This window comes from Staurois parvus, unplaced genomic scaffold, assembly GCF_062004578.1.
Source record: "Staurois parvus isolate SC_StPar_1 unplaced genomic scaffold, SC_StPar_1.0 ptg000105l, whole genome shotgun sequence".
Classification (NCBI taxonomy): domain Eukaryota; kingdom Metazoa; phylum Chordata; class Amphibia; order Anura; family Ranidae; genus Staurois; species Staurois parvus.
Window position 1 is genome coordinate 1,893,400 of NW_028317901.1, and position 72,089 is coordinate 1,965,488.

Consider the following 72,089-nt stretch of genomic DNA (forward strand, 5'->3'; position numbering starts at 1 on the left):
GCCCATCACTGCAGCCTCATTAGCGCACATCAGTGAAGGAGAAAAATCACTTATTTACAACATTTTATAACAAAAACTAAGAAAAAAACGTTTTTTTTTTTCAAAATTTTCAGCGGTTTTTGGTTTAAGAAAAAATAAAAAACCCAGAGGTGATTAAATACCACCAAAATAAAGCTCTGTCACAAAAAAATGATAAAAATTTCATATGGGTACAGTGTTGCATGACCGCACAATTGTCACTCAAAGTGCGACAGCGCTGAAAGCTGGAAATTGGCCTGGGCAGGAAGGGGGTATAAGTGCCCTGTAGGCTTGTGGTTAAAGCGGTATTAAACTAAAACCAAAAATGTATTATTTTGCAGCTTACCAACCACTAGATATGGTGGCTTCATTGTTTTTTTTCTTTTGTTTTTTTCCCCTCTGTTTTCACCTGGTGATCTGGCCACTAACACATCTCATGTATTAGAGTGACCCCACTCTGGAGGAATGAGCACAAGGGGCTTTGCAGACAGCCCCTCCAATTGACAGAGCGGTACAGTGGGGCAAAAAAGTATTTAGTCAGCCACCAATTGTGCAAGTTCTCCCACTTAAAAAGATGAGAGAGGCCTGTAATTGGCATCATAGGTAGACCTCAACTATGAGAGACAAAATGAGAAAAAAAATCCAGACAAATCACATTAGCTGATTTGGAAAGAATTTATTTGCACATTATGGTGGAGAATAAGTATTTGGTCACCTACAAACAAGCAAGATTTCTGGCTCTCACAGACCTGTACCTTCTTCTTTAAGAGGCTCTTCTGTCCTGCACTCATTACCTGTATCAATGGCACCTGTTTGAACTTGTTATCAGTATAAAATACACTTGTCCAGAACCTCAAACAGTCACACTCCAAACTCCACTATGGCGAAGACCAAAGAGCCGTCGAAGGACACCAGAAACAAAATTGTAGAACTGCACCAGGCTGGGAAGACTGAATCTGCAATAGGCAAGCAGCTTGGTGTGAACAAATCAACTGTGGGAGCAATAATTAGAAAATAGAAGACATACAAGACCACTGATAATCTCCCTCGATCTGGGGCTCCACGCAAGATCTCACCCCGTGGGGTCAAAATGATCACAGGAATGGTGAGCAAAAATCCCAGGACCACACGGGGGTACCTAGTGAATGACCTGCAGAGAGCTGGGACCAATGTAACAAAGGCTACCATCAGTAACACACTATGCCGCCAGGGACTCAGATCCTGCAGTGCCAGACGTGTCCCCCTGCTTAAGCCAGTACATGTCCGGGCCCGTCTGAAGTTTGCTAGAGAGCATTTGGATAATCCAGAAGAGGATTGGGAGAATGTCATATGGTCAGATGAAACCAAAATAGAACTGTTTGGTAGAAACACAACTCGTTGTGTTTGGAGGAGAGAGAATGCTGAGTTGCATTCAAAGAACACCATACCTACTGTGAAGCATGGGGGTGGCAACATCATCCTTTGGGGCTGTTTCTCCACAAAGGGACCAGGAGGACTGATCCATGTACAGGACAGAATAAATGGGGCCATGTATCGTGAGATTTTGAGTGCAAACCTCCTTCCATCAGCAAGGGCATTGAAGATGAAACATGGCTGGGTCTTCCAACATGACAATGATCCCAAACATACCGCCCGGGCAACAAAGGAGTGGCTTCTTAAGAAGCATTTCAAGGTCCTGGAGTGGTCTAGCCAGTCTCCAGATCTCAACCCCATAGAAAACCTTTGGAGGGAGTTGAAAGTCCGTGTTGCCCAGCCACAGCCCCAAAACATCACTGCTCTAGAGGAGATCTGCATGGAGGAATGGGCTAACATACCAGCAACAGTGTGTGCCAACCTTGTGAAGACTTACAGGACACGTTTGACCTCCGTCATTGCCAACAAAGGATATATAACAAAGTATTGAGATGAACTTTTGATATTGACCAAATACTTATTTTCCACCATAATTTGCAAATAAATTCTTTCCAAATCAGCCAATGTGATTGTCTGGATTTTTTTTCTCATTTTGTCTCTCTATAGTTGAGGTCTACATATGATGTCAATTACAGGCCTCTCTCATCTTTTTAAGTGGGAGAACTTGCACAATTGGTGGCTGACTAAATACTTTTTTGCCCCACTGTATGTGTGGCCGGGGCATAGAAAGACCCAGAAAAATGAGTAAAGAGGACTGATGAGTGCATGGAGTGTGCTATGCGCAGAGGTTATCCCCGCCTATAGGGGTGGTCTGGAGACACCCCTTGACTGATTGGTGGCTCTACTTTAACACCATATATCGCCTCAGGAGCAGCTATTAACTCGATAGGCTCTGAGGAAGAGGCCAAGTGCTCGAAACGTGTTAGCCTATAGATGTTCCATCGTTTCTGTACACTTTAATGTTTTGTGGACTTTCTGTGCTGTAACCATCAGATGTATTTGCACCTTTTTGACTTTTGTAGGTATAACACCTACTTTTTTACATTAAATTTATGATTTTAAAGGATAATGCACTAGGTCAGTGCGCCCTCTGCTTTCCTCCTGCAGCTGCTGAATGCTGGCGAGACAGAGAGGGGAGAAACTAGAATCCAGAGGATGCAGGAGAAAAATGGTGAGGATTGGTTCCTGTGTATGCTGCCCCCTCTGCCCCTCCTATACAAGGGTGACAGGGAGGCTGCACAGGTCCCCTAGAGCATGGAGCAGGGTCACCACTGCAACCCCTTATGCTACACCAGTGGTGGCGGGGGGGTAAAAACACATCTTGACTATGGGGCTTAAATGTAAATGAGCCCTTACTGTCCTGAGCCCCCTATAAGATGGCTTTCACACTGATGTGCTGCAGTTTAATTGCACTGCAGGTGCAGACCATTGCACCTGCAGCTTTCCTACGGGCTAGCAGCGCTTGGCCATAGACATCTATTATATCTTGTGGGTGTGGTGCACTTTCTGAAAGCGCACCAAAATTCCTGCATTTAGAAGTTTTGGTTTTTCAGAAAGCGCACCAAACCAGCAGGATATAATAGAAGTGTGCTTCCTTGCTTTGAGGTTGAAGGCCACATCAGAGGGCTCCTTGGGCCACATACAGCTCGTGGGCCAAAGGTTGAACACCCCTGCTGTACATCATGTACACTGCTCAAACAAAATTAAAGGAACACTTTGAAAACACATCCGATCTCAATGAGAAAAAATATCATGCTGGATATCTATACTGATATGGACTGGGTAATGTGTCAGGAACATAAGAATGCCCCATCGTTTGATGGAAATGAAAATTATCAACCTACAGAGGACTGAATTCAAAAGACACCCCGAAAAACAAAGTGAAAAAATGATGCAGCAGGCTAGTCCATTTTGCTGAAATTTAATTGCAGCAACTCAGAATGTTACTCAGTAGTTTGCATGGCCCCAACGTGCTTGTATGACAACGTCGGGACATGGTCCTAATGAGACGACGGATGGTGTCCTGGGGTCTTTCCTCCCAGATTTGGATCAGGGCATCACTGAGCTCCTGGACAGTTTGAGGTGCAACCTGGAGGCGTCAGTTGGACCATGACATGATATCCCAGAGGTGTTCCATTGGATTTAGGTCAGGCGAGCATGGGGGCCATTCAATGGTATCAATTCCTTCATCCTCCAGGAACTGCCTGCATACTCTCACTACATGAGGCCGGGCATTGTTGTGCACCAGGAGGAACCAAGGACCCACTGCACCAGCGTACGCTCTGACAATGGGTCCAAGGATTTCATCCTGATACCTAATGGCATTCAGGGTGCCATTGTCTAGCCAGTAGAGGTCTGTGCGTCCGTCCATGGATATGCCTCCCCAGACCATCACTGACCCACCACCAAAACAGTCATGCTGAATGATGTTACAGGCAGCATAACCTTCATGGCTTCTCCAGACCCTTTCACGTCTGTCACGTGCTCAGGGGGAACCTGCTCTCATCTGTGAAAAGCACAGGGCGCCAGTGGTGGACCTGCCAATTCTGGTGTTCAATGGCAAATGCCAATCGAGCTTTATGGTGCCGGGCAATTAGCACAGGGCCCACTAGAGGACATCGGGCCCTCACGCCACCCTCATGAAGTCTGTTTCTGATTGTTTGGTCAGAGACATTCAGACCAGTGACCTACTGGAGGTCATTTTGTAGGGCTCTGGTGGTGCTCATCCTGTTCCTCCTTGCACAAAGGAGCAGATACCGGTTCTGCTGATGGGTTAAGGACCTTCTACGGCCCTGTCCAGCTCTCCTAGAGTAACTGTCTCTCTCCTGGAATCTCCTCCATGCTCTCCAGACTGTGCTGGGAGACACAGCAAAACTCCTGGCAATGGAATGTATTGATATGCCATCCTGGAGGAGTTGGACTGCCTGTGCAACCTCTGTAGGGTCCAGGTATCGCCTCATGCTACCAGTAGTGACACTTGTTACGATCGCAAGATCGCCGCCACCAACATACGACAATCCCACGACCGCTGCCACCAATATGTCACGATTGCGGCGTCAGAACCCAGACCTTCTCACCAAACTCGTGACCGAAGGACTAGCCAATCTAAAACCGCGATGTGATGTGATTAACAATACCACGCCCAGCTGCACCCTGCACAAAGATTTTCCAGCTAATGGACTACAATCTATGTACCTGCAACCTGAGCGATTGTTACTGGGTCGGGTTAATTACGCAACTAACCCTCCACACTGCCACCACCTCCTTTTTGTACAGAGAAAGCGGAAACTCGCGTTATCAGTTATAACACTATAATGATTGAAATAATCGTCTGTATAAAACAGTCCGCAGGCCGGTTATACAGAGGTTTAAACAAACAGTAGCATCTCTTCAAAGGCAGGGATTCGTAAATTGCAATTAAGAACTATAGAAACAGTTCAACACTTTCAGTAAGAGAGATTTATTACTAAAAGGGTCAAACAGGTGCAATAAAATATTTACAGAGAAGATGTAACTAAGATATATATATAAATATACAGGGAACCACAGCACAGTAAAGAGATATCAGAGAGAGGTGAAAGGGTTAAAGTACTTGCCAAAGTCTTGGGTTTAGCAGATCCAAGTCAGAGCAGGAAGGTGCTTTGATCTCCCTATGTTACGATGGAAAAAATGGGAGAATTCTTCAACTCAGCCCTCTTAGGCTTGACAGCCTGCTTTAAAGTTTCCCAGCAAGGGGTGGTTCTGAAGTAAAAAGACCAATCCCCTGTTGAGGGAGGGATCGTCAGGCGGAACCCTAAACTGGAGCCAACATCTTTCATAATTAATATTCTGGTCCATAACTTTCCAGCTGCACAAGTGACATTCCACCCGCGGGTATATTATTATGCAGGCAAGTCTGTGGATTATCTAGATATGAATTATGAATTTATATGTTGCACGGTTCATGAGTTCTATTTTTCGGCTCCCCTGATGGTCCGAGATAATTTGAATGACCCATCAAACTGTTCGCCTGCTCCTAGTCAATCTGATGGGATGTCTGGTTTTTAGGTAAGTCTCTCATATTCTAAGATATGAGACATAGTGGAAAAATGGAGTTTAACAGAGTTTATCTGATTCTGTCATCTCCACTGGGTTAGGTTCATCAGGTCAGCATTTCTTTCAACTTCTGGGAAGGCTCGTTATCTGTTTTACGAGGTGTGAAACTACACAGGCACATTAGTCAGTGAGGCTCCAATTCTCTTGGGAACTCTGGCCTTATCCTGGCCTAGGTGAGAAAGGCTACACTTTTGCAGACTGCTCGGCACTGAACTAGGGATGCCTTGCCCTGCCAGTGATCCATAAGCAGTACACATACACACACGGCCAGATGTCTCCTCTCAGTGAGAGGGAGGGGTGGCAAGATGAAAGAAAATGGAGATGCCTAATAAAATGGTTGAACCGCGTCCATCTCTGATGCACACGTTTGCGACAACACTGACCCTAGCCAAGTGCAAAACTAATGAAAAGCAGAAAAGATGAGTAGGGAAAAAACGTCCGCAGCCTCCACCTGTAAAACCATTCCTGTTTTCCTGTTTTGGGGGCCGTCTCATTGTTGCCCATCTAGTGCACCTGTTGTTAATTACATTAACACCAAAGCAGCTGAAACTGATTAACAACCCCCTCTGCTACTTAACTGAACAGATCAATATCCCAGGAGTTTAATTGACTTGATGTTATACTCTGATTAAAAAGTGTTCCTTTAATATCTTTGAGCAGTGTACTTCATGAATATGCCTGATTCTGTACTTCAAGCACCTTTTTTTATTGTAGTGTCTGGAAACCTTAATAAAACTTGATTATTTAAAAACAAAACAAACAAACAAAAAACCCTCCAGCTTCCACTTTATAATCACAGCACACGTTTTTTTCCTTTTGGGAAGTTTTGCATAAATAAATAAAAGTTGATCATTTTAATCACCCCTGCTAGTGTTAAGGCCATGCTAAAGGGGAGGTTCCACTTTAAAGACTGGTCCCCCGTTAATTATTGGTACCTTTGGGGAGTGGGTACCCGAAATTGTCAGGTACGCGCTCTCACTTCCACTGCGGTCGCCTAGGCGATCGGAACCAGAAATTGTCCTCTCCTCTCCCTCCCTGTAGTCATCTAGTCTTCTTCTGCTTTAAGTGGTTTGTTGCATCCATGCAAACTGATACATTCTGCTGGAGAACTTGAGCTTGTGAAAAGCAACAGACTTGCTGGCTGGATCACATGCAGGCCATCACCTTTAAAAACTAGCAAGCTGCAATATTATACATGTCGGCTTTTGGGTTTAATATGCTTTAATGACAGACGCATGCTCAATCAGCTTTCTATGCTTGGTGTTTGCTCACTTTGTTAAACACAATAATAACAAATATTCACAATGTGACAAGCAGCACAAAGCATAAATTCGAGTCATTGCTTTCATAGCCTCCTAACACCAGAGCATGCTGTTTCTGATTTCCTGCTTTCCATGGTATAGAATAATATGGTATGCTGAGTGTGTCCTCCGCACTGGAGGCTTTCCTGGAGCTTGTCTGGTAAACATGCACAGACGTTTGTCTTCAACAAAATGGACGTCACTATACTTTTCTATTCGAGGAACTGGAGACACTTGCTGCAGTTGTCATGTGACCATACTGTCACTGGTGTTATGGAAATCTTCCCCAGCAACAACAAAGAGACGGTGCAGCGTTCGTTATTTCTAGCTCTGTCTGTTCAGATTTGTGTCTTCATCCTGTCTAATGAAGAGGTCTAGCCCCTTCCCTGTGATCTCCATGGGTGAGCTCTTTATTCTTATTCCAGGTTCCAGTCTGTATCTGTTGTCTGATGAATGACGCATAGGGCTGATGAATGACGCATAGGGCTGATGAATGAAGCATGGGACTGATGAATGACGCATAGGACTGATGAATGAAGCATGGGACTGATGAATGACGCATAGGACTGATGAATGACGCATAGGGCTGATGAATGACGCATAGGGCTGATGAATGAAGCATGGGACTGATGAATGACGCATAGGGCTGATGAATGACGCATAGGGCTGATGAATGAAGCATGGGACTGATGAATGACGCATGGGACTGATGAATGACGCATAGGGCTGATGAATGACGCATAGGGCTGATGAATGACGCATAGGGCTGATGAATGACGCATAGGACTGATGAATGACGCATAGGACTGTACACTGCCATGACATGTTTGTGATTGTTCTGCAGAGTGTATAAAGAGGTCCTGTCTATCCAAGATGTGGTCTCAGTACAGATACACCAGTCAACCCCAGAGCGTGGAGCCCCAGCCATCCAACACTGCAAAATCTGGTAATGTTCTTAAAGCTGGAAGGACAAAGGACAGATCCTCCCTGGCCATGGGTCTTGTGTCTAGGGTACTGGGAAAAGCAGTTTCCGGCTATCTGATCCTTCACATCTATAAGTGCAAAACCACTCTCCTCAGCCTCTTCCCCCCTATGCTCCAGTGATCGGATGCCCTCTGATGTCATCAAGACTGATGCTCAGCCCATAGCCCTGCAGTGGACATGATGATGCCGAGGAACAGTCAACCTCTGGAATATAGGGAAGCACCATCTGCTGGGGAGAGCAGAGGATCAAATAAAGGTGCTTTGTCTGTCTCCTAGACCCAATCAAGCATTTACCATTGCAAGGGAAGATTTGGGGCTTTAAATTCACACTAAAGTCATAATTTAAATGTGTAAAAAATAATAAACACGTTCTACTTCCCTGCTCTGTGAAATGGTTTTGCCTAGAGCAGCCCTAATCCTCCTCATCTTGGGTTCCCCTGCCAGTGCTCCTGGCCCCTCCCTCCTGCTGAGTGACCCCTGAGCAAGCTGCTTGCTCTGGGGGCACTTGTGCATGCTCACTCCTGAGTTGTCTCTTGTGTGTCCATAAGAGTGCCGCTGGGCCCCACCCCCTCTTCACTGGTTGTGATTGACAGATTCAGGAGCCAATGGCTCCCGCTGCTGTGTCTCAGGAGGCAGAAACAGGGCAGAGCTGCTTCTCTTGTACACTCAGGTAAGCATTAGGGAGGCGGGGGGGGGGGCTGCACACTGAATGTTTTTTATGATTATGCATAGAATGCAGTAAGGTAAAAAAACTTCAGCCTTTAGAACCACTTTAAAGTTGGAGTTTAAACCGTCTTCATATGGATGGTCAATGTATACCGTAGCTTGCTATTTTACATTTTCTTCTTAAAGTGGAACTAAAGGCACTCATGCTTTAGTGCCTACAGTTTGACACCCGTGAAGTTCCTCGCTGGGTTCTTTTCGGTGCTAGTTGTCAGCCATTTTGATTGGTTTGCAATGGCATTTGCGGTGACATTACTTCGCACATGCGTGGGAATGCAGTCATCTCGACACACTGGCAGTGTGCATGAATGTAAACTGAGCTGCGCATGCGCATCCTGACAATAATATTGGGACCCCCTTGATGCCTGACTGGCAGCTGCCTGAGCCAGCTGCTGCCTCCTCCTCCACAGCCCAGTGCTCCAGTGATCCCTGGAGAGGCAGAGCAGAGAGATGGTGGATGACAGGCACTTCTCCCTGCTCATTGAAGCTTAAGAAATCAGTGATCATGTGATCGCTCGGTTCTCGGTCTTAGAACCGTTAGGGGGCAGCTGCAGCATCAGATCAATGCTGCAGCCACATAAGGGAGTATGTATGTTTTATTATTTTGACATTCTGCACTTCTCCTTTAACAAATGTTTGGGACCGGTTTCATTCTGTTGCAGTGCTGCTTCTAGAGCAGCTTAGGGAGGAATGTATGAATCAAGCTTATAGTAAATCTGTCTCATACTGTCTCACTCTCCTGTTCAGCTTTGCTTTGCAACAGAACTGATGCCCTCCTATGTATCTTATGTCCATCTTTTACTATGATTTATGTATACAATTTTGTGTAAACTCATTTACACCCTTGTTCGCCATAGCTAAATCCATCACATGGCTGATGAAGTTTTGTCATACAGCGATCACCTGCCTGTGTTACCTGATGATGATCATCACCTTGCCGATTTCCATTTGGTTTTCCATTAAGGTAAAATTTTGCTTACAATCCTTACTTCATCGTCCCTTTATATAAAGTGGCTATAAAAGGTTTTTTTCCCTTTAATAATATGGTTTTGCACAGCACAGAACTGATTCTCCTCTTCTCGTGTTCCTCGCTGGCGCTTCTGGCACAGGAGGGCTGCGGGGGGGGCAGCTGAACACTGAAGGTTTTTTACCTTATTGCCTAGAATGCATGAAGGTAAAAAACCTTCACCCTTTACAAACCAAAGAACAAAAATGTTATTAATTACATCTCATCAGTCCATAGCTGTGGTGGCTGCATCGGTTTGCCTTAGTCATGCTTTTTTCCTTTATTTGTGACTTCCAGTACAAATGTTCTGCCCTAGGGTAACATCATATATACCTGGTTCTATAGCTATAGAAGCACAGTGTTGTTACTCTAGGACAAGACTACAGAATACCTTCCCCTCTCCCCTTCTCCATAACATAGAGGGGAGGTTTTTTGTAGTCCACAGAGATAGCTGTTAATGCTAACTGGCAACAGTCAACATAGGCAGAGAACTCAGGTTATTAGTTCACAAGATTTCTAGCTGGGCAGGATTAATGGGAATTTTTACTTCTCAAATAGATATAACAAAACACTTTCTGTGGTATTGCTAAAACCTTTTCTCTTTAACCACTTGCCTACCAGGCACTTATACCCCCTTATTTACCAGGCCAATTTTCAGCTTTCAGCGCTGCCGCACTTTGATTGACAATTGCGCGGTCATGCAACATTGTACCCATATGAAATTTTGATCATTTTTTTCTCACAAATAGAGCTTTCTTTTGGTGGTATTAATCGCCACTGGGCACTTTACTTTTTGCGCTATAAATAAAAAATTGACAAAAATTAAAAAAAAAAAAAGTTTCTTTGTTTCTATTATAAAATTTTTCAAACAGGTAATTTTTTTCCTTCACTGATGTGCGTTGATGAGGCAGCACTGATGGGCACTGATAGGCGGCACTGATGGGCACTGATAGGCAGCACTAAAGGGCACTGATAGACAGCACTAATGAGGTGTCACGGATAGGCGGCACTAATATGCAGCACTGATAGGCGGCACTGATAGGTGACACTGATGATGGGTACTGATAGGCGGCACTGACTGGCATCACTGCGGGGCACTGACTGGCAGCACTGGTGGGTGGCACTGGTGGGCGGCACTGGTGGGTGGGCACAGGTGTGTGACATTGCAGAGTGGCACAGGTGGGCGCACTGCTGGGCACAGGTGGGCGGAGCTAGTGGGCGCACTGCTGGGCACAGGTGGGCGGAACTTGCGGGTGGCACTGCTGGGCACCGATCATCAGGGCACTGATCATCAGTGCCCTGATGATCGGTGCCGATCCCCGCTCTGACAATTGCCGGTTCTCGGCAGTACTTTCCTCGCGATCTGACAGCGTGAGGAAAGTGCAGCCGAGAACCAGCACTTGCATTTCCCTCTGATCAGCGTGTCATTGGACACCGCTGATCAGGTGGTAAAAGGCTGCTGTGATTGGCCTTTTACCACATCACGTGATCAGCTGTGTCCGTAGGACACAGCGATCACGGAGATCGCCGGGTGCGCGCCCCCTGGGGCGCGCAGGAGAGCGCGTTCTGGGGGGACGTCATATGACGTCCACTCAGAACTGGCCGGCCGCAGTGCAGCCGTCATTCGGCTATCTGCGCTTGGCAACAAGTTAAGAAGCGCAAACCCTAAACCAAAAAATATCTAACAATATAAATATAAAATAAAATTAATACCAAAATATATATATAAATAAATAGTCCAAAATACCTATCCAAAAATTAGCGTCCAAAAATATTATCCAAATATGAGTAGTCCACCAAAATATTTCAATCCCGTGTGTCCAACTTTATTTCTCCATTCCAGACCACGTGATACCTCGAGAAAATATAACTAAAATAGTGTATTACCTTCAAAAATCACTTAAATGTATATACCTTTAAACAAATTAGTATATACTATATTAGTGCAAAATAAATAATACCAGATTCAACTGTGAGTGATACGTGAATCATGCAAAAAAAAAAATCACTGTGTACACTCCAATAAACGTGAAAAGCATGTATATAAAGAATATATATAGAATATAGAAACATTTCATACATATCTTACATTGGGGATAGTATTGTGCAGCATCATATTTTCAGACTAGTCTCATGGCTCAAACACACGTTTTTCCAGTTCTCAAAATGGCCGCACGGTATTAATTATTTTGCACTAATATAGTATATACTAATTTGCTTAAAGGTATATACATTCAAGTGATTTTTGAAGGTAATACACTATTTTAGTTATATTTTCCTCGAGGTATCACGTGGTCTGGAATGGAGAAATAAAGTTGGACATACGGGATTGAAATATTTTGGTGGACTACTCCTATTTGGATATTATTTTTGGACACTAATTTTTGGATAGTCATTTTGGACTATTTATTTATATATTTTATTTATATATATTTTGGTATTAATTTTATTTTATTTTTATATTGTTTGGTATTTTTTGGTTTAGGGGTTTGAGTTTCTTAAAGAGAAAAGGTTTTAGCAGTATTTTTGCTTTCAAGGGTGAAAGTGTGACTTTTCTTGGGGGTGGTTTTAGTGAGAGTTTGTATTTAGTTTTTATATTTATTTTATGGAAATTGCCGATTGATTTATTGTTTACTTTCTGTGGTATTTTGATCAGAGAAAAGTAAATGAATAAGGGATGTTCATTGCTGGTGAAAGGCTAACTGAAGCATACACCGCTTTTTCCATATTAAGGGAAGTGGACAACTGGAATAAGCTGAGCTCTACTCTTCATCTGATTATCCAATTTCATCTACTGAAGTGAATTATCAATTAATACAACATGTTTCGTAAAGGAACATCACCTGAAATGTATTATAGGTTTATGGGGCTGTTATATAAAAATTGGAAGTATTATTCATAGCATCAGATGCCAGCTATTCTTCTGTTCTGTACAACCCCACAGATCACTTCTTAGTAGAATAATTTGCTTAGAACGAATAAACTCAATATGCCTGATTATTTCTTAAAAAGCACAATAAAGGATTTAGATAAGTGTTCAAATTATATTAAGAATAAAAAGCACCATACCTACACACTTATAAAGATAGAATTAATAGCTAAATTTAAATAAATTGGAACTAAACCATCCTGTCTTTTACATCCAGGGAAGCTGCCATCTTAGCCTCTGTTTGAGCTGCAGTTGCCATGGTGCCACACATGTGAACAGTTATAAAACCAGCTATTTGATGGCTTGACAGTTTGGTAGAGAGCACAAGCAGCTGTGACAGTAATTAGTCATGGCATGCCTTAAATATAGCTGTTGGTAAGCAAACCAATGGGTTTGGTTTTGCTTTAAAGTAGAATCCTACGTAACCTAACTACTCTTAAAAATGCTACCTCCCCCCCTCTTAACACCTACTCTGACTAATGTGTAAAAAAGATCTGTATGCTTATCTATTTTCAGCTCGCTCTGCTCAGGTCATGTGGTCGGAGAGAGGAGGGAGCGCCAACAACGAATGGGCCATAGAGGCCTATGAGTGTTTTTACCACTGCCAAGCATTACCAGCTATTGTTGAGCTCCCTCCCCTGTAGCCAGCGCTGGCTGACACGTGGGAGATAACGTGACAGGGCCGGTCTGAAAATAGGATAGTATACAGATCTTTCTTACACAGGTTAGTCAAAATAGGAGTTAGAAGGGGGAGGGAGCATTTTTAAGAGTAGTAAGTTTTGCTGGAATTCTATTTTAAGTATTCATTTACGTGTACTTGGACAAATCTTCTGCAAATCTAAATACATCTGGGGGCTACAGATACAGCACCCTACCACCACTGTAATACACAACCAGCTATATACAGTATATGGTTCTCTGCAAGCCACAGCAGCCTAATATAACCTTTCCATATGCACCCGCAACAAACATATGGTAATAAATACTGTAAATATATATATATATATATATATATATATATATAGAGAGAGAGAGAGAGTTATGTTTTTGGGATACAGTTATGTTCTTTGGCAGTAAATTTGGCACTAAATGTTGATGTTGTTTTGGGAATTATATTAAAATATTGCTATTCTTAAGCTTTCATAGGGGATGTGCAGATCTCATGCCATATTTATGTAGCTTCTTACCATTCACGCTGTGTTAAAAATTTCATGTGTTATACTTTGTAACTTTAACAGATTGTGCATGATTATGAGCGGATGGTGATATTTCGTCTCGGACGGGTACAACCACCCAAAGGTCCAGGCTTGGTTCTGGTTGTTCCTTTTATTGACCAGTTTCAGAGGATAGACATGAGATCCAGAGCATTCAGGATACAACCTTCTAAGGTGAGTACAAGTTTACATTTTAGCACTGTCATTTCACTGTTCCCACACCTACATACACAGACTGTAACGTTCCACTTGTTCTCACTTTTGACTGCCCTTGCCAATCCTCTAAAAAGGAATCTGTGGTGGACTGCTTTTCAGAGGTGTTTGACAGTTGGTGATAGCTTGTCTCTTCACTCCCTGTTTTAACTCTAAGAATGGCGACCCACCTTGCCACAACTATGTGCTTTGCTTGCGGTCGAAGGGTGGTTGTGGTGTGGTCCTATTCTGTTGAACAAGTTGTGTTCTGCATTAGTGCCTACTACTGAATGCAACATGCCGCTTAACTTATGCCGCAAAGCATTGTGGCCAGGGCATATGTACAGCCCTGAGTGGCTGCATGTCTTTGCTTAGTTCGGCTTTCGGGTGGTGGTTTTTATCCCGCTCCCATCCCCGTCCCAGCTACACGTTTGAAGGACAACTTAGGTTTGTCTACTTCCCAGGTTGTCATTTCACTCAAAATAGCCATGGGGTTATACTGTTCGTTTAGTTAGTTATTTTTTGTATAAAACAAAAATACAGTTTTCCTTTTTTTTTTTTCCGTGTGTTTTTGTTCTGTTCATGCTTTTTCTCCTGTCTACAGGACGTGGGGTGCTGGTTTGAGAGTGGAGGAGTGTGCACACTGACATTGTTTCATGGTACACCCTAAATATGGGTAGAAAGTGGAACTATACTAACCTAAACTCCAGCAAAACGGCATACCGGGGCTTCCCGTCTGGCCACTGACATCTTGGGGTGGCTGGCTTCTAGGTCTCGATTGGCAGCCGTTGTCATTGGCTGGGTGGGGATGACATCACTTCCGTGCATGCATGGTATTTCAGATTCAGCATTTCTGAATCGGTAAAAAGAGCTGCTCATGCGCGGCTCACTGTACAGGGATGGACAGGCAGGTAAGTAACTTTAATGCTGAAAAGACAAAGCATGTCTCTATTGCATTAAAATTCCTGCCTGTTCACCCTTTTTTATTTTTTAAACTAAAGTTCCACTTTAAACTGAACTGACCATAGACAGGTAGTTTTAAAAAGTAATAGATTCCTCCATCCACATAGATGAGATATATGGAGGAATCCCTCCCAGTGGGACATTGTATTTTGACAGCAGGATCCATTGCTGTTAGAATACACTGATCGCTACAAAACACACACCACTTCAGGTACTTGCTCCTCCACTCTAGCCATCACTGCTCCACTGCTGCATGAAGGTACAGTTGCAAGAAAAAGTATGTGAACCCCTTGGGATTACATGGAGTTTAGCATGAATTGGGCATAAAATGTGCTCTGAATGTCATCTAAGTCACAACAATAGAAGAACACAGTCTGCTGAACATAATACTACACAAACATTAGATGTTGCCATGGTTTAATTGCACATAACATGTAAACATTCACAGTGCAGGGAGGAAAAAGTATGTGAAGCCCTAGCTTAATGACTTCTCCCAGAGCTAATTGGAGCCAGGAGTGAGCCAACCTTGACTCCAATCAGTGTGATGATATTGGATGTGTTGCTGACAGCTGTCCTGCCCTTAAAAAACACACACCTGTTTTGGGTTTACTGGTTTCAAGAAGCACTGTCTGATGTGGACCATGCCTCGCAGAAAAGAGCTATCAGAAGACCTACGATCAAGAATTGTTGACTTGCATGAAGCTGGAAAGGGTTACAAAAGTACCTCCAAAAGCCTTGATGTTCATGTGTCCATGGTAAGACAGACTGTCTACAAATGGAGAAAGTTTAGCACTGTTGCTACTCTCCCTAGGCATGGTCGTCCTGTAAAAATGACTGCAAGAGCACAGCGCAGAATGCTGCATGAGGTAAAGAAGAATCCCAGAGTGTCCGCTAAAGACCTACAGAAATCTCTGGCATATGCTAACATTTTTGTTGACACATCTACAATAAGGAAAACATTAAACAAGAATGGAGTACATGGGAGGACACCACGGAGGAAGCCATTGCTGTCCAAAAAGAATATTGCAGCACGTTTGAAGTTTGCAAAAGAGCACCTGGATGTTCCACAGCACTACTGGCAAAATATACTGTGGACAGATGAAACCAAGATTGAGTTGTTTGGGAAGAACACACAACACTATGTGTGGAGAAAAAAAGGCACAGCACACCAACATCAAAACCTCATCCCCACTGTAAAACATGGAGGAGGGAGCATCATGGTTTGGGGCTGCTATGCTGCCTCAGGGCCTGGAGGGATTGTTGTCATTGATGGGAAAATGAATTCCAGAGTTTATCAAGACATTTTGCAGGAAAAGGTACGACCATCTGTCCGCCAACTGAAGCTCCGCAGAGGATGGGTGATGCAACAGGACAATGACCCAAAGCATACAAGTAATTCAACAAAACAATGGCTGCAACAGCACAGAATACGCCTTCTGGAGTGGCTCAGTCAGAGTCCTGACCTCAACCCGATTGAAATGCTGTGGCATGACCTTAAGAGAGCGATTCACACCAGACATCCCAAGAATATTGCTACACTGAAACAGTTTTGTGAAGAGGAGTGGTCCAAAATTACTCCAGATCATTGTGCAGGTCTGAGCTGCAACTACAGGAAACATTTGGTTGAGGTTATTGCTGCCAAAGGAGGGTCAACCAGTTATTAAGTCCAAAGGTTCACATACTTTTTCCTCCCTGCACTGTGAATGTTTACATGTTATGTGCAATTAAACCATGGCAACATCTAATGTTTGTGTAGTATTATGTTCAGCAGACTGTGTTCTTCTATTGTTGTGACTTAGATGACGTTCAGAGCACATTTTATGCCCAATTCATGCAAAACTCCACGTAATCCAAAGGGGTTCACATACTTTTTCTTGCAACTGTACTAGCCCAGTTCATCTGCCACCCATAAAAGATCAAAAGAAACTCCAGATGGCTGTGCTAAGTAAGTGCAAAACTCGTTCTGTGATGTTTTTAAACCTGTAATCTGTCAATAAAGCTGGTGAGGAGTGCAGCCATCCGGACTCTCTTTTGATCCTCTTCAATACACTGATACAGTGGGGCAAAAAAGTATTTAGTCAGCCACCAATTGTGCAAGTTCTCCCACTTAAAAAGATGAGAGAGGCCTGTAATTGGCATCATAGGTAGACCTCAACTATGAGAGACAAAATGAGAAAAAAAATCCAGACAATCACATTGGCTGATTTGGAAAGAATTTATTTGCAAATTATGGTGGAAAATAAGTATTTGGTCACCTACAAACAAGCAAGATTTCTGGCTCTCACAGACCTGTACCTTCTTCTTTAAGAGGCTCCTCTGTCCTGCACTCATTACCTGTATCAATGGCACCTGTTTGAGGTTGTGGACAGGTGTCTTTTATACTGATAACAAGTTCAATGGTGGAAAATAAGTATTTGGTCAATATCAAAAGTTCATCTCAATACTTTGTTATATATCCTTTGTTGGCAATGACAGAGGTCAAATGTTTCCTGTAAGTCTTCACAAGGTTGGCACACACTGTTGCTGGTATGTTGGCCCATTCCTCCATGCAGATCTCCTCTAGAGCAGTGATGTTTTGGGTCTGTCGCTGGGCAACACAGACTTTCAACTCCCTCCAAAGGTTTTCTATGGGGTTGAGATCTGGAGACTGGCTAGGCCACTCCAGGACCTTGAAATGCTTCTTACGAAGCCACTCCTTCGTTGCCCGGGCGGTATGTTTGGGATCATTGTCATGTTGGAAGACCCAGCCACGTTTAATCTATAATGCCCTTGCTGATGTAAGGAGGTTTGCACTCAAAATCTCATGACACATGGCCCCATTCATTCTGTCCTGTACATGGATCAGTCGTCCTGGTCCCTTTGCGGAGAAACAGCCCCAAAACATGATGTTGCCACCCCCATGCTTCACAGTAGGTATGGTGTTCTTTGGATGCAACTCAGCATTCACTCTCCTCCAAACACGACGAGTTGTGTTTCTACCAAACAGTTCTATTTTGGTTTCATCTGACCATATGACATTCTCCCAATCCTCTTCTGGATCATCCAAATGCTCTCTAGCAAACTTCAGACGGGCCCGGACATGTACTGGCTTAAGCAGGGGGACACGTCTGGCACTGCAGGATCTGAGTCCCTGGCGGCGTAGTGTGTTCCTGATGGTAGCCTTTGTTACGTTGGTTCCAGCTCTCTGCAGGTCATTCACTAGGTCCCCCCGTGTGGTCCTGGGATTTTTGCTCACCGTTCTTGTGATCATTTTGACCCCACAAGGTGAGATCTTGCGTGGAGCCCCAGATCGAGGGAGATTATCAGTGGTCTTGTATGTCTTCCATTTTCTAATTATTGTTCCCACAGTTGATTTGTTCACACCAAGCTGCTTGCCTATTGCAGATTCAGTCTTCCCAGCCTGGTGCAGGTCTACAATTTTGTTTCTGGAGTCCTTCGACAGCTCTTTGGTCTTCACCATAGTGGAGTTTGGAGTGTGACTGTTTGAACGTATTATCAGTATAAAAGACACCTGTCCACAACCTCAAACAGGTGCCATTGATACAGGTAATGAGTGCAGGATAGAGGAGCCTCTTAAAGAAGAAGGTACAGGTCTGTGAGAGCCAGAAATCTTGCTTGTTTGTAGGTGACCAAATACTTATTGTCCACCATAATTTGCAAATAAATTCTTTCCAAATCAGCCAATGTGATTGTCTGGATTTTTTTTTTCATTTTGTCTCTCATAGTTGAGGTCTACCTATGATGCCAATTACAGGCCTCTCTCATCTTTTTAAGTGGGAGAACTTGCACAATTGGTGGCTGACTAAATACTTTTTTGCCCCACTGTAAGCGGCAGCTGCTGACCGACACAAGTTTTCCAACTTCTCTATTCAACAGAAGTCGCCCTAACAATTGATTTCACACAGGGACGGCCACACACAGACTAAAATTCAGCCAGTCAAAATTTGATCAGTCTATGGCCAGCACTAGAGCTCACTTGACCCACCATACCTAAAGTTGGCCGTAGATGGTTCAAATTTCAGACAAATCATGGTAACACAAAAGCGGGACATGGCTATGTTTACTCCAGATTCTGTCCAACACTGAGAAGTTTCAGTCTGAGAATTCTTTGCATGAGACTCCGATATTCTCACTGTATAGTATCTAGTCTTACGATCTATGATTTTATTTTTTTGTGTGGTTTTGAAATTAGATACATCATCTCAGATGAATTAGGTCTCATGACCCAACCTCAGATAAATAGAATTTAGAATATTTGTCATGTGCTGTGACAGTTATGTTCTCACTGAAGACATACTGTGTGTTTGGCCATATACTCCTCTATGAACAATGCTTCAGTACAACAGCTCTGATACATTTTCAACTGATGCTGTGAACACAATCATTTTGTGTATAAACGGATTTAATGCCCCAAAGTTAGCTGAAAGGCAGAGTGTTGTAATACGTTCAATATTGTTAGAATATTTGAAACAATTAATTCTGATTGATATGTGTGTAACCCACATAAGAAACTGGGATCCCCTCTCTTCTTGCAAATGCTGACCACACATGTATTAATTAGATTGTTTGATGAACTAGTTGTTTCAGTATTTCAATCAAATCAAGCAAACAATTGTATTTCAATCCGTGTAAACTGACTTTGTGACATTGGATTGAAGCAATCAAAGGAGTTGAAAAATTCTGTCACATGCTAAACAGGAACAGTGAGACTATTTGAGACTTCTAATCATAATTATGTAGCTTTATTCATAAATTTCCTCCCTCAGTTGCTTTGAAGGAGTACCGTGACAAAAAAAAAAAAAAACTGCCATGGAGCACTTTTTAATTATGCATCTGTTTTGAATTAAAGTCTGTCTCATTTCCACGATTGAGGGCTCTTTCACACTGATGCATTTTTGCTGCATTTAAATGCAAGAAAAAGGCAAGAAAAATATTTCCTTTTTAATCTTATGGCATTCTTCACACCACTGCGCTGCAGGTGTGGTGCGTTTTTGAAAAGTTTTGCATGCTAAATCTTTGGTACACTTTTCAAAACTGCACCAAAAATGCAGCTCCCCATTGAAATGAGTGGAAAAGGTATCAAAAATGCACCGCGGTTGCATTTTTTGATGCATTTTTTGTGTCACTTGCTCATATTTCACAGGTGCAGGTTAACCAGAAAACACACCAGAAATACTTCAAAAATGGATATGAGTTTTTAATGGGTTTTTTTTTTCAACAGAGCAGTGTGAAAACACTGTCACAGCACTGTACAACTCTGTCTGTTGGCTGTCAAAGATTACAGTTGCAGCCTGATTTAGATGTATATTTGAAGTGAAGTGTTTCAGAAAATGACCATTCGAAGAAATAATTTGTGCCCGCATCATTTCAGTTGATTTATTTTAAAGGAATCACTATGTGAACCTCTGGATCAACTGTGAGTATAGGATTAAAACTTTTTTTCTATGGTTGAACTAGATGGACTTTTGTCTTTTTTCAGCCAGACTAACTATGTCACTATATAACTATGTGTGTCGGTTCTTTTCAAAGAAGCCAACTGATCAAAACACAATATGGTTGATTTTGGATTATTGCAGGCAAATTTACCATTGATGTTGTACTTAATGATTGCATTTAATGCCTGATGGATTAGTTGATAAAATTCAACTTTCATCAAAAGAAAAAATTATATGTGTTTGTGCAGCCAGAATGTGAGGGACCACTAGAAGTTCGTGTATTATAGCTGTTGTCACTGAACCACAATATTACATTGGTATTTAAATAGAAGTATATAAATATTATACTTAAAGTCTACCTAAAGGAAAGGGCTAGTCATCCCAGCACACAGTGATCAGGCTGGCCGCTGTAAACTGACCTGCGCATGCTCAGCTCATTTTACATGCCAAAAATTGCTGTTAGATGGCAGGTAGGTGTGTTTTATTGCAGTAAAAACATTGCATCTCTTTTTGGCAATAAAAAGCCCACCTGCTCACAGTGAGTAACAGCGGAACTTTAGTGCCACCTTAAAGTACATAGTCTGGCTGCAAAAAGACAAAAGTCCATCCAGTTCAACCATAAGAAAAAAAAAAAATATTATCCTATACCCACAGTTGATCCAGAGGAAGGCAAAAAAAACCAGCAAAGCATGATCCAATTTGCTCCTGCTGGGTAAAAAATTCCTTCCTAACCCCCGAGAGGCAATTGGATATTCCCTGGATCAACTTTACCTATAAATGTTAGTATCCAGTTATATTCTGTGTATCCAAGAAAGAATCCAGGCCTTTTTTGAAGCAATCCACTGAGCTGGTCAGAAACAACTCTTGAGAGAGTCTATTCCACATTTTCACAGCTCTCACTGTGAAGAAACCTTTCCGTGTTTGGAGATTAAATTTGTTTTCCTCCAGACATAAAGAGTGCTCCCTTGTCCTCTATGATGGCCTCAGGGTGAATAGCTCTACACAGAGTTCACTATATGAACCACTGATATATTTATACATGTTGATCATATCCCCCCTTAATCTCCTCTTCGAGAGAGAAAAATTCAGTTCCTCTAATCTTTCTTCATAGCTGATCTCCTCCATGCCTTTTATCAGTTTGGTTGCCATTCTCTGTACTTTCTCCAGTTCCCCAATGTTCTTTTTGTGAATTGGTGCCCAAAACTGAACTGCATATTCCAGATGAGGTCTTACTAATGATTTGTACCGGGGGAAATGATATCTCTCTCTGGAGTCTATACCTTTTTTAATAGAGAGGATTTTGCTCACTTTAGAAACCGCAGCTTGGCATTGCATGCCAGCTAAGGGCTTCCATGTGACAGTGCAAACAAGCACCAAATCCACTTATACAAGCCTTATAAAGTAAACAAAAACCTTCAAGCAGTGGACAGGACTAGGTGTGGCCAGGTGCTGATTGACAAACTACATAATAGCATACAGACTGCCAGCTCTCATTGTGTGGCCTGCCATGTTCTGGGCTGGATCTGCCACCTGCTGGACACCAACACTCTCTGCATTCTAGCACCTACCACTAAAGCAAAACTAATACTGTCAGGTGGAATGATCTCTGCTTGACTGTACAAGTATAAACATGGTAAGATGGTGGGGAGAGAGGCACAGGAGCTTGAGATCTGGTAAGTAGCCACTGATCACCAATGTTGAGAGGGTTAAATTTTACAGCCATTAATCACCAATGTGGGGGGGCTTACATAATACTGCTGTTGACCACTAATAGGGGGGAGGTTTACATTATACTGTTACTGACCACGAACAGGGGTGGGGCAAGGTTAAACAATAACGCCACTGACCGCCATTGTGGGGGCTTTAAATAGAATGGATTTTGACTACTAGTGCAAGGGTTAGTTGTCCATTACATAAGGATGCAAAAGCTCAGCACAACTGAAGTTTTCAGATGTTGAAGTGTATTGCAACCCATTTCTTTTTAATGGACAGCCTAACTCAATGCAATGCATCTCAACACAACAAACGCACTGTGGCACTTTGGAAGTGTCTGGGGCCACAATTGAGGCCCTCTATAATTTTTAGGTTGACTACCATTGAGCTAGGTGAAGTAAAGCTCTAGCCATTAAATCAGAGCCCAGATGATCATTTTAAAGTGTGAATCAGGGTTCACACTTTCTAAATGGTTTTAGATTTCAAGGGCTAAATGAATTCCACTATCCAGGTAGTCAACAGCCCCAAATATATATGTATCTTGATTTTAATAAAGTTTCTTTAAAAGTTCTTATTTTGATTATAAACTGTGATGCATAGGTTCTGAACTTAGTTTTACCTGATAATACACACAAAAAACACAGATAAAATAAATGTGAACATGGAGAGCTGTCTTGCTGTGTGTATGCACTAAAGACACTTTGGACTTTATAATGAATATGTCTATAGGAAGAAATCCAGCTGTACTTCCACTGCAATGATGATTCCTTACATAAAAAAATGTTTGTTTCTAGGTGAAATCTCTAGATCATATGATGGTGTCATTGAGAGCAGATGTCCACTTCAGGGTATGTGACCCTGTTCTGTCAGTCATGTCCATCCAGAATCTGAACTTTGTCATCCAGCACACAGCAGAGAACCTCATGGCACAGAACCTGGGGCACAAGTATCTAAAGGAGATCTGTGGAGACCAGATCCGGTTTGCAGAACAACTGAAGGTGAGCAGGCATATTTTGTCAGGCTGACACAAAGCTTTCCTGTCCTTCGAAATGTGAAGTTTGCATTCTGCTACAAGTTGTCTTGTTAATTTCTTATAGTGTCCATGCAAGCAATACTAGAAGGGGTATGCATGACATTTAAAAAAGGGCTCATGAACTGCCACCACGCTTCCTGAGTAATGCTTATGCATATAGGTAGGTAAACACATACCCTTTCACTCTATGATGCAGCCAATTGCCAGTCTTAAATACAATCGTGGTAATGAGGAAGAAAGTTCTCATTCCTGTGTAAATTTTGATTTGCCTGACTTAAGGTTCTCAGGTAGTCTTTCAGAAGATCAGTTTTAGTGGGCGTATGGTCTCTCCTGTAAAGTGTACCTAGTACAGAGACACTTCATGACTGAAAGTAAAACAAACCTTAACGCCCAGAACCAATTTTGCATCCTTGACGTGTTAGTAAAACTGTACATATTAACGTAACTGCTTTGTTATAGCAGTTATACCTTTTTTTTTTTTTTCGGGACAAATTGGTCTTTTATTTGATGATAAATAGTAACCGATATCACTTGATTTTTTATTTTTTTTTTAATCAAAGAGAAACTATCCTAATAGTAAAAAAAAAAAAATTATAATATATATAATTTTTTTTTTATTTTTTTTAGTTTAGCTGTATAATTCTTGCTGTTACCATAAATTACCACCAAAGAACAACACAAAATAAATTCTTCTGCTCCTGCCAATCGCAGTGATACCACATATGTGTATGTTAGTTGTTGTTTGTACCCGTAGTAGGGCCCAGAAACAATAGTGCACATTTTGCTTTTTTTTTTGCTTTTTGTCATCACACTGACACTAATACTAATTTAAAAAAATAACCTTATTTTTTTTTTTTCTTTTCAAATCCTATAAAATATACCTTTGTCATGTACCTTGCCGACACTGACATAGATGAAACCGTGATCTGCCTATTTTATTTATATATATATATATATATATTATATAAATGTTTTTTTTTTTACACGCTTTTGTTTGTTTGTTTGTTTGTATCTTTTCCCTGTTGCTGGTAAGAAAGATGTAATGTATCTTTCTCTCCATTCAGAAGAGAAAGAAAACACATTGACGGGCTGCACAATGACTGACCACTATGATAGCCAATCAGAGGCTATCACAGTGATCAGGTGCCCGGGTCCTGATCATTAGTACGAGACTCAGGGTTTTTGGTGAGAGCCTGGTCTCTGCACTCATGTTTAAAGCCGAAAAAAAACTCTACATGTCGCGCTCGCAATATACTACAAATATCAATCAAATCAAAATAAACAATACTCAGACAGTGGTCATCAATTAGCATCAATTAGGTTGAAAAGCCAGGCTTCCTGGATGTGACACCTTGTGTGTTGATAAGGTTGGCACCTTCTGGGAGAACTGGTTTGGAGGAAATGATAAGCAGACAGGGTGTCTGCCTGACATTGAAAGCTCTAAATGGGATCCATACATCAAAAGGGGTATGTTTAATCTCTCATAAAAGCTAAAATATTAGTTGCAGAGATATGAACATGCTCCCTTCTTGTAGGGCATTCTGTGCGCTACATCTTTATATAAATATCATATTTGTGGTTTAGGGAGAATGCCAGGAAAATGCAGGAAATAGTTAGGTGGCGCTGGATCGCGACAGTCGAATGGTGTTTGGTGCTGTCGCGATCGGACTGATGCGCTGGTGTCGGAAATCCAGTCCCCGACTTGGTGTTTAAGCCAGTCTTGGCCCGATTGAACTTGGGCAGGTCAGCACACAGTACCTACTGTGGGCGGGTGCAGGAGCAGCCCCCCACGGTCAATTGGCTGAGGACTAATGTCCTGCTTACGGCCATATCCCCATAAAAGGAGTAACCAGGCATTGGGACATTTGTAATTCGTACGGAGCTATTTCGATCGACCAACGGATTGCTGATTTTCTGACTTGCTCCAGTTGCAGGGTAAAGTTTTACTTCTGTCTTTTATTCCCTTTTATTTTATAGTAATTAGTCATTTGTGTGTCTTCTTGTATTTCTGTAACTTTTTATACTTTGTACATATTTTATGCACTGCCCACTTCGGGAAATTAAATCTTAAAATAATTAGTGACTTCTGTGTATTTAAGCACGTGCTCATATCTTCGGAGAGATTGGATTGGATAGATTATATTGGATTAGATTATATCGTATTTTAGTGCCTTTAAACTCTCGGTCAAGCTCATTGCCAATCTGTATGCAATTGCACTGTGTGTGGGCAGATTGTATGCAGATTGCAAAGGTAACAGACCTGCCAAACGGAGATCTGTGTGTGTGTGGTGTCTCAACAGACCGTTCTGCGGATAAACTGTTGGGTGGTGGCAGGCTACCTTTTGTGGTGTGTCTGGTGCGGGGGGGGGGGGTGTGGACAGTGGAAGGGTGATTAACACCGGGGTTCAAGCTGTAGATAGCTGGAGCGACCTTAGAAGGGTGGGTAATTACTAAGCTGGTCCTCAACTCTAATCAGTGCACCAGGTTGTATGTAAGATTTGTATCTGCCAGTATGTGATCAACCAGCTGGATTGGAGGGGAGTCTCCATCTGGTGGTGGCCAGAGGTAGTGCGGGCTGTGAAAGTGTCATGGCTGATCTTATATACGGTTTTATATATTCAAAGTGTAAGTCCCCTTGATCCCCTCTTTACCTCCCGGTCACGGCTGCACGTGTGCGTCTCGGTTAGCTAGTCGCTGTGGGCGTGGCGTGTGGGGGACCCGTGACAGGTTGGTCGTGACAATATAATTATTTCTTCTTGTTTTTTTTTTGAATGATCCAAGGGACGTTTTTGTCTAATAACACATTTTTTTCTGGGGATTATTTTGAGATTCACGTTTTTTTATATTGTTATAATTTAATCAAGTTGTTATTTTTGATATACTTGTTTTATTGTTTATTTTGATTGATATTTGTAGTATATTGGAAGCGCAACATGTAGAGTTTTTTTTGTTTTATATACACAGTATGAGAACGTGATATTGTCAGCGATCCTTTTTCTACTCTTATTAGTGGCTCGCAAGTAATTAACAAATTTTATCATGTTTAAAGCCCACCTCCTGGACTCCGCATATATGTGTTTACTGTGTCGTTATGGGGTTAAAAATCATATTTGTGTATATGATTTTCTTTACATGCAAGTCCACAGATCGCCAGACTTCTTGCAGTTTGTGATCTCCACTGGTTGCATGAGTGCAAAGCTGCATACCAGTTATTGGTTATGGCTCTTGGCAGTGATGATACTGAATCAATCAGGTCTGTGAAGAAGATTTTTTACTTCTCCTGACTCCTTGTCTGTAGCCCCAGTTAAGAGGCAGAAAAGCAGAAAATAAATATCGCTTACACTGAGCATGTGATGCTTTCCCCTCTCTGCCTCTGCTTGCAGCTCAGTACACCTTGATGTTAATGAAAACATATGAACTGTGTAGTTCAAGCTTGTGATTGATATCCAGGTTTGACCATTCCATCACCAATAAAATACTTAAAGCAGAATTTCACCCTCTCAATCAACATTGACTATTTTTAAACTGTATGCTTTTAGCATTAATAAATAGATAGGAAAGTATATCTTGATTCCTGGTCTAGGCAAAAGATGGCATACATCCCAGGAGTCTTTAGGAGGGGAGGAGGCTTTTTCTCAGCTAAACACACCCTCCTGACTGCATGCCTGAGGTAAGGGCAGGTGGATTCCAGTAAGTAATTGCTATATGAATCATCTGCCTTTACTCAAGATGGCTGCAGCCAGAAATGCTAGGGAAGTGTTTGTCAAAGTGATTTCTCAGCAAAATAAAGCATGGAGAAATGGATGGATGAGTTTGCTTTGAATATGAAAACTTAAGTAAATAGCATTTTTGGTTTGTTGTGCTCAGATGCAGCGTATCTACGCTTTAAGTGTAATAGGTGATAACATGGCTCTGTATTCAGTTTCCCAGGTAATGCATATCTAAGGCTGACACTGATCAAATGGAAATCTATAAGGCTCACGGAATTTGAATGTTGTGAGTGCATTCACTTAAAGTGGAAGTAAACCCCCCATTTAACAGTTTAAAAAAAGTTACATTCCCACCACTTGCCCGGAATGCTAAGTGTCACAATTACTTGTGCTCTCAACCAAACTGTCAAACCATCAAATGGCTGGTATCATAACTGATCACATGTGCAGCATCATAGCAGTTGAAGATCAAAGAAAGGTTAAGATGGCAGCTTCCTTGGCTGAAAAAGATAGGAGGGTTTAGTTCCGCTTTACATTTGTGTCTCCAGTCCTCCATATTAAAGTTCTAGTTCCAGAACCCTGTGAGGACCCATGGTGCCTTCAACAGAAATTACATTCATTCTCCAGCCTCTGTATTTTGCTTCTACTTGCTATACAAACAAGCTTGTTTTTTCCATTTCCAGATATATGCTTATTTGTGGTCAGGAAACACAATCTCTAATCGCTATAGTCGTGGGTCTTGATTTAGGCCTACTCATAGAATAGGAGATGTTGTCTCTTACTATGAAATATTTTTCCTGGAGGGTTACACCACCCCATAAAACTACAGCATGGCCCTGTTTGTCTCTCTGGGTCACCATGTGGCTTATTTTCCAGCATGTTCCTTAATACCATATTAGTTCCATATTTAGTTCCTTAATACCATATCTTTGTTTCCATCTTGTAGTCAAACTAGGGTACATACTCTGTTTCATAAGCTGTCCTACATTCTAGTGTTGATATAGTAAACATCTCAGTTTCTGCAATGATGTTATAATCTTATGAAAAAGCATGACAACATTAGGCCTGTACACGCCATGTGCAAAACCGTGCGGTTTTCTCACCTGTCTCTACAAGGCTACAAAAGAAAACCAATTGTTTTCTATGTGCCCTAGTCCCATCACAAAACTAGTGCCATGTGCATATATTCTTTGTGCAGAAAAAAAAAAAAAAACTTGCATGACACCAACACTGTGAAGTGAACAGGGCACATAGAAAACAATTGTTTGTCTGTCTTTGCACATGGTGTGAATAAGCCCAAAATATTCTATGTAGGTTAAATCTGCATGTTTTCTCCATCAGTTTTATGCACATATGGCGTGAACGAGGTCTTAAGGGCAAGTGCACACTACCCGCATAGAAAAATCTTTAATTTTTTTTCTGTGGGTAGTAATTGCAAGTGGAGGACTGTGCTTTGTGTTTTTACATTGCAAGGAATTGTTTCTCCTTTTTCTTTCTGTGCTCTTGCAGAGAGCTGTGCAGTCCTCTGCACTAGTGTAAAGCGGCCGTTAAGTTGTACTAAAGGAATAAGGTTCTTTACCTTAATACATTCACAGAGTTAGGGTAAAAAATGCCCTGGTGCTTGTGTTACTGCCATCCCAATCACTTACCTGCTGTCCTCATCACTGCTTCTGTCTGTCCTTGTTCTACAATAGACTCTGAGGGAGGAAAAAAAATAGGCACCTTCTGCCTTCAGGGTAATTGCTGGGGGGAGAAGGGAGCAGGTAAGCAAGCCAAGGGAAGCAGCTTGGGTACCCCCCAGAACAAGATAAATGAGCTGCTTATAACAGGTGAGTTTGGACCACATCTTCTAAAGCTAGAAAACAAAAACAAGGATTTAATATTACGTTACGTTAAAGGGCCAAACATCTGTTTGTTAATGATGTTAGCATAGTAGTAACAGCAACCTATATTTTTTTTGCATATTTTACATTCAATGAGCCATAAAATTAATGAATTTCATGTTGCAACCCAATACATTAAAGCGTCTTTCTTTATCAAGATTTTTATTAGAAAGTTTTGAAAATATAACAGGCTCACGATACGCCCACGCAGGGGCAGAGTAGAGCAAAAACATACAAAAGCAGATACAAATCAGCAGAGTATATTAACCAGTCAACATAATGCCAAACGGCACCAAAAGGGGAATGGCAAAAATCAGAACCAGACAATAACAACAGCATTCCGCCTTCTTTCCCGAAGCAAAAAAGAAAACCACACAGACACCCCTACCGAGAAGTATCAACTCAGAAAAAATAGAAGAAAGACATAAAACAAATGAAAAGAAAGAGTTATAAAAAGGTAGAAAGCAACAAGGAAGGGAGTAAAAAAAAATCAAAAAAGAATGTAAGAACCATGGATCCAGGGCCAGCACGGGCAACGACTACAGGAGGCCATAACTAGTGCAAGGCAAGGATGGAAAGGAATAATGTATCCAAGGTTCCCAAGCCTTAAGGAATCTCGGATGGGAATCCTGAAGAATGCTAGACCTCTGTAAATTAATCAACATAGCATTCAGCCGGGTCTTTACACTCTGGAAGGCAACCAAAGGGGCTCTCCAGGCTTGAGCTATAGTTCGTTTGCCTGAAATAAATAGGTAGGATGCCAGTTTTTGCTGGACATGGAAAGACTCAAAATAGTACAATGCAGGAGGGCCACTCTTGCATTCTTATGGACTGTAATATGAAATAGCATTTGCAGCAAGCCAAAAACCCTAGACCAGAAGCCTATCAACCGTGGGCATGACCACCAAATATGCAGGACGTCCACATGCTGACCACAGTTCCTAAAGCACCTATCGCCACTACTCAGATAGATGTGAGCAGTCTGAGCCAGAACCCAGTACGCAGGAGAACTTTGTAGGCGGCCTCAAGAGTAACTGTATTGAAACATTTTGCTACAGTCTTCCAGGCCTTGTTCCAATCCTCTGCCTCAATAAAGGAACCTAGATCTCACTCCCATTGAGTCACACAGGACAGAGGTGTTGAAGACCTACTGTTAAGGGATGCATAGAGAACAGAAATGAGACCAGGGGACCCCGGAAAATGTTGACAAGTGTGTTCAAATGGTGTTTTGCGGTAAGGATATGTGGAAGCACGACGTAGGGACATAATCCAGTGTCGTAATTGCAAATAATGGTAATGTTCCCATGGTGCAACCCCCCCCGAGACTCCCGGAGAGCCTCCCAAGATGGAAACGAACGAGTGGTTAGGAAGTTATGCACATTAACAAAGCCATGAGAGGTCCACCAAGAGAAAGAGGGGGGATGTTCTAATCCGGGAGGGAAGAGAGGGTTGTGAGTGATTGTTAAATATTCGGGTAACTTAATGTTACTTTTTCTACCCCTTTTGCCAGAGTCCCATGTTCATAGGCTATGAAGCATAATTAGGCTCAGGTCCGGGGGGTGCAATTTATGCGGAAGCCAGAGCAATGCATTTAAAGAGATCGGCGCACAGTTGGGCAATTCCAAAAGTACCCATAACAGGATATCTGGCGTGAAGCATGGACAACTGGGAGGTTTGAGCTGCCAAGTAATATTTGGAAACATGGGGAACTCCCAAGCCACCCTGCAGTTTATGGGTATACAGAGTAGATCTAGGAACCCTAGGACGCTTATGGGCCCAGATAACGTGGAGAATCCGGCTTTGCACAAGACGGAGAAAGAACATGAATAGGTAGAGTGCGGAAAAAAGTACAGGATTTTAGGCAAGATAGTTATCTTGACAGCATGTATCCAGCCAATCCATGACAAAGAAGGGAACTGCCAGGAATGGAGTAGAGAAGTCACAGATCAAAATAGAGGATAATAATTAGCTGAAAATAAGGTAGAGTAGGAAGATAATCTAAGGATTGGGACGCCCAATGGTATGGAAATTGTGTCTGCAACTGTTCAACCAGGTCGGTAGGGAGAGTAATATTCAATACCGTAGTTTTGGATAAGTTAATGCTAAGGCCAGGTATAGATTGGGGAGAGTGATGAGGGCATCATCCGCATAAAAGTTTGCCATACATTGGGAACCTGCATAGGGGCCACCAGATATATCCGGATTGTTTCGAATGGCTGCAGCTAGAGGTTCGAGAGCGAGGACAAAAAGGGCAGGCGACCTTTGGGCGTCCCTGTCTCATTCCCCAGAATATCGGGACGGATGAGGAAAAAAAACCTGTGTATTTGACAGAGGCTGAGGGAGACAAGTATAAAGCAGAGATTCAGGCTAGAAAGGCGTCTCCAAATCCCCATTTAGAAAGCGTGTAGGTCAAGTAATCCCAAGAGAGCGAATCAAACGCTTTATATATATCTAAGTATAAAAGGAAATCCAGTATCTTGCAGTGATGTAAGATCTGAATGAGATGGATGACCTTATGTATGTTATCTGCAGCCTTTCTCCCTGGAACAAAACCAACCTGATCTCTGCAGATGAGGGAAAGTAAATCTTTATTAATTTGGGTGCTCAAAACCTCTCAGAATCTTCAAATCCACATTTAACAAAGAGATCGGTCTGAGAGCTTGCGGTTCAAAAGCATCGTCGAATGTCTTGGGGATCATAGTGATATGCGCTTTAAGAGACTCTGGGGAAAGCCGGGAGCCCTGCTTCAAAGAATTGAACAAGGCTGCCAAATGAGGAACCAGAAGGGTAGCAAATTTTTTTATAGTAGAGCCCCGAGAACCCATCAGGACCTGGAGCCCTGGAGGGCTTCAAGGATTTGATAGCTTGGTAGATTTCAGTTTCGGGGAGATCGGTGTTCAGGGCATCCTGGGCCACAGCGGGTAAGGAGGGTAGGCACAGATCGGCGAAAAAACTGTCAGCATGCTTCACAATAAAGGCATTTGGTTTCTTGTACAGAGAGGACAAGAAATCTGCATGTAATCTTCACTGGGTTAGAGGTAAGGCCACCACCCCTCACTCGGAGTTAAAACAGGTTTATGTATGCGGTCCCTTGAGTTAAGTTTCCTGGCCAACATTGGCCCCGGTTTATTGGCTCATGTATGAAACCTATGTCCGGCCCAACACAAGGCCTTCTCAGCCTGCGTAGTAGAAAGAAGGTCAAGTTCAGCTGCCATGGCATCTTGAGCTTTCTGATTAGCTACAGTAGGACGAGCTTTTCAGGTTGCATCCACTGTGGCCAGGAGAGAGGTCAGTTCCAGCATCCTCTTTTCTCTGGCGTGTTTCCTGGATGACGCAATTTTGAATCAAATGACCCCTAATGGTGGCCTAGTGGGCCTCCCACAAGGAAATGGCTGAAAATACAAAACCCACATTATCCACAAAATAAGATTGAATGTGTGAAAGTACCTAGGAACAGGAAGCCTGAGTAGTGAGAAGGGATTCATTCAATCTCCATTGAAAAGAGGACGGAGCCATGCCAGTTAGATGCAGTAAAAAATACCAGAGGGTCATGGTCTGACCAAGGCGAGGTTGGGATGGCAATCTTGTATAATAAAGATAAATGCCGTAAGGAAGTGAATACGTGATCTATTCTGCAGAAGCTCTGGTGTGGAGCTGAATAAAAAGTATATTCCTGTGAGGTGGGATGTAGTTCCTGCCAAACATCTACCAAAACCATAGGTTTGCAAAGTATCACGGAACTTAGATTCCTGGGTGAGATCAAGAGTAGGGGGTCACTCCAGTAGGGTAACGGCTGTCAAGAGAGGAATTAAAAGCAAAATTTGTCTTTGTTATTTTTGCACAAATTTAACAGACAAAGCATGAGAAATAAAAACAACATGTACCAGTAAGTAAACAGAAAAACATCAAATCACAGGTGTGGCTATGATCCATGTGGATGGAAGAAAATGATGCAATACAACAGCAAGGGGGAAGGATCAATAACCCATATTACGAAGATATAACAAAACATAGATTCAGGGGGGTATCCCTGGGCGAGATGTATGGAACAAGATGAGAGAACTCCATACAACCATGAGTGTAAACCCAAACTGAGAAAGAGAAGGGAGAAGAAAAAAAAAAGAAGAAAAAAAAAAAAAAGAAAAAAAGGGAACCCAGTGGTAAGGATAGCAAAGGAGAAGAGAGAGAGAAGAGAGGGGATTGGGAGATGGAAGCTGCAGAAAGCAGAATCAAGGTGGCTCCCCACTTGTATCCCACCGGAGCGACCACATGGCTCCGACCTTGGTAAGCAAACGTAAGCTTAAATGGAAAGCCCCACTGGTACCTGATGTGACGGTTTAAGAAAACTGATGTATAGGGTTTCATCTGTCAACGTTTCTGTATGGTGGATGGTGCTAGATTCACAAACAATTGATACGGGTGGCCCTGGAAGTGAAGATCCTGTTTGTCTTGTGCAGATTGTAGGAGCGATTCTTTCGTGCGGTAATAGGTGAACTTAATTATGATATCCCTATGGGGAACCTCAGACTTCCTCAGACCCAGGGCCTGATGAATACGATCGAACTCCAGGCTGTCTATCGGTATCGCCGGCTCCAACTCTTGGAAAAGCACGGTAGCAGTGGATGTGAGGTCAACGACGATTTCAGGCAGGCAATGCAGACGCAGATTAGCGCGATGGGATCTGTTTTCAAAGTCCTGCAAAAGCAGGAGAGCTGCGTCATGTTCCTTTTTCAGATCTGAAAGGTCTTGCTCATGGTTTTCTATAACCGTGACCGCAGTGTCCATCTGATCTTCAAGAGCGTTAGTGCAACTGCCTAAATCTCCGATCTCTTTAGTGAGATGAGTGGCCAATCTAGAGGTGGCTGTAGTGAATTCTTGCTGCAGCATTGTTTTAAAGCAGGCCAGGAGGTCTGCATCCCTCAAGGTGGGCTGTGGAGTGTCTGGAGGGATATCAGGCAGGCTGTGCAGGTCAGAGGGAGCATCCAGGTCACCTGAAAGGAGCGTTGGGAAAGCCTCCAAAATTGAGGCCAGGGCTTCTGGTGGGAGCGCCGGTGGGTAGGCTGCAGGACTGGAGGCGTCCGTCAGTCTGGCGTAGGAGGCTGCTGATTTCTTCCCCATGTGTGGTGGTGGGGCAGTGGAGGGTGAGGGCAGCGGCAGAGGACAGGATGGGCTCTCCAGGAGGCAGGGTGATCACGGATGTGCCCGGCAGTGGAGGAGTGCAATCACCAAGCGGCCATCTTCAAGAACTGTTCACAAGCGTCCCCTGCCCCACTAAGGCTTCTTTCACTAATGCAGTGTAGTTTGTACCGTGGGTGCATGCATGCAGGAGTTTTGGTGTTCATTTTCATTGGGAGGTGGAAATTCCTCTTTAGGAAGCGTGGAAGGCAACTTCCTTAGACATCATAAGCTTAGCAAAATTTTTACTTTGCAGGCAAAGTGTAGACTGTACAGAGTTTCACACAACCAGTTCCCTATATCCATGTCATTAGCTTCCCTATACAAACAGATTGGATGTATTTTGTCTTCTTCAGCAGTATATGTTTCTCTAATAGCTTTACTGATCACTTTGATAATTCCTTCTGATGTATTATAGGAAGATATTAATGAACAGGTGAAGGCATATGGAGTGTGTATTGACTACACAGAGGTGCAGCTGGAAGCTGTTCTACGACCCCATGCAGAGCATGTGCCTGTTCCTGTTCCCCCAGCATCTTTCGGCCCCACTGGTGGATTGGAGCAAACTGTTACACCGCTTTCATCACTGGCCCAGCAAACCGTTACAACAAACTCAGTGCAATATCCAGGTGAGGAGCTTCAGTTATGCAGAGATGCTGTAAAATAATTTAAAATGTTAATATAGGCTCATAAGCAAGAAACACTGTGAATGAAATTTTCATGCTGCTGCTTCGGTGTTTTCAGATCTTTTTGTCAGATGTTGCTATGGTATACTGAAGTATAATTACAAGCATTTCATAAGTGTCAAAGGCTTTCATTGACAATTGCATTAAGTTTATGTAAAGAGTCAATAATTGCAGTGTTGACCTTTTTTCTGCAAGACTTCTGCAATTCGCCCTGGCATGCTGTCAATCAACTTCTGGGCCACATACTGACTGATGGCAGCCCATTCTTGCATAATCAATGCTTGGAGTTTTGTCAGGACTTGTGGGCTTTTTTTGTTCACCCGCCTCTTGACGATTGACTATAAGTTCTCAATTGGATTAAGGTCTGGGGAGTTTCCTGGCCATGGACCCAAAATTTCGATTTTGTGTTCTCCAAGCTACTTAGTTATCACTTTTGCCATATGGCAAGGTGCTCCATCATGCTGGAAAAGGCATTGTTCATCACCAAACTGTTCTTGGATGGTTGGGAGCAGTTGCTGTCAGAGGACGTTTTTGTACCATGCTTTATTCATGGCTTATTTATGTGTTCTTAGGCAAAAATTGTGAGTAAGCCCACTTCCTTGGCTGAGAAGCAACTCCATACATGAATGGTCTCAGGATGCTTTACTGTTGGCATGACACAGGATTGATCGTAGTACTCACCTTATCCTCTCCGGACAAAGTTTTTTGCAGATGCCCCAAACAATCGGAAAGGAGATTAATCAGTGAAAATTACTTTACCCCAGTCCTTAGCAGTCCAATTCCTGTACCTTTTGCAGAATATCAATCTGTCCCTGATGTTTTTCCTGGAAAGAAATGGCTTCTTTGCTGCCCTTCTTGACACCAGGCCATCCTCCAAAAGGCTTCGCCTTACTGTGTGTGCAGATGCACTCACACCTTCCTGGTGCCATTCCTGAGCAAGCTCTGCTCTGGCAGTGCCATGATCCCGCAGCTGAATCCTGGCGCTTTCTTGGGCGCCCTGAAGCCTTCTTCACAATAATTGAACCTCTCTCCTTGAAGTTCTTGATGCTCCGATAAATGGTTGATTTAGGTGCAATCTTAATAGCAGCAATATCCCTGTGAATTTTGTGCAAAGCAATGATGGCTGCACATATTTCACTGCAGGTAAATTAATATTTGTGTCATTCTCAAAACTTTTGGCCAGGGCTGTATATCTATTAAGTGTTGCACACAGATGCCTAAAAACTCCATGTTTTAAGGCATTCATTGGTTTTTTTTCTGCTGATCTAAAAGCAGCCTATTGTTTTCAGTGTTCCTGTACACACATTAGTGTTAACTTGTGCTGTGTATAGATCAGTAAAAAAAAAAAAAAAAAAAATCTGCATTGCTGAACAGTATTTTGCATGCGTACAGCAAAATCCAAGACAATCTAGAGGATGTTTTATGCATGTGTACATGTATGCGCAAAAACATGCAAATATGCACATTTACTATGCAGCACATTCTTAAATTTTTGCTCATGAATTTTCTGACAGGAATCTGATGTTTATACAGTGGCGAGAAATTAAAGGTCTACAAAACATGATACAGATGTTATAAACTGAGTTGCAGTTCAGTGACTAAAATAAGTATTTGATTCCCTACCAACCAACAATAACTCTGGCTCCCACAGACTGGCTGTGTGTTTGTGGTACACAGATTAGTTCTCTCAATTTAAGAAGGTGCTCCTAACGACAACTCACTATGTGTATAAAAGACACCTGTCCACAGAATCCTTCTATTCAAAGCTGACCACCATGGACAAGACCAAAGAGCTGTCAAAGGACAGCAGGGACAAGATTGTAGACCTGCACAAGGCTGGAATGGGCTACAAGACCATCAGCAAGAAGCTTGGTAAAAAGGAGACAATTGTTGGAGTGATTATTCGCAAATGTAATAAATACAAAAGAACTATCAATTGCCCTCGGTTTGAGGCTCCATGCAAAATCTCACTTCATGGGGTAAGGATGATCATGAGAAATGTGAGGGATCACCCAGAACTACATGGGAGTAGCTTGTGAATGATCTCAAGGCAGTTGGGACCACAGTCACCAAACAAATCATTGGTAACACAATAGGCTACCATGGATTGAAATCCTGCAGCACCCCCAAGGTCCCCCTCCTCAAGAATTCACATGTACAGGCCCATCTGAAGTTTGCCAGTGAACACCTTAATGATTCAGAGAAGGATTGGGAGAAAGTGCTGTGGTCAGATGAGACCAAAATTGAGCTCTTTGACCCTAAGAACACCATCCCTACAGTCAAGCACGGAGGTGGAAACATTATGCTTTGGGGATGTTTCCCTACTAAAGGTACAGGCCGACTTTGCCACATCGAGGGGCCAATGGATGGGGCCATGTATTGTAAAATCTTGGATGAGAACCTTCTCCCCTCAGCCAGAACACTGAAGATGGGTCGTGGATGGGTCTTCCAGCATGACAATGACCCAAAACATACTGCCAAGCCAACAAAAAGTGTCTTAAACGTCTTACCTCTGTGCTTGCCAACAAGGATTTCGCCACCAAGTACTAAGTCATGTTTTGCTTGGGGATAAAAGTACCTATTTTACTCACTGAACTACAACTCAATTTAAAACCTTTTGTATCGTGTTTTTTTCCTGGAGTTTTGGTTGATAATTCTGTCTCTATCATTTAAAATACGTCTGTGATAAAAAGTATAGGCCCTTCATTTCTTTGTAAGTGGGCAAACGTACAAAATCTGCAGGGGATCAAATAATTATTTTCCCCACTGTACATCGGTACCATGTGCAAGTCCCCCTAATCTGTGTTTTCTCATCATTTGCAAAATCATCCCTTCATGAAGACCAATATTTCAGCATTTTTTTTAAATTGAACTTTATTTAACTAAACAATAAAACATGCCTGATAATGAATCTTATCTGAATTAATAGTTATACTGTAAATGAACATCATAAAAAAAAAATTGATCTCACAAACCAAACCTGATTAATCTTACGCAGGCTCCAATGCTTCCCCCTTCCTCCCCTTCTTTCCCTTTCCTCTTTTTCTCTGCGATTTCTCATACACTATTACATATTAAGGTATACAGGTTATCTTTATGGTTTATATTTCTGCTTAAACAGCCCCTTGCAACCCTTCCTTTGCTCTACTGTTACTTCCTTCTACCAAGGTACGTCACTATATTTTGTATATTGTGCTGCCAACAATGTTGTTCTAAAAGCTTGTATACTGTATTTTTCTCCGCATTTACACAAAAACATATGGGTCTTGGCAAACACAACTCTTAAACCTTTTAATATAAGAAAACAGCTCAGCAAAGCCATGTCCTGTGAGTCCCTATAATATACTAAATATTTTTTTGTCTGGTAATGAGATTTGAGATGGTCAAGGCTAGTAGTGAATTCACTTGGGTGATTCATATCCAACCCCATTTCTATAGGCAGTAGGCCCGCCTACTGCCTATAGAGTTGCTAAACCCCAAAACAAAAATGGAATGTAGTGCACTTACATGTGGTGTCTGAATTCCTTTTATTAAAATGTTTGTTTATTTTCACCTGGTGATTACTCCAGTAATGCTCTAAAGCCGGCCATGGATGGATCGAACCAGCCGAGATTTGATCCTTGTATGGACAGGCTGATAAGTCAAATCGATGGATCGATTTTGATATAGAGTAGAGCCAGCCTGCTGGATTTTTCTACATGCGATTACTGCCAGAAGCTAGAGCTGCTAGGAGTGAACACTGCATGCTGCCTGTTGGTAAAGACTCCCTACCCCCCACCAGCAGAACACAACAGCACTGCAGGAGGCATTCCCCCATCAACACTCACTGTGTTGATGGGGAATCAAGTGATTTTCTTTCAAATTGCCTTATCCTTAGCAACTTTTTTTAAATAATTCTGATAAGATCTATGGAACTATGGTCAGTGTTTCCTGCCATTAACTCATATTGTCATAGTTTCTCAGTGGTTTTAGATTTAGATGTCGACACACTAATAGTTCAGAAACCACTGCTGTCACTGGCTACAAAGTCTCATATTAACGGCCCAGAACCAATCTGCAAGGTTTTAGATCATGTTATCACCATGCCAGCTGTCACGGTCGTGGCGTCAGACCCCAGACCTTCTCACCAAAACTCATGACCAAAGGACCGGCCGATCTAAAACCGCTAGGTGACGTGCGTAACAACGCCACACTCAGCTGCGCCCTGCACAACGATTGTCCAGCTAATGGTCTACAATCTGTGCCTGCAGTCTGAATGCGCTTGTTACTGGGTCGGGTTAGTTACGCAACTAACCCTCTACTGCCACCACCCCTTTTTGTACAGAGAAAGCGGAAACTCTCCTTATCAATTAATACACTATAATGATTGAAATAATGGTCGGTATAACACACTCCGCAGGCCAGTTATACAGAGATTAAAACAAACAGTAGCGTCTCTTCAAAGGCAGGAATTCGTGAATTGCAAGTAAGTGCTTAGAAACAGTTTAACACTTTCAGAAAGAAAGATTTATTACTAAAAGAGTCAAAACAGGTGCAATAAAATATTTACAAAGAAAATGTAACTAAGAGATATATACACACACACACACACACACACAGAAAACGACACAGCAAAGAGATAACAGGGAGAAGTTAAAAGGTTAAGTTACTTGCCATGTTAAGCCTTGAGGTAGCAGATCCAAGTTACAGAGCGAAAGGGTCATTGATCTCCCAGGTGGTATATTGATGTTAAAATTGGGAGATGTGTTTAAAAAACACAGGCTGTAGGCCTGAATCGAAGCTAAAGTCCCCCAGCAAGGGGAGTGGCTCTGAGTAACTGGCCAATCTCTGTTTAGGGAGGGATGTCGGGCGGACTCTGAATTAAAACCAACAGCTTCATAATTCCATGACATGAAACATAGGGGACAGACTGACTTGAGGAATGTTCATTTAATTCTGTCACCTTCTGGTCGGTTTTATGAGGTTACAATTTCTTTCAAGTCCTGGGACAAGCTGCCTTATCTTGGTTAGGAGGCGTGAGTTTGCACAGGCCTTGGGACAAGCAGGCTCTGGCTTCATGGGGTGGCTTTGTAGCTCTGGGCCCCCTGCGTTTCTACCTGCCTGTGACCACACACACACACACACACACACACACACACACACACACACGTGTCACTGAGCCTCTCAGGAAGGGAGGGGGAAGGAAAATAAGGGATTGAGGGAGAAATGTATGCTCTTATCAAAATGGATGTGCCTGGACAAAATGGTGGCACTGCGTCCATCTCTGAGCGCAAGATTGCTACACCAGCCACTCGTGGTAATCAGATGTAAGCTAGAGTTTGATTACAATCAAACTGCTCCAGCTTTTCAAATGGTACAACACCTCACTTTGTACTCAGAAAATTAAGTCTATTATCAGAGATAAGTACAGTGTATAAAAAATAAACTACAATGGAATTATTCATTCCATATTTTTTACATTTTATCCATTTGTCAGCTTAGTTAGGTCCATATATATTTGGACACAAAAGTTTACTTATTTCAGGTATTTACCAAAACATATTCAATCTATAGTTATATAATGGATATAGGCTGAAAGTGCACACTCTCAAGTTTAATTTGAGAGTATGTACATCCAAATTGGAGCACGGTTTTAGGAATTACAGCTCTTAAGAGTAGCCACCCCCCCTTTTTCAAGGGACCAAAAGTAATTGGACAATTGAATCAAAAGCTGTTTCATGGCCAGGTGTGGGCTACTCCATCATTTCTTCATCAATTAAGCAGGTAAAAAGGTCTGGAGTTGATTCTAAGTGTGGTATTTGCATTTGGAGTCTATTGCTGTGAACCTACATCATACATTCAAAGGACCTGTCCATGCAAGTAAAACGGGTCATTGTAAGGCTTCAAAAACAAAACAAATCCATCAGAGAGATAGCAGCAACATTAAGAATGACCAAATCAACAGTTTGGTACATTCTGAGGAAAGGACGCACTGGTGAGCTCAGCAACATAAAAAGGCATGGACGTCCATGGAAGACAACAGTGGTGGATGATCGCAGGATCCTCTCTATGGTAAAGAAAAACCCATTCACAACATCCAGACAAGTGAAGGACACTCTCCAGGAGGTGGGCGTATCATTGCCAAAGTCTACAATCAGAAGACTTCACAAGAGCAAATACAGAGGGTTCACCATGAGGTGCAAACCATTCATAAGCTTGAAGAATAGAAAAGCCAGATTAGACTTTGCCAAAACACATCTAAAAAATCCAGACCAATTCTGGAAAAGCATTCTTTGGACGGATGAAACTAAGATTAATCTGTACCAGAATGACAAGAAGAAAAAAGTGTGGAGAAGGTTTGGAACTGCTCATGATCCAAAGCACACAATGTCATCTGCAAAACATGATGGAGGCATTGTGATGGCATGTGCATTATTATTATTACTATACAGTATTTATAAAGCGCCAACAGTTCACTCAGCGCTGTACATTACAATGGAAGGCAGAACATGCGACAGTACAACAACAATACACTGCGTTACCTGAGGGTTTCGAGGGCCCTGCTCCTTGGAGCTTACAATCTAGAAGGGAGGGGATAGTGGTACAGGAGGAAATAGCTGTGGGGGATGGAGTGGTAGGAAGAGTGGAGGAGGTCGGGAATTAGCAGGGGGTGGGGTAGGCTTCCCTGAAGAGGTGGGTTTTCAGGGTGCACTTAAAGGAGAGGAGAGTAGGTGATAGTCTGATGGATTGGGGTAGGGAGTTCCAGAGTATAGGCGACGCCCTGGAGAAGTCGACTAGGGAACTAGAGAGAAGGAGGTCTTTTGAGGAGCGGATAGTGCGTGTAGGGTGGCACTTGGATATTAGGTCGGTGATGTAGTTTGGGGCAGTATGATGGACAGCTTTGTACATCAGTGTTAGGATTTTGTATTTTAACTGTTGGTCAATCGGAAGCCAGTGGAGGGATTAGCAGAGGGGGGGTGGCGGAAACGGAGCAGTTGGTAAGGTGGATGAGTCTGGCTGCTGTATTCAGGATTGACTGAAGCGGGGATAGCCTGTGGCGAGGCAGGTGTCAGAGCCTGGAATCGAACCTGGGCCTTCTGCAGTGAGAGACACAGTGTTTCTTCTCACTGAGCTACCTGGAATGCTGGACAGCTCCCTTGAAAATTCTTTGGATGATCCTGCCTTTGCCCTGTTTTGTTTTGAACCTTGAACTCCTTGCTCCTCCCATGAACTTCCTATAAAAGCCATGTCTCTGCACTTCCTGGTTGCCAGATTATTGTGCCTTACCAGCCAATATCCCGCTTACTGTTCCTGCTGCTGTCTTCATCTACGTTACCGACCTTTGGCTTGCTACTGACGACGATTCTGCCTCATCCTATCTACTACCATTGGTGACCGACCCTTGGCTTGTGACTGACTCCGCTTCTGTTTGATCCCTAAACTGTTTGATCCGCTTTTGGTTTCCAGCCTACTCATTCCCTGGTGGGGTGATCCTGAGATCTGCGACCTGACATTCACATGCAGCCAAATCCATCTCCACCATTAGGAGCTCTGGGGAAGACCGGTGGATGCTTAGACCCCGCACCTCAGGTGAGCCTGCGTCATTCCCAGGGTGGGCCGCTGGTGTACCAATCCTGCTGGTTTCAGGTAAGCCTTACAACTGCTGTAGCAACTGGTCTCTGAACCTGACCCAGATCGTGACAGCAGGCCAGTGAGGAGGGAGTTGCAGTAATCGAGTCGCGATATGATGGAGTGGATGAGCTGCTTAGTGGTTTCTGGGGTTAGGAACATGCGTATTTTGGCGATGTTGCGGAGGTGGAGTCTGCATGATTTTGTTAGTGATTGGACTTGGGGCTGGAAGGATAGATTGGAGTCAAGAATGACACCAAGTACTCTGGCCTGTGGGGCAGGCCTGATGGTGGCATTGTTGGACCTGATGGAGAAGTCAGTGGGGGGTGGTGTGCGGGCTGGGGGGAAGACTAGGAGCTTGGTTTTGGAGAGGTTCAGTTTAAGGAAGTGGAGCGACATCCAATCTGGTATGTCGTTCAGTAGGCGTGTGATTCGGGCGGAGACTGAAGGGGTGAGGCGAGGGGTCGAGAGATAGATTTGAGGGTCTTCAGCATAGAGGTGGTAGTTGAAGCCGTGAGAGTGTATGAGTTGGCCAAGGGTGCATGGCTTCCAGTGGCACTGGGTCATTGGTGTTTATTGATGTGACAGAAGACAGAAGCAGCCGGATGAATTCTGCAGTGTTTAGAGATATACTGTCAGCCCAGATTCAGCCAAATGTAGAAAAGTTGATTGGACGGGTCTTCACAGTACAGATGGACAATGATCCAAAACATGCTGCAAAAGCAAACCAAGAGCTTTTGAAGGAAAAGAAGTGGAATATTCTGCAATGGTCAAGTCAGTCACCTGATCTCAACCCAACTGGGCATGCATTTCACTTGCTGAAGGTAAAACCAAAGGCAGAAAGACAAAAACAAACAAAGAACTGAAGACAGCTGCAGTTAGAGCCTGGCAAAGCATCAGAAAGGAGGAAACCCAGTCTTTGGTAATGTCCATGGGTTCCAGACTTCAGGCAGTCATTGCCAGTAAAGGAATCTCAACAATATATTAAAAATGAACATTTTATTTATGATTATATTCATTTGTCCAATTACATTTGAGCCTCTGAAAATGGAGGGACTGTGTATAAGAATGGTTGCATTTCCTAAAATTTGTACAACCCCTTAAATTAAAGCTGAAAGTCTGCACTTCAAATTCAGTTGGATTTTTTCGTTTTAGTTTAGTCTGCTGGCATACAGAGCCAAAAGTATGAAAATTGTGTCTGTGCCCAAATATATATGAACCTAACTGTATATTAATGGCCAGTTCAAACCTGAATCGCACAGGAACTTGTGATTTGGTGCAATTTTCAGTTCATCAATTTGAATGGGCTGAAATCACAAAGAATTGCACCAAAAGTATTACATGCACTACTTTTCAAAAACGCACAGCACCAGATCACATGGTACTGCAGGCAAAAACACTGTGTTCTGCGTTTTGAGGTGTCATTAGAAATACATTGATACCCGCAGAAGATCATACACCCAGTGCTTTTTGAACGCGGGTTTGGGAACATGCACAGAACGTTGGCTTCCTGCGCTGTGTTCTGGTTGAACGGGCCCTAAAGGAAACTTAATAAATACCCACATTTTCTTTTTTTTTTTTTTTTTTTTTTTTTTTTAAACTATTTAGGTAGGCCTATTAGTCAAACAGTTATTTTATAATAACTCACATTTATTTCCCAGGAAAAAGTCAGTAAACTTTTCCTTTAAATTCAGATTGGTAACCGTATTTACTTCAAAAGGAACATTAATGGAAGGGAGTGCATCCCTATCATTTCACGAGTAATACATCACCGTACCAAATCATGCCAAGGTCGACACATCAATTATGAATGTTCATCCTGTTCACCATGACATTGACTGACCTGCTGTTATCTCTCATGCGCTCTGGCCAGAAAAACGTTTCCTTATATTTTCTGATTTATGAGGAACCTTCATTGTCCTGCAATACTCTGATGGTGTCATCAATAGCAAGTGAGATAAGGTATGGAGTTACTGGAACAGCTCTTTAACCACTTCATATCCAAGGCTTAGCCTGTTTGTCAGTGAGTGAAAACACAAAACCATGTGCTTTTTGTCCACAGATATTAAATAATTAAAGGTAAACTGCTTAAAGACGGAGGCTGCTGTTGATCTCCTTATGAAAATGCTAGTTGCTTGGCTGCTTTCCTGTTGCTTTTAGATAAGGAAGTTTGGATTTACAGAGTGCATTGTGCAGCTCTGACTCTGGACCTATTGAAGTGGAAGGATTAGCATGGCTGACAGACAACTAGTATTTTCAAAAGGAGGTCAGTGGTGGTAGAATTCATATTCCACTCAGTATAGGTTTCCTTTAAGGAGAAAAGATGGATCCAGAGAAATGGATACAGTGATAGGACAGGTAAAACCAATGGCAGAGGTATCTGCACCATTCCTCTCCCATTCCTCTGTAGGCCTCAATGCAAATAGCTGCAATAGTTCGATGTTCTGGCCAATAAAACTGACCATTTTTTAATGTTTATGGCCTGCTTAAAGGTAGGTTTTCCAGTTTATTTACAAGTACCAACAAGGAATCTTCCTATCCCTGCATTAATCTTTTTCTGTGTTATAGGGACAGTAGGCTGGGCAAACCAACTCTGCTATCACTTTGTCTTCATGGATGGCCTCATTTCAAAATACATAAACAGTAAATTGTTGGGGGTGCAGACCAGCTGGATGTTTATAGGAAACCTGTAATAAGAAATATGTAGGCTGACATTACTAGCCTCCTTCTGGAAACGCTAATTGCCTGACTTGTGAAGCTGTTGCTTTATGTGGTAAACCCAAAACACAAGAATGCAGATTAATAAAGTCTGAGTGACATCAGAAATCCTAATCTGTTTGAGTCTGGGATTTAGGAAGAACTGAAGCCAGAGTATCAGCATATTAGGGAACTAGTACAATAGGAGAAAAAGTCAGCCTTGATATTTCCTTGGTACAGGTTTTTTCCTTTCTTCATTTTTATAATAATTTATATTGTGTTTTTTCTGTTTGAACAAACAAACACTTTGCAGAGCATTCAGCAGAGTTGACACAAGGTACACATGAGGGAAAAAAAACATGTCACCTTAGGACAGCATATGCACGATCAGAGCAGACTAGTAAATCATGGATCATTGCAGATAGAAAACCAACCGTGAATACAATGTCAACCCTGTCGATGTACAGTATATATCAGAACAAGTAATTACATGTCGGCAAGGAAATTGAAAAAAGAACCTGGGATGGGTAAAATAAAGAGAGAAGCCATATCTCTCATGGGCTACCAGTGTTGAATGCTCTAAGAGGGCCAAAAAAAAAGGACCGCAGAGGTCCTAAGATGGGTGGTCCTTCTGTGAGTGCCAAATCTCCCAAAGCTTATTATGTCTTTCTACCGTATTAATGAGATTCCAAAGGTCCACATTCTCAGGTACAGTTTCTTAAAGTGTAAAGATAAACTAACACCATATGCCCATCCCCCAAACCCCCCCCCCCCCCACCCGGTCCCACTGTATTTACCTCTGGGGTTGCTGAGCTGTCAGTACCCATGCAACCAGTCTAATGATCTGGGGATTGGATATCCCCGCTCTTCTCCCTCTTTTCCATGTAGCAGTACTGGGACAGACCAGACTGATTCATTGTGATGGCACTGACCAATCAGATTTGATATAGTTGCCCCAAAAGAGCTGCACAGAAAAGAGGGAGAAGAGCAGGGCTGATAGGTAAATACATTTTTCTGTCAAATCCTTCAACATTTATACAACATACAACCTCAAAATGTTGTGACCAATTGTTTGAGGGAGTGTTAAAAATGCGGGTATGATTTTGTGGGTGTGGCTACTAATGCGGGTGTGGTGGCAGTTGGGTGTCCCTGGATTTCATTTTGAAAATCTTTCAACTTCATTTACATGGGCTTATGGTGATAATTAAATAGGCATATGAAAAGTCATACTCCAATTATATTGTACTAAAATTAATATCTTTCTGTTTCAGACGATGATTTTGCAGTAGATGTAATTGCTAGCCAGATAGAGGATGGATGGATACTTTCAGATTCACTAGTCACTGAAGTGGGTTCCTCCTATCAGCTGATAGCGACCAAGAAGAGTGGCGAGAATGTTTCCTATTTTATCGACCTCACATCGGGTAATGCTTCTTATATACATTATATGAGAATTCCAGCTAAACAGCTGTTCTGTTTGGTATTCTTGTTTTTTCATTGTCTGATCTATCTTCAATTCACCTGTTGTTTTCTTCAAAGGCCAATACAATCAACTGATATTTTAATTTTTGTATATTTTTTTCCTGTTTTGTTTATGTCTCAGTGACAATATCACTGCTTTGAAGATGCTTGAATCTTGCAGCAATGTTTTCTTTTAACTACTTGCCCTCCAGAGGATTTAACCCCCTTCCTGACCAGGCCATTTTTTGCGATACGGCACTGCGTTACTTTAAAACGACAATTGCGCGGTCATGCAACATTGTAGATAAATGAAATTATGTTTTTTTCCAGAAATAGAGCTTTCTTTTGGTGGTAGTTGATCACCGGTGCGGTTTTTTTTTTTTTTTTTTTTTTTTTAGCGCTATTAACTAAAAAATTGACAATTAAAAAAAAAAAAAAACAGTATTTTTGACTTTTTGCTATTAACAATGTCCAATAGAAAAATTAAAAAATCAAATTTCATCAAATTTAGACCAAAATGTATTCCGCTATATGTCTTTGCTGAACAAAATCCCAATACGTGTAAATTAATTGGTTTATATGAAAGTTATAGCATTTACAAATGGCGGTATATATACCAAAATCTTTTTATTTATTTATTTTACTAGTAATGGCGGTGATCAGCGACTTATTGCGGGACTGTGGCGGCCATTCTGACACTGGGTGGGAACTGACTAACTGCCACTGACATCCCCAGTGACACTAATTCAGGGATCAGTGCTAATAAAAAGCACTAACTCTGTACTAATGACTGGGCAGGAAGGGGTTAACATCTGGGGGCAATCAAAGGGTTAAGTGTGTGCTGTGTGTTTTTTACCCTGGAGACATGCTGCTTTGTATCTCTCTGCTGTGTAGAAAGATACAAAGCAGCATATCCATGCTGACAGCAGAGAGACCTTTGTTGTTTACACACACAGGTCTCTCCCCTGTCAGCTTTACTGACGATCACAAAGTCCCAGCCGAGAATTTGTAGACGGGACCCAGTGATTGACATGCCAAGGAGCCAATAGCGGCATGGGTAGGGAACGCTCACATGTGCGCGCATGCCCCCTACTCGGAAATACAAAATCATGTGTATGTATACATGATTTTGCCCATCCCCACCGCCCTGTAGCAGTACTTCTGCTATAGAACGGTAGGGAAGCGGTTAAAAAGGAGGGCTTGAAACTTACAGCTGAAGTTGAATTATTATTTTTTGATATGCAGCACAAGGGATATACCTTACCAGTAATCAGTGATGAGCTTGGGCCTGTTTTGACTAGGATTCAAAACCTGCAAGCTTGTCCAGCCCCTTGTCTACATGCGGATGCAAGGCAGAGAATTATTGGCCCGTACAGGTGACATGCCCAAGCTCATCAATACCTTTAATGAAATCCCATGTCTGGCTGACTTCTGCATAGTGTAGAAATCCCTCCCTACTGCCACCAGGTCCTCCAGCACAGCACAGTACATCAGCCGCTGTGAGTGTGAAAGTGTTGCACCTCTTGCCTTCCTTTTCCACCCACCTCCTCCATACCTAGAACTCATAGTACTCTTTCCCAGAATGCAAAATGTTCTGTGATTGGAGGAAGTAGATTATGTCATTCATCTGCCTGTACCCCCAGTCACAGAACACTTTGTATTTTGGGAAGAATAATACAAGTTCTAAAAAGGTGGCGGACAGGAGGCCAGGCAGACATAAGACCCACTTCATATAAGTTATGTCACTGGTGCTGTTTAGGCAAAAAAAAAAAAAAAAATCTTAACGTGGCTGTAAAGGCTAAGGTTTTTTTTACCTGAATGCATTCTTTGCATTAGTTTTTAAACTTGTCAGGTGCAGGAGAGCAGTGGAGCTTCTTCCTCTGTCTATCCTCAATGGATTTGGTGAGAGCAGTGGGAACCAACAAATCCATGAGAGAGTGGGGAGCAGGGCCAAACCGGACTGTGTGACAATAGACGCACACAGTGTGGCCCAGGATCAAACCTGCACATGTAACCCCATAGCAATTGGCTTGCTGGGGGGTACTCAAAGGCAGGAGGAGCCAGGAGCGCCAGCAGGGGACCCCAGAAGAAGAGGATCGGGTCTGCTCTGTGAAAAACGATTACACGGAGCAGGTAAATATAACATTTGTTATTATTTATAGATAGGATCCTATTAAAATCACTTTAACTAAGTTTCAGCTTTAAATAAAAGGTAATAGTTGTAAGCCCCGTGAAACATTTAGGGTTCAATTGCACCATAGTGCCCTGTGCCATGCTGCAAAGCACATGCTTTGCATGCACTGTGTTAGGCAGCCTGTTCAAAATGAATTAGCTACAACTAACTTCAACACAAAAAAACAGGACAAATTGTTCAATGCACATGGTGCGTTGAAGTGCACTGCAGCAAAAGATGTATGGTGCAATACCACATAAAACGGTAATGTGCACGTTTCACAGCATATTACCACAATGGTCTGGTGTGAACAGGCCCTTATAACCTATTCCAATAAATCTCACTTTCACTGGACCGCTTGGCCTGCATGTAATTGTGGACGGCATTGTACATAAGCAAATATGATAGGCTTGACAGTTTCCTTGATTTTTAACTTGTTTTACAGGTGCATCTCAATAAATTAGAATATCATAAAAAAGTTAATTTCAGTAATTCAATTCAAAAAGTGAAACTCCTATATTTTATACAGTATCTCACAGAAGTGAGTACACCCCTCACATTTTTGTAAATATTTTATTATATTTTTTCATGTGGCAACACTGAAGAAATGACACTTTGTGTTCTAAGGTCTCAGGTGTGAATGGGGAGAAAGTGTGTTAAATTTGGTGTTATCGCTCTCACTCTCTCAAACTGGTCACTGAAAGTTCAGCATGGCACCTCATGGCAAAGAACTCTGAGGATCTGAAAAAAAGAATTGTTGCTCTACATAAAGATGGCCTAGACCAGGGGAAGGCAACCTGCGGCTCTCTAGCTGTTGTGGAACTACATCATGAGGCATTGCAAAGATTACAAAACTGACAGTTACAGCTATGACTTGCGGAGGCATGATGGAACTTGTAGTCCTGTGGCTCTCAGGTTGCCTACCCCTGGCCTAGACTATAAGAATATTGCCAAGACCCTGAAACTGAGCTGCAGCACGGTTTAACAGGACAGGTTCCACTCAGAACAGGCCTCGCCATGATTGACCAAGGAGGTTGAGTGCACGTGCTCAGCATCATATCCAGAGGTTGCCTTTGGGAAATAGATGGATGAGTGCTGCCAGCATTGCTTCAAAGGTTGAAGGGGTGGGGGGTCAGCCTGTCAGTGCTCAGATCACTGACACACTGCATCAAATTGGTCTGCATGGCTGTCATCCCAGAAGGAAGCCTCTTCTAAAGATGATGCAGAGGAAAGCCCACAAACAGTTTGCTGAAGACAAGCAGACTAAGGACATGGATTACTGGAACCATGTCCTGTGGTCTGATGGGGCATCCTCAAACAGAAGGTTGAGGAGCACAAGGTCTCTAACATCCACCAGCTCCGTGATGTCGTCATGGAGGAGTGGAAGAGGACTCCAGTGGCAACCTGTGAAGCTCTGGGGAACTCCATGCCCAAGAGGGTTAAGTCAGTGCGGGAAAATAATGGTGGCCACACAAAATATTGACACTTTGGGCCCAATTTGGACATTTTCACTTAGGGGTGTACTCACTTTTGTTGCCAGCGGTAAAGAAATTAATGGTTGTGTGTTGAGTTATTTTGAGGGGACAGCAAATTTACACTGTTATACAAGCTGTACACTCACTACTTTACATTGTAGCAAATTGTCATTTTTTCAGTGTTGTCACATGAAAAGATACAATAAAATATTTACAAAAATGTGAGGGGTGTACTCACTTCTGTGAGATACTATAGATTCATTACACAGACTGATATTTCAAGCATTTCTCTCTTTTTAATTTTGATGATTATGGCTTACAGCTAGTGAAAACCCAAAATTTAGTATCTCTGAAAATTTTGAATATTACATAAGACCAATAAAAAAGGATTTTTAATACAGAAGTGTTAACTTACTGAAAAGTATGTCCATGTACAGTATGGTATGCACTCAATACTTGGTCGGTGCTCTTTTTGCATTAATCACTGTATCAATGCGGCATGGCATGGAGGCGACCAGCCTGTGGCACTACTAAGGTGTTATGGAAGCCCAGGTTGCTTTGATAGCGGCCTTCAGCTTGTCTGCATTGTTGCGTCTGTTGTCTCTCATCTATCTCTTGACAATACCCCACAGATTCTCTATGAGGTTTAGGTCAGGCGAGTTTGCTGGCCAATCAAGCACAGTGACACCATGATCATTAAACCAGGTATTGGTACTTTTGGCAGTATGGGCAGGTGCTAAGTCCTGTGTAAATGAAATCAGCATCTCCTTAAAGCTGGTCAACATTAAGGGCTCTAGAATTTCCTGGTAGAGGGCTGTGCTGACTTTTGACTTCATAAAACACAGTGGACCAACACCAGGAGCTGACATGGCTCCCCAAATCATCACTGACTGTGGAAACTTCATACTGGATCTCATGCAACTTAGATTCTGTGCCTCTCCACTCTTCCTCCAGAATCTGGGGCCTTGATTTCCAAATGAAATGCAAAATTTACTTTTATCTGAAAAGAAGACTTTGGACCACTGAGCAACAGTCCTGTTCTTTTTCTCCTTAGCCCAGGGAAGACCAGGAATGTGACAGTTGTAGCCCATGTCCTGGATATGTCTGTGTGTGGTGGCTCTTGAAGCATTGGCACCAGCTATAGTCCACTCCTTGTGAATATCCCCAAATGCTTGAATGGCCTTTGCTTCACAAGCCTTTCAAGGCTGTGGTTATCCATGTTGCTTGTGCACCTTTTTCTACCACACTTTTTTTCCTTCCACTCAACATTGCTTGGATACAGCACTCTGAACAGCCAGCTTCTTTAGTAATAACCTTTTGTGACTTACCCTCCTTGTGGAGGGTGTCAATAACTGTCTTTTGGACAACTGTCAAGTCAGTCTTCCCCATGATTGTGTAACCTACTGAACCAGACTGAGAGACCATTTAAAGGAAACATTTAGAGGTGTTTTGAGTTAATTAGCCGATTAGAGTGTGACACCATGAGTCTACAATATTGAACTTTTTCACAATATTCTAATTTTCTGAGATACTGAATTTTTGGGTTTCACTAAATGTAAGCTATAATCATCAAAATTAAAAGAAAAAATGCTTGAAATATAGCACGCTGTGTGTAATTAATCTATATAATATGAGTTTCACTTTTTGAATTTTAATTACTGAAATAAATTTACTTTTTGATGATCTTTCTATTTTATTGAGATGCACCTGTATTATGTAGAACAGTAACAGATGGATTAGGAACACACTGAACCCTCCCTTTGTGGCTGGAGAAAAGATACTGCAAGGTAGGTAGTATCTTGGAAAATATGGCAGGTAGATCAGCCCTCAAGGGATAGAAGAAACCATTGGAAGAGAAAATGCACCATGCTCTCCCGTTCTGTCCTGATGACGTCATCTGTCAGCCATTCTACCCTGTCCTGGTGACATCAACCCGCAGGTTCTAGCTGTCTCGTCCTCTCCTGGTGATGTCATCCTGCAGTCTTGAGGGCCACACTTGATTCCTGTGCCATCTTGGGCTGGGGGGATTCTGGCCAGCTTCTTTACATAACACTCTTTGCAGCAGCGGACCTTGGAGTTACTGTGGTGAACATCATTCCTAGTGTCCCAGACATCATGTGATGAGCCTATGTTTTGGGGGTGTTTTTATCACTATGTGAGTGACCATTTGGCATTCTTATATTTTATTAAAGAACCTAGAGTCTGCACTTAGAGGCACTTTTATCCTTTTTCTTTTCTCTTGAATGCACCACAACCCACCTACAACTACAATATCTTGGTTGAACTGACCTTATAAGCTCTTTTTATGTAAATTTAAATCAGACTTTTTTTTACAGGGTCTGGCACAGCGGACTGGGGAGTTTTTCCTGGAATCCCTGATGTTACTTTAAAGATGACAGCAGCTGATCTTATGAATCTCATAAAAGGAGATTTGAGTCCTATGACTGCGTATACAACAGGCCGCTTACAAGTTATAGGAGATCTGAGGACTGCTTTACTGCTGGAGAAGCTTTTTCAGAGGCTAGCGTTCTAATGAGTGTACTGGTTTATCATTTATGTTCTTGTAGGTTTGCTTTTTTTTTTTTATATTGTTGAACTTTGTTAAACAGTAGAATATTATACTTTTAGATTGTTCTATCTACAGTGAAGTAAATAAGTATTTGATCCCCTGCTGATTTTGAATGTTTGCCCACTCACAAAGAAATAATCAGTCTAAAAATCCAATGGTAGGTGTATTGTAACACTGAGAGACAGAATAGCAACAAAAAATTCAAAAGAAATGCATGTCTAACAAATTATGCACTGATTTGCATGTTCATGAGGGAAATAAGTATTTGATCCCCCATCATTCAGCAGGAATTCTGGCTACCAGGTGTCTTTCCTACAGGTAACAAGATGAGATTAGAAGCAGTCTCTTAAAGGGAGTGCTGCTAATCTCATTTTGTTACCTGTATTAAAGACACCTGTCCACAGGAGACCACTAGGCTGACAGAACCAGCTTTAATGGAGTGTTCTAGTGTGAGGCTCAAGATATACCATATAATGTATTAAGAAACAGATTGTTGTGTACAGCTTGCAAAAAATGGGGCTAGAATCAGTATTTGATTGCAAAATTTAAATACTTTGTCATATTTAAATTAATAGACATGTCTAAGATTGCCATGTAACTGAGTCACACAATATTATAATAGATCAATTCTAAAAAATTGAGAATAAATTTACTGCCATATGACTGTACAGATAAGATTTCTGAGAACAGTCTGACCCCCTCAGAAAAAAATATGAGAGAATGAAATGTTCAGACTAATAAAAACATAATCATCTGCATTACAGATAAGGGGGAAGCAGACTGTTCATATGGATGCTCTGGATTACAAATATGAGAAGTTTAGAAGTGGAACAAAATGTAACATATGGTTGTTGTGGGTGCATAGGGAATAGCTTTATTTGTCTGCTGGGGCTCAGGTAGAATCATTTATATGGCTGGTTGTGTGTGGTGGTGGAGTGCTGTATCTGTGGTCCTCATATAGATTTAGGTTTGTCCAAGTACACCTTAGGGCCTACTTCACACTGTTGTGATACGATTTTGGTGTGACGTTCAGTGCAATTCTGTTGTGCTACTTGGATACAACTTAGATGAGGATTACATATTCTATGGGGCTAAAGTTGCACTGGAATTACACCAAGGTAGTACAGAAGCCTTTTCCAAAATCGCTCTGTGTTTAATCACATTGATATGAATTTACATAATTGAATCCCATATCATGCTATTGTGTGACTCACGTCACATTTGAAATTGCACTATTTTGAACTAGGCCTAAGGCCTGTTTTACACTGATGCGATTTCAGATGTGACTTGTATCATACTGAATCCCATTTCAATCGAAATAACATTTCTTCCAATGGTGCTTGTGCACATCAATGCAGTGCAGCTGCAATGCAATGCTATTTGGGAAAGGGTCCTATGCTACTTTGATGCAATTTACAGTGCGATTTGGGCCCCAACAGAATATGCAAACCACATCCAACATGCAACCAATGTTGCACTACATAATTGCACTGCAAATCACATTGCAGCAGTGTGAGTCAAGTCTAAATTAATACTTAAAGAGTAAAAAAAAAAAAAATCTAAAAAAGGTCCCAAGGATTGGATAGACAGAGTGGAGGGTATTGCGGGAATGGAGGAATTAAGATGTATAGAGGAGAATAAAATCGAGGTGTTTAGGAAACTGTAGAGTGGTTGGATGAAATTTAAGACCTTGGAGAAGTATACAGAATTATTAAGAGCAAAGATTGTATTAGAGAAGACTTGGTAGTTTTAAAGATGTCATAAAGGTCTAAGGAGGGATTATCTCTACAGATAGATTTTAGAGGAGATGGGGAGGGGGGTATTGGGAGAAGGTGGGTTGGGGAGGGTGAAGGTTATAGATATATTAAGAAATGCATCTTTTTGAGTCTTAATGTGTTATATTGTTTGTGTAATGAATAAATAAAAAATTTAAATAAAAAAAAGTGTAACAAAATCTATCGATTTAACGGTACTGGATCTGTTCTGCATGTTACAGTTTCTGAATCAACACCTGCTGTGGCCATTATAAAGGAACACACTCTCTCCCTGTTGGATTTTTCATTTTTGTTTCATGCAACAAGGGGACCAAGAAAACCCTAGGGTTATCAGGCACTAATCCACCAAAGTGAATTGAATAGAGCTGGGGAATATTGCAGAGAAATTCCATTGCTGGCATTCCCAAGTGATTTTAAAAGCCAATATGGGACTGAACCCCAACAGACTCCACCTATAGTGAAAATAACATCTTTAAGCTGGATTCAGTGCTGTGTGATGCCGCAACACACTTTGGTGCACTATGACTTGGGGCCCCTGTGTTGCAGTACCCTACAATGCACTATAACTTGCTACATTGCACTGTGGTGTGCTGCCTTACTAAAAATGGTGCATATTCATTATTTTTCCATTCTGGTGCAATGGCAACTCTTTTAATTGAATGGGTTGCCTAATCACAATACAGATGAACCTCCCTGGCAGTATTCCCGAGTGTAGCTCAGGGTAGAGTTTCAGTACCAAAAGCGGTAACCCCGAGCTACATTCGGGCTTACCATGCAGCGTTGCATAGGTAGGTCCCTGCAGCGCTTACCTTGTCCTTTTGCTCCGGCCGATGCCGGCTTCCGTGTTCCGGTTCTTGTGACGTCGGGACGTACGGGCGCCAGAACCGGCGGCAAATTTGAAAAAAATTTCATTTTTTTAAAAATGATTATTACATAGTAAAACATTGCTGTTTCAAAGCATTTCACATACATTTTGTCCCTACTGCTTTGTCCTGTCCCCTGCCTGCATTTTGACTGTTCTTTCTGCCTAGAAACTTAGAAAAGTCCATTGCGTCCAAAAAGCGTCCCTTTATGTCAAAATCGGTTTTAGACCAGATAGAGAACAGCGATCGTACCACTTGCAGAACCACTTGCAGAATTGAGGGATAATGATTAGTGGGGAAATTCGTCAGACACTGAAAACGATTCTGCAACTTTGCTCAGCGATGTGCGAACTTGGCGCTATATTTAAATTTCAGTGTTTTTGGTTTGATTATATTGAATTTTATTATATTTTTTATGATTATTTATTAAATTATAATTTTATGATTTTGTGTTTCAAGTTTTATCATACCCGGGATGTTTAATAGACTCTTGTTCGAACAGATTTCAGTGAGTTATTCCTAAATTACAGGCCTACAATAAAAAAAAAAAAAAAAAAAGTGGCCATGTGGGGCTGCACCCACCCAGCAGCATCACTCATTCACAGTATTCTGTGAACGGGAAAACTACAAGTTCCGAATGCCTTTTTGGCTGTTGTAGTTCTCAGTGAACTACCACTGTGGTGGTTCATGGATTCTTCCTGTCAGTGTGTTTCTGCTTGTCTGTGCGAGGTTCGAGCACAAAGATACACTAACAGGTCTTCAGGAGTCCTGCTTGGTGCAAAAAATAATAAATGCACATTTTTTTACCTGCAAAAAAATGTGCATTTATTATTTTTTGCTAAAAGCTGAACTTTTCCTTTAATGCACATGCGTTAGCACAATGTACCTGATCGGATGTGAATCCAGCCCTAAAGTGGCATTAAACCTTCTAAAAAATTAAAAATATCCCCCAGGAGCTTTATGCAATAATGTACTAGTATGCCCAACGTATTAAACGCATTATTGCAGACTCACCTGCCAAGCAATCCCCTCCAGTGCTGCATTGTCAGCATTCTCGGCTGTCATAGGCGCTTCCATCTTCCTCCATTCTTCCTTCCAGATTCGGACTCTTTGGCTGCTTGATTGGCAAGGCCATAGTGATAGTCACATGATCACGGCACAGAGGGGTGCTGTGAATGCACGCTGAGCTGCACATGAGCTGTTCAGAGTTCATTAATGCTGACAGGCATAAAGAAGCAGTTATGACAGACGAGGCCAATATGGTCTCTTATGTCATAAAAATCCCACCTATCAGCATTTTTTAATTCCACCTTAAAGTTGCTGTCTATTGCGGATGTCTTCACTGTAAATTAAATGAAAATCCTGCAAATGAAATGAAAAATCCTAAAAATATAAAGCCTTCGCTACGGTGACACATTTCTCCGATATTGGTGACTACCTGGCCATTTACTTGCCTATTCTCATGTGCTAAGAATGTAATACAAATACCTTATTGTTTGTTACCCATGAAAAACTCTAACAAAAAAAAGACATAATAAATATAAAGAGTTGGGAGCCAGAAGGGCAAGGCGAAGGATGGAATCGGCTCTAGATATTCATAGAACATAAAAAAGCTATAGGCTAAGAAAGGTATGAAAAATTTATCCTGCACAAGTTGGTTTCAAAAAACAGCCCAAGAGAATGGCTGTATACAAAAATCATTATAATGGTGGGATCACTACAAGCATGCATAAATAATTGTCTACTACAGCTAAAATCCATATAGCTTGGTACAAACACTTCTGCTGACAGTTTCAAATATACATACCGGAGAAGAGAATACAAACACCTGTGACTGGGTGCGGAGATGTTTCCTGCACACAGCTGACGATAATCCGGGTTAAGTACTGCTAGCAATTTATTATTTTTTTTTTTCCTACTGAGAGATTTAACTACTTGTTGGCCATTATATCCTTAGCAGCACATTGAATTAAATGTGTTACAAATGAGGGTACTTCTAACAAGATAAAAATAAAAACTTTTTCTGCAATATTCACCCTCAATCCGGAGATTTCCCCTGCTGTGCTTTATTTAAAGGGATACTAAAGTCTTGTTTTGTTTTTTTTCTTAAAATAACATGTTATACCTACCTGCTCTGTGCAGTGTTTTTGCACAGAGCAGCCTGGATCCTCCTCTTTTCCTGACCCCTCTCTCCTGTCAGGTGCCCCCATAGCAAACAGCTTGCTATGAGGTACCCGAGCAGGCCCGCCCCTGAGCCGCTGCTCTTCGTATTTCGGCCCCACCCCCTCCATCTCCTGATTGGCTCACTGGCTATGATTGACAGCAGCGGAAACCAATGGCTCTCGCTGCTGCCTCAGCCAGTCAGGAGTGAGTCCCCAGAGAACCAAGGCTCTCGTGGACATCGCTGGATCAAGAGGGGGCTCAGGTAAGTGTTAGGAGGGCTGCTTACACACGGAAGGTTTTTTACCTTCATGCATAGAATGCCACCAAGGTTCTGTTCTATTGGAGATGGATTGGGGATTGTGGAAGAAGGGGAGGATCAGAGAAGACAGGATCAAACTTTTTTTTTTTTTTTTTTTTTACACAATACAGAGGATTAACCCCTTAGGTTATACAGTGCGTATAAGAAGCATGCTTTACTGCATATACAGACTTATTTTACTGTGGTGGGTTTAGTAACACTTTAAAGAGGCATTTTCAGCAAGATTAGATGTCAAAGGGCCTTCTCATGTGCTGCTGATTGGGTGCTATGACGGCGAGTTAGAAAACCTTCCCCAGGAGTTTTGATCTGCCCTGTGCTAAATGACATTTTAGCAAAGCCAACCTAGAGGATTTATGGAGTACTCAGTAGCACTTGTTACTTTTCCTGCTTCAGTGGTGGTCAGATCAAGTTTGCACAACTTACTGGCTGTTAATGTACACTGCTCAAAAAAATTAAAGGAACCCTTTTTTAATCAAGTCAGTTAAACTCCTGGGATATTGATCTTGTCAGTTAAGTAGCAGAGGGGTTCATCAGTTTCAGCTGCTTTGGTGTTAATTCAATTAATAACAGGTGCACTAGATGGGCAACAATGAGACAACCCCAAAACAGGAATGGTTTTACAGGTGAAGGCCATTGACATTTTTTTTCCCTACTCATCTTTTCTGACTGTTTTTCCCTAGTTCTGCATTTGGCTAGGGTCAGTGTCACTACTGGTAGCATGAGGCGATACCTGGACCCTACAGGATGGCTCATCAATACGTACCATTGCCAGAGGGTTTGCTGTGTCTTCAAGCACAGTCTCAAGAGCATGGAGGAGATTCCAGGAAACAGGCAGTTACTCTAGGAGAGCTGGACAGGGCTATAGAAGGTCCTTAACCCATCAGCAGGACTGGTATCTGCTCCTTTGTGCAAGGAGGAACAAGAGGAGCACTGCCAGAGCCCTACAAAATGACCTCCAGCAGGACACTCGTGTGAATGTCTCCAACCAAACAAGCAGAAAAAAAGACTTCATGAGAGTGGCCTGACCCCAACATCCTCTAGTGGGCCCCATGCTCACTGCCTGGCACGATAGAGCTTGATTGGCACGTGCCATGGAACACCAGAATTGGCCGGTCCACCAATGGTGCCCTGTGCTTTTCACAGATGAGAACAGGTTCACCCTGAGCACATGTGACAGATGTGAAAGGGTCTTGAGAAGCTGTGGAGACTTTATGCTGCCTGTAAACATCGTTCAGCATGACTGTTTTGGTGGTGGGTCAGTGATGGTCTGGGGAGGCATATCCATGGAGGGACACACAGACCTCTACAGGCTAGACAATGGCACCATGACTGCCATTAGTTATCGGGGTGAAAAACTTGGACCCATTGTCAGACCCTACACTGGTGCAGTGGGTCCTGGGTTCCTCCTGGTGCACAACAAAAACCCGGCCTCGTGGTGAGAGTATGCAGGCAGTTCCTGGAGGATGAAGGAATTGATACCATTGAATGGCCCCCACATTCGCCTGACCTAAATGTAATAGAACACCTCTGGAATATCATGTTTCGGTCCATCCAATGCCACCAGGTTGTACCTCAGACTGTCCGGGAGTTCAGTGATGCCCTGGTACAGATCTGGGAGGAAATACCCCAGGACACCATCCTTTGGATCATTAGGAGCATGCCCCCATGTTGTCAGACATGCATACAAGCATGTGGGTGCCATACAAATGACCATTTTGAGTTTCTGCAATGAAGTTTTAGCAAAGTGGACCAGCCTGCTGCATAATTTTTTCACTTTCATTTTTGGAGTGTCTTTGAATTCAGTCCTCTGTAGATTGATCATTTTCATCTTTCACTTCCAAATGATGGGGCATCCTTACGTTCCTAACACATTACCCAGTCCATATCAGTATAGATATCCAGTATGATATTTTTCCTTGTTGAGATCTGATGTGTTTTCAAAGTGTTCCTTTAAATTTTTTTTGAGCAGTGTATATGGAAAGCCCTATGATAATGTTTTTCATCTTAAAACATCCGAGAACAAGGTGACAGTGTATATGGGGGGGCTATAGGGTAATTTTCTCATTAACCCCTTTACGCCAGCTGCACACAAAATGTGCGGCCTCCCGGCGTCTGGGCCTAGATGCCGAGCGGCTACACATTTGCGTTCATGTAAGTAAAAAACGTGCTGAGAGCATGCGCCCTGCGCGCTCCCAGCACATATGTCCGGTACTCACGGAAAGGTCCTGGTCTGCTCTTTCGATCGGGACCTTTCCCGATCAGGTGACCGCTGTGACGCGTCACATGATCCCTAAACCACGCCCCACCTCCCGGCGTCTGAGACTCTTAAAGGGCCAGGAGGTGCCGGCGGGAAGGGGTTAAGAAAGAAAATACTGATAATAGGCTAATGGACTCTTGAGCATTAAAATATTCGTGAATGGAACACCTGTGTGTTAGAGTGTCCTTCAGGGTCTGGTTCTAGAGCTAAAAGCAGACATGCTACACAGCCTAGTCAGAAAAGCCTGTGCTCTGCCAGCATGCTATAGACAGGGCCCCTGCTCTGTGTGTGGAAGCAGTGGTCTCTCTGCTAAGTCAGTTCTATATCTCTATAGTCAGCAAAGCTCATGCTGCCTGCTGTTTGGAGAGCTGTGCTCTGACTCAGGAGGGGCATGTGAGACCTCTGCAGAGAACATGCGGCCAGGGGGCAGGCATTACTGCTTGGCCTGTGGCTGCTTTCTAAAGAAAACAAACTGTAAGACTTTGCACACCTGGAATGATTAGGCTGATTTAAACTGAAGTTCCATGGTATGACCCAGTACAGTGATAGTCAATGTATAGTTTTTATTTTTGGAGGATGAAATTAAAGCATTGTTGATTTTTTTTTTCTACGGAGATAGAACATTCCCTAAGTAAGACACAGGTGGCAATAAAAAAAAAAAACAAAAAACCAGGAGCTTTAATTCCTCATGACGAAGCATTAATAAATAATGGCACAATGTAGCATGAAAAAGGAGATAGGCTCCTTTAAAAGTTCACATAAAAATGCCGCTTGGTCCAGGCAACCACACAGATTGGATGAGACTTCCTAAATTTAGGATCTGGGTGAATCCTCCAATGGTATAACTGAAATGTAAACAAAGGGCGCCATCTGAGTGCAGCAATTTAGTAAAAATAATAAAAATGACATATATAGGCTCACATATAGTGGTGAATACAGGCATATCATCCCTCATGAAGGTTCCAGCGGAGTTTCTCAAGGCTTGAGAAAGGGACATGTCCATGACCTGAAATGCGTTGCCATGCCCACACCATGTCATCACGTCTGTTTCTGTTCCCCTCTCTTTCTCATGTGTTCCACACTGGTTAACCATCTCTCCTCACTGCACCTTTCATGCAGTTGCTTGCTAGCATTCACTCTGCAGTCCTGGCTTTCCTGCCGAACTCTGCATTCAATGTTGAGAAGCCCAGCTGGAACCTTAATGGGGGATGATGTGCCTGTATTCACCACTATGTGTGAGTGCATATATGTCTTTTTTTATGCTTGTTAATAAATTGCTACACTCATATGGCACCCATTATTTACATTTCAGCTCTTTGTTTACATTTCTCTTTGTTTACTCTCTTTTAAACTCTTTGTTTACATTTTAAATGTAAACGGTTTACATTTCAGCTTGAATTCTTCACCACGCTATCCAACTTTCAACAGCTTTTTTTTTTTTATCTCAGTATTAAGACATTTTCTTTCTGGTAACAGAATAGTTCATAATGTTACCACTAGGTGGCTGCAAAGACAAGCTAAGCTGTTTGCAAAATACACAGTTGTTTTCCTAATCGCTCTATACTACTGACTGCAACTATGTGTGCTACCACTAGATGGCAGGAGAATACTTGAATTGTAAAAACTAGAGTAAAAGCTTCACTTTAATTCATATTTAAATACAGTAGGTTTTGCTTTGATAGTCCATGAGCTGAACATAAGCAGTGTGTTCTGTTTTTGTAACCAAGAATGATCGCAAAAAATTAGAAATAATCAATGCTTATTTTAAATCCAGTGTCAGTATCCACTGGGCTGACGAAGAGAGTGCAGAGCTTAGATTTCAGAGATTTCTCTGCCCATCCGTCCCTTCAGGGTTCAACAACAAACTAATTAGAGAAGCAGAATGGATATTAATTGGTGTAAAATTCTCAAATGCTTTTTGTGTTGAAAATAAGTACACAGCTTAATGAAAGACGGCGTTCAAGGGCATGTATGTTTCTACATATCAGCCTTTTCGTTACACTCAACAACCCCTAAATGGAATGGGTTTCAGATCAATTCTATGCTTATTTAATATGGCCGGGCAAAGGGCATTTATAATGTGCAGAGAACAGTAAACCTTCCCACCAATCATATTTTACATTCCCCCCAGTTAGAGGTAGAACAAAGCAGTAGGATAGTTAGCTGTGGCTTCATTATAGCTTGCATTGCTTTTCAGTTTATTAAATAAGCCCTAAATGTTCCATTGCTGTTATCAGTTTGTCTTTACATCAGTAATATTTTGTCCAGTCAGGGTTATTGTGACCATGGATGATAATATGTAGCAGAGTGTCTCTGCTGCACATAAGCCTGGCAGACAACAGACTGCATTATTCCTACATATATTCCAATTAACACTTCTCACCCTGAGCTCAGCGTCCCACAGGAGAGGGTCTGGAGAACAGGCAGGTTGGAAACCAAGGAAAAGAGAAAAGCTATTAGATTATAGCAAAGGGAGATGGATTAAATTAGAAAAAAATATGTGGAAAGGAAAAAGACAGGGTAGCTGGAAGGAATAAAAAGAAGATTCATAGGGCAAGATGCAAGAAAATCCTTTATCGGCATCATCTCTTAGAGGATAGCTTAGAACGCCTGCACTGTGCATTATCAGAAATATATGCATGGCAATAGGCCAATACCTAGCTCATATGCATATGGTATAGTTCAGCTGTACTGTGTGCATAAGTCAATTGAAAGAAAGATTTAAAAAAAAAAAATGTAAATAATAATCGTGTCATATCTACTCTGTGCAATGGTTTTGCACAGAGCAGCCCTGAATCTCCTCTTCTGGGGGCCCCTGTTGGTGAGCTTGGCTCCTCCCTTCTATATTCCCCTATAGCACGACGATTGCTATGGAGGCATTCATGCAGGCTCGCTCTTGAGTCGGGCTGTGTGCGTCTATTGACACTCACAGTGTGGTTTGGCCCTGCCTCTGCTCCCTCATAGGATTTGATTGACAACAGCAGGACCCAAAGGCTCCCGTTGCGGTCTCTGAGCCTGTGAGGAGAGTCTGAGAGGGCAGTACTGCTGTTCTTGGGCACAGCAGTTGAACAAGATTGGGCTCAGATAAGTAGTTAGGGGGGCTGGGGGTGGAGCAGTTTTTAAAAGTTTTTCTACCTTAATACAGAAAATGCATTAAGGTTAAAAAAAAAAAAAACCTTTAACCTTTAGAATCACTTTAACCACATCCCGCCCGGCCTATAGCAAACTGATGGCTGGGCAGGACTTTTGTGGTTCCATGTGGACATCATATGATGTTCTCCCGGGACGAGCCTTACAAGCAGCTGTGCAGCCATGGTACGGGTGCGATCTGTCACTGGTTGTGTCCACCAGACACAGCTGATTACTGATCAGTGTACCAGCCCACTGCCGGTACCATGTGATCTCTGTGACCAACCACAGCAGATCATATGACAATTGTGAACAATGAATGTATTTAATTCATGCCATTCATTGTGTACAATTGTACTGCTAGCTGTGATTGGTCTCAGTGATCACATGGTACATACAGGGCCAATCACAGCCCATCTGTACCATGTGATTAGCTGTAGCTCATCACAACAAAAAACACTGAATGAATCGATTTAATTCAGTAAAATGCTTGCATATAGCAGTGAAATTCACTGTTATAAGCAACCATGATGTGTAAAAAAATCCTGATCACTTAACCAGAGTAGTACAATGTTACTATGGTAAAATTATATTGCTCTAGTCACAGTATGTTAAAATAAATCGCTTAATAGTGGCCTCCAAGTTTATTTTCTAGGGTAAGCAACAAAACGATTTGTCATAATAAGCAAACCGAAGATTACCTATTAAAAAATCCCTGTGAACAAAAAGGTATTCATGGTCAAGTGCTAAGGCAGCAAGGTATGAGGGAACATTAGCAAAGTTTACAATTTGCAACATTTCTTTTATTATTGCATTGTCTAGAAACCGGATGATAAATTCAGCTGCAGAACCAATGGGGAAAAAAAAGATTGCTGTGGAGAGTCACAAGACTGTTGGTAACTCAGATACACTATATTGCCAAAAGTATTGGGACGTCTGCCTTTACACATGAACGTTAAAATGGTATCCCTGTCTTAGTTTGTAGGGTTCAATATTGAGTTGGCCCACCCTTTGCAACTATAACAGCTTCAACTCTCCTGGGAAAGCTGTCCACAGGGTTTAAGAGTGTGTCCATGGATATGTTTGACCATTCTTCCAGAAGAACATTTGTGAGGTCAGGCACTGATGTCAGACAAGAAAGCTTGGCTCACAGTCCCCACTCTAATTCATCCCAAAGGTGTTCTATCAGGTTGAGGTCATGACTCTGTGCAGGCCAGTCAAGTTCCTCCACCCCAAACTTGCTCATCCATGTCTTTATGAACCTTGCTTTGTGCACTGGTGTGCAGTCATGTTGGAACAGGAAGGAGCCATTCCCAAACTGTTTGCAGCATGAAATTCTCCAAAATGTCTTGGAATGCTGATGCCTTAAGAGTTCTATTCACTGGAATTAAGGGGCCAAGCCCAACCCCTAAAAAGCAACCCCACGCCATAATCCCCCCTCCACCAAACTTTACACAATGCAGTCAGACAAGTACCATTTCCTGGCAACCGCCAAACCCAGACATGTCCATCTGATTGCCAGACAGAGAAGTCAGTGAGTCATCACTCTAAAGAACAAGTCTCCACTGCTCTAGAGTCCAGAGGTGGCATGCTTTACACCTCTGCATCTGATGCTTTGCATTGCACTTGGTGATGTAAGGCTTGGATGTAGCTGCTCGGCCATTTGAAGTTTAGCTATTGACTCTGTAGACAATTGCCGACTTCTACGCACTGGATGCTTCAGCATGCGCTGACCCTGCTCTGTCATTTTACGTGGCCTACCACTTCGCAGCTGAGTTGATGTTGTTTCCAGTTGCTTCTACTTTGTTATAATACCACTAACAGTTGACCGTGGAATATTTAGTGGCAAGGAAATTTCATGGATTGACTTATTGCACAGGTTGCAACCTATCACGACCCATTCTTCCACAAATGTTTGTATAAGCAGTCTGCATGCCTAGGTGCTTGATTTTATATACCTGTGGCCATGGAGGTGGTTGGAATACCTGAATCCAATGGTTTGGAGGGCTGTCCCAATACTTTTTGCAATATAGTGTATGATGTAGGCATCTTCTTTTCAGGCTGTTGGTTGATACTCTATAATATTCCAATGCAATCTCTGCATGTAAAGCGGATAGGAAGCTGCTTCCAAATATGCATTCTAAGATTAAAGCCCAACTCCAGGCAAGGAGATTTTGGTAGGTTCTGATGTAAGCAAATGTTATCTCTGTGCAATACATGGCTGGATCATTACACTGTACATTGCCAATACATTGGTAATTGTTCAATGCTGGATATTACAGCTTCTGCTCTCCTTCTGGCCCTCTCTGGAGCTATAGGTATCACAGACATCAGTTTTGGTATCATTTTTCCCTTTCCCCTTAGCCACTCACAGAATGTCATGGGGTGGCAGCAAAATTACACTAGCACTGGATCCGCAGCTGTCATATCTGGAGTGAATTAAAATGCATAGAAATTAAAAAAAAAAAAAAAAAAAAAAAAAAAAAGGAGATGTGCATTGCCTTCCATTGATGTGTGTTTCTACACCCTGTTCCAAATTATTATGCCAATTCTATTTAAAGTGTCACAAAGATTAAATATTTTGTTTTTCATTTTAACTCATGGATGGCATTGTGTGTCTTTTAATCACTGAAAACAATCTCGGACACCTGTGATAATTAGATTGGCCGGTGAGCCCAATTTAAGGAAAAACTACTAAAAGGACGGTGTTCCACATTATTAAGCAGAGCACCATTTTCAAGCAATATGGGGAAGAAAAAGGATCTCTCTGCTGCCGAAAAGAGTGAATTAGTTCAATGCCTTGGACGAGGTATGAAAACATTAGATATTTCAAGAAAACGTAAGCGTGGTCATCGCACTATTAAGAGATTTGTGGCTGATTCAGAGCACAGACAGGTTCGTGCAGATAAAGGCACATTGAGGGAGATTTCCGCCAGATCCATGCATCGGATCAAGAGAGCAGTTGCTAAAATACCATTACATAGCAGCAAACAGATATTTGAAGCTGCTGGTGCCTCTGGAGTCCCACGGACATCAAGGTGTAGAGTCCTCCAGAGTCTTGCAACTGTGCATAAACCTTCTAGTCGGCCACCAATAACCAATGCTCACAAGCAGAAACGGCTGCATTGGGCAGAAAAATACATGAAGACTAATTTTAAAACAGTCCTGTTCACTGATGAGTGCCGTGCAACCCTGGATGGTCCAGATGGATGAAGTAGTGGATGGTTGGTGGACGGCCGCCCTGTTCCAACAAGGCTGCGACGTCAGCAAGGCGGTGGTGGAGTCATGTTTTGGGCCGGAATCATGGGAACAGAGCTGGTCAGCCCCTTTAGGGTCCCCAAAGGTGTAAATATGACCTCTGCAAAGTATGTGGAGTTTATGACTGACCACTTTCTTTCCCGGTACAAAAGGAAGAACTGTGCTTTCCGTAATAAAATCATCTTCATGCATGACAATGCACCATCTCATGCTGCAAAGAATACCTCTGCATCAATGACTGCTATGGGGATAAAAGGAGAGAAAGTCATGGTGTGGCCTCCTGTCAGGGCAGGAGCGGTGGAATGGGCAGGCAGGCCTAATGGTAGGGTCACGCAGCGACTGACAACAGCCGCTACTCAAAGACCAGAGTCCCTCAGGGCGCGGAGTCTAAACCCCAGGCTGCCTTCACCTGGGCCCCTGATGGTGGGGATGGACTTGACGCAGCCTGAGACCAGGTCGCGGCCCCCGAATAACCCCAGCTGCGGTAACGACTGCCGCCAATGGCGTACAGCTGGTGGGAGCCAGATGGAAAATGTATAGCGTGGTCGGACAGGCCGGGTCAATTACAACGGAGATAACAGTACAAGACGGTAGACAAGAATACTCAGGTCACGGGCCGGGTTCAGCAACGGGAGGTCAGGTAATGGGATAAAGCAGAGAATAGTCTTGTCCAAGCAGAGTCGGTTACCAGGAGAGCAACGAGAACAGAACAAGAGCGTGCTGCAAGGGAACATACAGGACACGAATGCAAAGAGCAACTGCAGACAGCAGACTTAAATGTGATCAGCCACACCCTTCTGGAGGAGGAGCCACAGAGGCCTGAAAGCATAAAGGCTCCCACCATGCTTTGCAGGAACTTAAGATGGATGCCAGCACATGGAGAAACACAATCTCTGAGGAAAGGTAGGACCTTGACACCTCCATCCTCCCCTGAACTCAATCCTATTGAGAACCTTTGGAACATCCTCAAGCAAAAGATCTATGAGGGTGGGAGGCAGTTTACATCCAAACAGCAGCTCTGGGAGGCTATTCTGACATCTTGCAAACAAATTCAAGCAGAAACTGTCCAAAAACTCACAAGTTTAATGGATGCAAGACTTGTGAAGCTGCTATCAAATAAGGGGTCCTATGTTACAATGTAACGTGACCTGTTAAAATGTTTAAAAAGTTAAAATGTTGTTAAAAGTTTAATTGAAATAGCTTTTGATTTCAGTAAACATGCTGCAAATACAACAAATTACAATTTTCAGTTCTTTACAACCTATAAAGTGTTTTGAAACTTACTGTGCGTAATAATTTGGAACAGTGCATTGTAAGTTTTTTATGTTTAAAAAAATCCTGTTATCATTAGGAGGTTTGTTCAATAAAATTTGAATTGTACTCTTAATAGTTGTAACATGAGAATTATGCTGACTGTTATTTACATCAACTATTTAGGTAAATGAGAAAAATATCATTTGCATATTAATTTGGAACAGGGTGTATGTGCATTGATGCACATTTTGAGTTGGATTTGTAAGCAGGCTGAACCCTGCTTAAGTGAGTTAGATACTAACCCAGGCTGGGTTAGGTAAGGGTTACAGTACAAGTAAGCTGCACTTTGGTGAAGAACAAGCTTCTTGCTAATGACAACCAAGTCAAGTGGCAGAGTCACAAGCAACCAGTTGAGGTGTGGTACCAGGGGAAGGTAGGGTATTCTCTGGTAGTAAGAGTGCGCAGCTGGGGTTCTCTGCCTAGCAGTCCATCTTCCATAGCAACCGGGAGTAAACCAGCGTTATGGAGATCTCTATACTGACTAATAGGTACGAAACAGAAGGAATTACCACAGGGTATGCATGAGACCCACACTGTGTCTGGCGGTGTTTCTTTCCGTTACTGGGAGTGAAGTAGTGGAGGTACGCTGGCTGGTGGTATAGCATGGTTTGGCCTGCCACCCTGATTGCAACACTGCGAGTAGAGCAATAGGTCAGCTCTTGGTAGAGAGAAATATAACTCTTTACTACTTGTGGTGTCAGCTCATCTCTGAGTTTGGAGACTGCCTTAAAAGCAGAGTTCCACCTCAAAAAAAGAATAAAATAAAAGCAGCTGCAAAAACTGTATCTGCTGACTTTTAAAATAGAGTCCCTCAGTCCAGCATTGTCCTCACCACTGCTGTTTTCACCAGCCATCTTCTCTCCCCGGCACCTTCAGTGTGGGCACCCGGCTGTGACAGCTTGCAGCTTCACAGCCAGGTGCCCACTGCGCATGCGCGAGATTCACTGTGGCTTTGTGAATAGCCCCGTAGTCTTCTGGGACCAGTCACGTGTCCCAGAAGACTACGGGGAGGGAGGGTAGGAGGACAACTTCTGCTTCTGATCGCCTAGGCGATTGCAGTGCAAGTGGGAGCGGGTACCTGTCAAATTCGGGTACCTGTCAAATTCGGGTACCTGCTCCCCAAAGGGGCCAATTCTTAATGGGGAGCGGGGGACAAAGGCTTAAAGCGGAACTTTCCCTTTTGGGTGGTGCTCCACTTTAATGTTAGACTGCCACATGAACACAGCTCTCTCCTGGTCCCGGACATTGGTGTGCATGCCTCTGGCAAAGGTACCCCTAGCGCATGGACGTGCTGGATGGAGTCAGAGGATGATAACACCCCACTTCCCCACATTGTGCTTGTGCTAGCGTTACTGAGGAGGATGAGGAGAATGAGAAGATGGGGAAAGTTAAATGGCACTATTGAGTGCATCCATTACTCACACAACATGGGAATAAAGGGCAGTTTTGGGCCTTATACCAAGATTTACAATGTCACTCATTGATTTCTATAAACCCTGAAATTGAGACACCTCACTAGCCAGCTTTTCATTGCACACTCTCTACTTCCCCTTTAGCATGACTGCCACATGGGTTCTTGTAATTAAATCAGTATTTTTTTTCCTTAAGAGACTTGATGTTGACGTGCAATTATGTGCTTTTCGTTAACATGTGTACATTTTAATGCAATGCACTGCACTACATGTGACACCAGCAATGTGGTGTGAATAGGACACATAAAACACAACTGTTTTTCATGTATGTAGTGGCCTGCGTTTGTCTACTCTGGTAAAATGTAGGTCACTGCAGTATGTGTGAACAGGGCAATAAAAGAAAGAAATTTTGTAATGCCAGAATTTCTGGATGTCTAAGATGTGGTATTTTATTATTGGTGCTGCAGATTATATTCTTACTTTTCATAAAATACCATTTAATGGCATTAGCAGAGATTTATGTCTGTATGGAACCAAGAGATGCCAGGGTTCATCTATTTTTGTATGACTTGGAACTGTCTGTGCTGACACACAAGGGAGGAAGGGAAGCCAAGCTGACATCCTGGGTTTTTGAATATTTCTGGATCTCCGAGACTGTTTGAGCCAAAATTAATAATTGTGTTCAGTCAGAGAGTATATTTCTATGAAATATTAGATTTTGTTAGGGAGGCAGTTCAGTTATAAACACTGCTTCCTGGAGTACTTTAGAAAGAGTGTTTCTAGTTTAATTGCCTAAGATACTAAATACATTTGCTGATTTACTGGGTGCATTCAAATATTTGTATCTTTATAAAACTGATTATAGGAGTCTGTCTGCCAGCATTGTCTACTTGAGCCCCCCACCCCCCCACCCCATTCCCCTCCATTTTCATCCCTAAATCCCTTTGAATCACAGAGTGCTTATTTTCCTTGGGCACATTATACCTATTAGCAGTTGTAGTCTACCCCAACATGATATACATTTTTTAGGACAGATAGGGATTTATATTGGTAGAAAATTTGTATGCCTATATTTTTATTTCCTTGGTTTTATTGGGAATAGTAAAAACAAAAAAAAAAACAAAAAAAAAACAAACGCATTTTTCTGTAATTTGCCCATTGGATGTAGAGTCTTGTTTGAAGGGCCATGATTTAAGGCCGATAAATGCATGTCACTTTTGCATTCTGAGCCTCAACGATACCCTTTCAGTCACTGGCAAACTGCTTTGTGGATGTGCAACACCTGAAGTAAAATGTCATAGTTTTAGAAACTCCTTGTGTTCTTCAAAACACTCTGTCATATATGCTTAACACTTTCTGAGAGGATGTTTGTCATGAAAGACAGCGGAGTTTGGGTCTTTCACCTTTCTTCATTGATGCAGCTGGTAGTGGGCATAACTCCTATCTTTCTAAAAGGGATATTTCTAGAGTCTCTGTATTTAGTGGTGAAGTTTTTTATTTTTGTAGTTGGAGGGCTTGGACTGTTTGGGTAAATAATTGGGAAGCTTAGATTGTTCTTAGCTGTGGCTAAATCTTTGATGAACTTTGAAAAGAAGGAAAAAAGGTAGAAAGCAGACTCCTTATATCACTGTTAACCATTTTTCTTGGATATTAAAAGGCCACAACCAGGTTAACATTGTGTACAGTGTCTATGCAACAAAGACCTGGTAAATATGGATCTTAAGTGATGTCACATTCAAGGAGAAGATTACCTAGTTCCTGGAACTTCTGTTTTTTTTGTTGGATAAGTTCAGAAAGTTTTGCAGTCTCTTAAAATAGATAAGCTTCGTACTTCAGAGTTTCCATTTTTTATTTTATCATATAGGTTAAGGCCCTTGGCTGATTCGTAAATGTGAACAGTTTTAAGTCTCTTAACACAATCTAAGGATTAAGGGCCCAACCATCTGATCAGCAGATCATATTCATGCAAAGGTGGGATGTTAAGGTCCTGGACTATTGACTTAAAGGTGGATCTACAGCTTCTAAAGTTATCTGGATGATCACCAAACATCATAAAGCCTGTATTACTTTGTTCTCTGCAACTCATATACTTAGCAAGGTCTGGTGCAGGGGCGGACTGACCATTTGGAAACTCGGGCACTGCCCGAGGGCCCGGGGTCAGTAGGGGGCCCCATGAGATGCCCCTGGTACCTTTTTCATAGGCCTTTTTGAGTTTGGGCAAGGACACAGGGGCCCCATGATCCCCTATTGCCCGGGGGCCCCATGAGTTGTCATTCCGCCCCTGGTCTGGTGTATCATTTCTTTCAGACCTTAATCGTGAGAGGTACTGCTTTACAATTGCTGGAGGTGGTGGTATCTAATAGCTAATGTTTATGTGTTGGAGGAAAATAATGAAGTAGCAGATGGGTTGAATTCAAGTGAAGGCTTGAGATCCTAAGGTCTCTTTGTGTGGGTCTCAAGAACCTTGACCAGTTTCAGGAGGTTTTGAGGTGATTTGGTGAACTGGATTTAGAATTGTCTGCAGTGAGTTGCTGCAGCGGACGTTAGTAACTTGGGAGGGACAGATGTGTCCAAAGGTGCCAGGGTGACTTGTGTGGTTAACTGCATCTCCTGCTGTTGAATGTACTGTGTGTTGTTGTACAGGATTTAAAGTGGAGCTCCACCCAAAAGAGGAAGTTCCGCTTTAAGTACTGGTCCCCTGCTCCATGTGAGGAATTTGCAACTTTGGGGAGTGGGTACCAGATTTTGACAGGTACCTGCTCCCAATTCCGCTGCAATCACGTAGGCGATTGGAAGCAGAAGTTGTCCTCCCTGCAATTTTTTTTTCGTTTGACTGGAGCTCCACTTTAAAGCATCCAGTGAAATTGTGTTATATTGTTTTGGTTGCAAGGTTTGTCTTGCAAAGGTACTGGAGGTTGTCAAGAGGAGATTGGTGGGTTTCTTCATCTTCAGCAGCTTGTTCTAAGGCTATGAGGTTGGCTAAGGCTGCTGCTTTCATTCTTTTTTTTTGGTTTCTGCATGAGCTGCTTCTGTGACAGCGATCCTGGCAGTACATACGACACCCTCCCTTCTCTGCCTGCATATACAACAGAGGAGGGGGGTGTGGTGGAATGAGGATGGGGCATGGCGGGACTGGACAGGGT

At 42.4% G+C, this 72,089-nt stretch overlaps 1 protein-coding gene across 2 annotated transcripts; it reads left to right on the forward strand.

The window, feature by feature from the left end:
• The first annotated feature begins 7,069 nt into the window (after positions 1 to 7,069).
• Positions 7,070 to 54,410, forward strand: STOML1 (stomatin like 1). Of its 2 annotated transcripts, XM_089671376.1 has the most exons (8): positions 7,070 to 7,228; positions 7,672 to 7,773; positions 9,392 to 9,498; positions 13,708 to 13,857; positions 22,781 to 22,984; positions 34,206 to 34,416; positions 46,050 to 46,202; positions 52,224 to 54,410. In XM_089671376.1, the coding sequence occupies exons 1-8, from the start codon at positions 7,192 to 7,194 to the stop codon at positions 52,418 to 52,420; spliced, it is 1,161 nt and encodes a 386-aa protein (XP_089527502.1). In that variant the 5' UTR covers positions 7,070 to 7,191; the 3' UTR covers positions 52,421 to 54,410. The 2 variants fall into 2 exon arrangements, with proteins under 2 accessions (XP_089527502.1, XP_089527503.1); XM_089671377.1 differs by lacking the exons at positions 7,070 to 7,228; positions 7,672 to 7,773 and adding an exon at positions 7,800 to 8,067.
• The last annotated feature ends 17,679 nt before the right edge of the window (positions 54,411 to 72,089 follow it).

Excerpts from the sequence above, each read along its gene's own strand:
- STOML1 (XM_089671376.1), top strand. The coding sequence starts at position 7,192 with ATGAAGAGGTCTAGCCCCTTCCCTGTGATCTCCATGG. Across the intron at positions 9,499-13,707 it reads CCATTTGGTTTTCCATTAAG|ATTGTGCATGATTATGAGCG; the intron begins GTAAAATTTTGC and ends TAACTTTAACAG. Across the intron at positions 22,985-34,205 it reads GGTTTGCAGAACAACTGAAG|GAAGATATTAATGAACAGGT; the intron begins GTGAGCAGGCAT and ends GATGTATTATAG.